Here is a 72,089-nt window from a genome sequence, read left to right on the forward strand (position 1 = left end):
TCTTATTTTTTCATCTCTCTCACGTTTTTCCTTTTCTTCTATCATTTTTTTACGCCTTTCTTCTTCTTCTTGTCGCAACTCTTCAAGCAAAGCATTTTGGAGAGCTTCCTCTTGTTCTAACTGTTGAGCTAGTTTTCTCTCTTCTTCTTCACGACGACAACGTTCTTCTTCTTCTTTTTCCTTATCTGCTTTAGCTTTAGCTTCAGCTTCTTCTTTTGCTTTCCTACGGTGCTCTGCAAGAGCCTTTTTTGCTTCTTCTTCAGTCTTAGCTGCTTTACTATTAGCTTCTGAATCATTTTTTTTGATTTTACCATTATTCTTAACGTTTGTTTTAGGTTTGGTCTTTGATTGTTCTAAATTTGGTTTATTTGTTTCTACAACTAATTTATTAGATTTATCAGAAATTTTAGACTTAGTCTTCGATTCAGAAGCTTTTGATTCTGAGGATTTTATGCCAGATTTTGTTACTTTTGTAACAACTTTTTTTGTGTCTGATTCACCTTCTGTTAATAATACACCTGGAGGACTCTTATTTGAAACAGAACTTTTTGTGTTAAAAATAGGCGATGTTACCTTCTTAGGGGTAGAGCTATGTTGTGGAGGACAGCTATCAGACTTAGGTCTTACCACTGAATCATTTTTTTTTGGTGGTGACGTACTATCAGATTTGGATTTTAATGTTTTTGGAGCAGTTGAAGGTCTTTCAACGTCTTTATCCTTTTTTACTTTCTTTTCACTTAACGGTGTTGATTGAGGTGTTTTTTTATCATAAGTAGATATTCCTAATGCAGTAGATGGTCGTTGATTTAATCGAGTGGTAGGAGATCTGGCAACACTGTCTTTTCCAGTCACTGTTGCTGACTGTTTATTATCAAACGTCTTAATCTTATCCTTGGACTTTAAAAGATTGCTAGTAGAAGCAGAAGATTGAGGTCTTTGCATCACTTTCTGCTTTTCAGCAGGTTTTTTATCACTATCTTTTTCTACCTGTTTATTTTTGCGCAACTGCAACAAGTTGGATGTAGACAAAGAATATTTTTTTCGTATTGCAGAAGCATCTACAGGAGCAGTGTTAGCAGACAGTCTTTTATATATAGCTTCTTTTCGTGCTTTTTCTTCATCTTCTAATTTCTTTTTTCTTTGTAAAACAGCAGCTCTTCGTTCTTCTTCTTTGGTTTTAGAATCACTAATTCTTTTTTTTGATCTTAACTCATCTGCAGTTAGACTTTTTTTAAAAACATGTGGAGACTGTGTTTTATTGTGCAAAGTAGGACTCTTCTGCTTTTTATTGTTATTTTCTAAATTGTCATTATTCTCATTGTCTTCAGCTTTTGATGTATCTTCAACAGAACTTTTGTTTGAAAGATTCAAAGGAACAATTTCTTCATTTGCATGAGTTGTAAGTACATCTTTGATTTCATTTGCAGGAGCTGCAAGCACATCTTCAGCTAGAGATTGATTTTGAATGTTTATTTCTTGTTCAATACATATAACCATATTATTATCTTCTGAAAAAAAAAATTTTAATCATAAGATTTGTTACAATATAGACACAATTTATTACACTCATAACATAAAACCAAAATATCATAAAAACATCATAAATAACAAACCAGTCACATAGATCACAAAGCAGTCACATAAAATAAGACCAATAACATAAAAAGTGTTCACACTTATTTTTCACACATGTAAAACTCAAATAAAAAATCTGAGTAAAATTACAATTTAATCAATAAAAATTTAAAGAACTTTAAAGAAGTTCAATGAAAAACTAAATAAATCATTTGACTATTCAAAGTATCAAAAATGAAATGAATCTAATGAATTATTCAAATTTGCTGATAAAGCTACAAAACCTTTAATAAAATTTAAAAACAAACATTAAAGAAAACTGAAAGGCATAAAAGATTTTAAGAATATTTATGACAAATACAATACAAATTAATTGTTATAAACTTAGTAACCATAACAATGTATAAATGATAATAGACATAAAATAATAAATAACACAAATAACAACCTTGAAAATATTTTTTAAATTTAAAAACTGAAAAATCAAACCACATTATATAGACAAACCTTGCCCTATTAAAAATGTTAATTAATATTTTTTAAATATATTTTTTATATAAACGCTCATTATTAACACTAGCAATATAGTAAACATAACAATAATGCTATACTCTATAAACTTAGTATATATTTAAATAATCTATACAAAACAGAAGTTTTGGTTAAAACAAAATAACTATTTTTTTCAAAAACTTTTATAAAAGCTAATGAATAGGTAACAAGTGCAAAATCTCAAATAAGCAAAAAGAAAATAAAAATAGAAAAATTGATTGAAAGAGCAAAATAACCAAAAAAACAGAAAACCAAAAATATATAAATTTTAAAGCAATGAATTTACAAAAACTCAGAAAAAAAATGTAACCAAGAATTTTAGATTAATAGAGAATCTTAAGTAGTAGATAACATAACTAGGGAGCTTTTACAAAAAGCCTACTTTTTTGTAAAAATCCCCAAAACCTATATATCTTATAATATTCTCCTAAAACAGATCTTAAAACAGCTACCTTTTCAGCTACCTTATAATATTCTCCTAAAACTGATTTAAAAACAGCTACCTTTTCATTCTCAACCCAATGTTCACCACAGAAAGGAAGAGAAAACTGATTCAGTTGATTCAGTTAAATCTGTATGCTAGCAGGAGGTAATGAGACTTTATTAAAAACATTAAACATTTCAAAAATGAAAAAAAAACTTATTTAAATTGTATTGTGTGATAAATCTTACATAACAAAATTGAAATAAGTTATGCTAGAAGTTTAGATATAAATATATATAAACCTCTATCATAGATAGAGGTTTGTTTATGTAAGCTTTTTTATACAAGAGTTTTTAAAGAGGTTTAATAATATATTTACTATAAATATTTATAGATTTACTGTTTACACTAAAAAAGCATAAAAAATATCACATCATCTGGAATACAAAATAAAACACAGCAAAAAACTAATATAAAACTTTAATATTTAAATAATCTGACTGAAAAAAAATTATTATGGTAAAGAAACAAAAAAAAACTAATCATTTAATAAGTACCAACTACTATTTTATTCACAAATAAATTTAAAAAAAATACATATCAATTATCTGTTGCTATAAAGAAAACTTAATATAAAGAAACACAATTCATAAATTATTAAATTTTTAGCACTGTGGACTTATTTATATTAGCTCAATATAAAAACCATTATCTCTTTAACAAATAGTTTTACAGTAAAAACAAATCAATAACAAAATCTTAATAATTACTCGAGTAATAAAGTCTAATATCATATAGAATGACTAAAGTTAGACTTTTCAATATATATATATATATAAATATATATATATATATATATATATATATATATATATATATATATATATATATATATATATATATATATATATATATATAGACACACACACACACACACACACACACATATATAACGACACAAAAAAATCTAGCTGGTTGAATATTGCTTAACTATTAATACTAAAATTGTTTGATACCAATTTTTTATAAATAGCTTTTTTGTGGTTAGTGTTGTTGTTATTATTTTTTTTACTAGTTTTGATTATACTACAATAACAGACAATATTAATCTACTTTAGCAAGGTAATAAACATCAAAACAAAACAAAAAAATTGTATGGTGTTATAACAACATAAAACAGCATAAGTTAACATTACAAAATTAAATCAAAAATTTTCAAATTCAATAAAACCTTCACATTATTTTAAATATGATGTTTAGCATACATACTTTTTAATTTTTAACCAATAGTTAACCTCTTCAATTGGCTTATTAAAATTTCATTTCATTTACTACCATAACATTTTAGTTCTCAAGATATATGTTACAATGTAATCTAAATCATTAGGGAATTAAGTCATTAATGTAACATTAATGTAATTGATATATAATTGTCAAAAGTCATTAATGTAATTGATATATAATTGTCAAAATAAAAGTTCAAGAATACTACAATGTTTTTTTAGTATTTGTAAATCACATTCTTAGTATTTTTCAAAAAATTTTATTTTTTTAAAAGTTTTCTTACAGGTACATGTACCACAAAAACTAATACATCTCAAAAACCACATAGACACTTTTTTTTATAGCTAGGCAACAACAACTAGTTAGGTTAACTTAAAAATGAGTATGAGAGGAAATTTTTTTCGTTTTTTAAATCAAGCTTTTTAGGAAAATACTATTAAATATGAATGCGTAAGACTAAGTTAGCAAATTTGAATTTTTAATATGCTTTTGAGTGTCCTTTTTAATAATAATAATAATAATAATAATAATAATAATAATAATAATAATAATAATAATAACAATAATAATAATAATAATACTTTTCTTAGTTTATAGCAACATATCTCTATCAAAATGCAATTTGAAATGTTCAACGATATATTGATATTGTTAGACATCAAAATTTGTTGAGCATTTCAGCGCTACAACATTTTAAGGACAAACAATAACATTTGTCAAAAAAACCATTGAGATAAGAAGATGGTCAGCATATCTTAGTGTCATAGCATATCTTAGTGTCAGAACCTATTTGTAGTTTTAAACATTTCATTTGTAAATGCTGTGTCACACCATTTTCATCATTGGGAAAACAAAAACATTTTAATGTAAATGTGTGGCAGCTGATTTAAGTGCACAATCTCTTGATCTCATTAGCATTAATAAAAATGTACCAAAAAATTTCAACATTTATAGCTTCAAAAAAAACTTGACATTTTTTTTTCCTTTTAACAAAAACTATTTTGTTGAAAACTTCTAAACATTTTAATGTAACTGTGTGGCAGCTGATTAAAGTGCACAACCTCTTGACCTCATTAGGATATCTTGCTTTAGGAATGCTGTTAACTTTATGTACAGACTATTTATTTTTCATTCACAATTGTTTGGCCTTCTGGCTAACCAAATGTGAATTACTCCTTAAAATCAGTCAAGAAGGAAACTGTAACTTTTCCTGCTTAACTGATTATGCCACTGTGGATTAAATTTAATAATATATAAGTTATTTTTAGCATATAGTAATTAAACATATAAAACTTTGTCAACTTTATCTACAAAATATATGAGTATGCCATTAATTGTTTATGTAACATGAAAATAATAAATGATGACTAACAAACAGGCAACAGTATCATTATTGTATAAAAACTATAAGAGCTCTACTGGAACCTATCCTAATCTATTGACAGCTATATTTCCATGTTGTACACATGTTGTAGATCTAAACACTGTATTTCTTGATTATCAATAAACTTGTTCATGCAGCTGAGATATATCTTTAGCATAAGTTTGCTTGAAAAATTTATATATAAAAAATCAAGTGTAATAAACTTATAATAAATTAGAAAACTTAAAAAATGAATTTTAAGAATTCATATTCACAAAGCAGCAATCATGATGAGTGCTGGAATCTTAGAAATCTGATAAAGGAGAGTTTTTCAAACTTTTTAATGAAAATTATATCATGGAGAGTATGCACATGTAGTCAGTTCAACATTAAATTAGTTCTATATGCCTACTACTCAATTTTTTGTCTATTTTCAGGCCTACAGCCCTCAGAATTAAGAAAATTGAGGTCAGCAATAATTTGCTGACCTTAATCTGTCAGAGGTCGGTATCAGGTCAGCAAAAAAAAAAATTAAAAACAAAGGTTTTGCCGTAAAGCATAGTAACCAGGTCACCAATTGTTTGCCACAAACACTTCTAGGTTAACAGTTAGCCAACTCTAATTCTGAGGGATGGGCCTAAAATATAGAAATATAGAATGACTTATAGCAATTAATAAACTAATAGCAATTTAAAAAAGACTTATTCCCAATAGTTAAAAGTCAGCTGTAGCCTGAACATCAATTTTATTCATTCAAAACTTATTATATTTTATTTACTTTTATTAAAATTAATTTTTATTATTAATTTATTTTATTTAACTAATTTTAAATACCTGTTTAACTAAATTCTTTTAATCTTAGTCAAAATTTAACTTACACATTTTAACAATATTTACTCATAGGAATTTACTTTTTGTTTTTAAATTTAATATTTTGTTTTTAAATTCGAAGTTAAGATTTAACTCAATAAGGCTAATTACATAATAATTACATAAAGCTATTAATTATCTTTTAGATAATGATTATCAATCAATTTGAAATATTTTAAACGATGATTTTTGTCAAAAATCACAAATTAAGTTTACATGTTTAACCTTGAACCAAAAAAAAATATATACATTTCAGAAAACTTACTTAATTTTAAAATCAACCTTTTTCTAAAAGAAAAGTTAAATTTTCAATTTTTAATATGTTTTTCTTTTTAATATTAAAATTTTGAACTTTAATTTTCAAATTAATAATAATATTTGTTCAGCATTGATTTTTTTTTGATTGCCTAAGCTGAACGCTTAAGTTAATTTTTCATAATGACAATATGGCAAACAGTAACTAAGGAGATAAAAGAAGTGGTCCTTTAAACCACTTTCTAACTTTTAATAAACCATTTTATGGTCTCATAAAACATTGACCTGTTTCAAAGGTCATATAGGTTTATAGTTTATCAACATAAAAAATATAAACTTTAGGACTAAATTTCTAAAAAACATCAACGGGTCAGTAGTAAAATTACCATTTTAATGCATAACAAATAGCTAGTTCATTAAATCAAACAAAGAACAACTAACAAATCAATAAAATAAAAAACAATAAATGACTAAAGTAACTAGTACTTTATACTAGTAGTCTAACCTTATGTGAATCTAATTCTCTATTTGTTTTATATTACTTCTCAAACAACTTGAAATTAATAGTAAATATCTTATAAATTTTACTGCCATCTATAACAATTTTTATTATGATTATTACTATTGTTTAAAGTTACATTTAAAAAAATGATCATGTTAGTACCAATATTTGCAAAAAATGTCATAACAGAAAAACAAAACAAAGCATATAAAAAATAAAAAACTTATATTTCTTTTTTTTTTTTTTTTTAATCTGTTTCACGGGTAATCTTTGCATTGCAGCAACAATTAAAAAAATGTGTGATGAAGTTTTTTTGTCAAATACTAATTTGCATCAACAAAAATATTAAATACTAAAATTTCATTCCATATAAAACTTTGACGTTTCCAACATATTTAAATCTATAACTCCAAAATTATATATCTCCAAATTATTAGAGAATGCTTTTCTATAACAATATAATTTATGTACCAAGAGCATAAACTTTAGATACAACTCATGCATATATAATAATATTTAAATTTAACATTAATACTAAAAGTCTGTAAATATGTTAAGGGTAAAACTTAAAAAGCTATTTTAAAACTATACCTTTGATTTCGTGACTGATTTCATGGCTTTCTGTCAAATAACATGATTCTATTGCAGACGCCTCCTCGTCTTCTGCCATTTTCTACTTTAAATTTCTATAAAGCTGGCAAAGCATAAAATAATTTTTTGTTTTTAAAGCGGCTCACGACTATTAAACAAGTTTGTTAAACTTTTTTTTTTAACTTTTAATGTTATCGTTAAATATTTACAACGATTCTTTTCAACAAACCTTTGAATTGATTTTCAAAAAAGTCTAGACCTTAAACATATTGTTCTAGGCCCGAATCTGATTTGTCATTGCATAGGCTTGGTTTTAAAAGGCAAAAGAGGATGCGGATTAGTAACCCCACCGCTAAGCGCAAAGTGCATTTTTTTATGCTCAAAGTAATTTTTCATGTGTAATATCGGACAAAACGGCCGGACAAAAATCTAGTCGGATTAAATTTTAAGTTAGAAAGTTAGACAAACTTTATTTATTATATAATATTTAGCTTTTAATTAAACACCTAATGTAATCATATTTACTAAGTAAATACATGCATGTAATCATATTTACAAGGTGATGGTATAAAAACTTTCTTCACCTAGAGAAATTCTGTCACTTTTTACAATACGGTAATACGTATTAGGGTTTACAACTGTTGAGTACAAAAAAAAAAACAATATTTTTTAATGAATTTTTATTCTTTTTATTAATTTATTTCTATGAACAATTTTTATAATAGCTATATAAGATTGGTAATTTATGAGCGAATCGGAAACTCTGCATAAAAGTTTGATTATCTCATTTTTTATTCATAACGTCACTTTCATTTTTGTATTTGTCCTCACTACTGATTTCGTGTAGTATCTTTTTACAGTATTTAATTTAAGTTAAAAATTACAAAATATTCTTGTTGTTAGAACCACCTTTAACATTCGCTTGCAGTGGAAAATTTTAACTTAATTTCTCTCTTTAGTCCACTAAATGGCGATCGAATTTTTGCAACCTCTGCGTCTTGGCCAGGTTTTACAAAAAAAAGAAAAAATTTACAGATTTAACATTTCAGAACGAAACTAAAAAGCAAACACCAAAAACTAACACTAGACTGAAACAAAGCTGCTTAGATCAAACAACTTAGATCAAAATTTTACATGCTTTTTAGCTTTTCAAACAATAAAAATAGCGCAATTAATTTGCGTCTCGAATTTAGAAAAAGTAGCATTAGTGTAACAAGTACTAGAATCAGGTAAGAAGACAAACAAAAAAAATTGATAGGTTGACATTTTATAAACCATTATAGACAAAAAGAATGTTGAGGAACATAACAATGAGCTTTCTATTGCTAGGAAACTATTTTTTTTCTTTCTTTTTTTTCTTTTGCAAACATTGGTACCAACATGGTCTTCAAAATAAGGCCGAATTATTTTTTGGAAATAGTACAAATCAATATAGCAGTTTAAATTTCAGTAGAATAAACTCTAAAGAACTAAAAAAATTTAAAAGTATTATTTAGCACAACCTTACTTTAATAAATATAATGTTTATTAGAGTTAAGGGACCTAAACGGCTTGCAAACCCAAATGAGGCAAATAAAAAACATTCACACAAACTGTTTTTTTTTAAATCGGGTTAATAAGATGCTTTAATAAGACCAAACATCTTAGTTAAAAGCTTTTCCGCAGTTTTCTGGCATAAGACCGTTAGATCTTGTCACAGAGTACCGCCGGAGATAATTTAAGTAGGAAATACACGCCTCCTTTCTTACCTATTGTGCAAGAATGGCTAGAGCTAGTAACGAACCTCTAAGTATGAGTTAAGCTCTCTAACTATTGGACTACAGCTACTCAATTTTGCGCCACTAATTATGAAATTGTAGACGCTGCTGCGGCCACAATTTTGGCTTCGTGTTAATTCAAGAACCAATGTAATTGGTTTATTACAAATGTAATAAATTTAATCGAATCATTCATGGCATTTGCTTAAGAATCAAAAGCAATTAGGATGTTTTTTTTTTCCCCACGTGAAAGTAATTAAGAAAAGAAACTCCTTACGCCCCAGCTGGGACCCAACTGGACATACTATTGGGAATCATATGGGTATCATTGCAAATCTTTATTGGAATTTAATTGGGTCCACCTGGAACTGTTACAGTTTATTTATGTTTTTTGTTTAAAGTTTGCCGTTTGACAAAGAGTTATACGATATAAAGCATGATTGTTTGGTCTGATATTTTCTTTTTAAAAGTCAATTTAAAGTCATATGTAAACTTCAAATTACTATTAAGCAACAAAAAGCTATTATTATACCGCGATTTGATTTAAAACTCTTTAACAGTGATGCTTCTCTGCGATTTATAGCCAAATCTCATGATTGCTTCATAAAATCCCATGATTGCATCATAAAATTTAATATAGTGTAATAACACTGATAAACAAATAAAATTTTATTGTACATATCTTGTTAACTAGGTGGTTTTTTAAAACAAATTAAATATGCTGATTTCAAATATGCAAACCATTTTTCACCATCACATTTTAGAAAAGATAAATATTTTTACTTAAAATTTATTAACAAAAAAAATTATGTGAAAAAATGCTAAAGGCTTTTAAAAAAATTTTAACAAAGTGGTTCTCAGCAATAATACAAAAAGTACTTATTTTTATTACAAACAAATGCCATTTTTAAAATCTCTATGAAAATACGCTTCTTTTGAGACCCAGGTTGACATACTTTTGAATAACTTTTTTTTCGACAATATTAGGGACTTTACCTTAAATACTAAAGATTTGAACCCAAATATCTTTACAACTTGACGTGATGGTGAAAAATGGTTTGCATATTTGAAATCAGCATATTTAATTTGTTTTAAAAAACCACCTAGTCAGAGTTGTTACGACATAATATGTCTGGCAGATCTGTCGACATATTTTTAGACATATTTTCTGCCGACATAAAATATGTCCCACATATTTTCTATCGACATATTTTGACATAACTTTATGTCTGAATTATTTTCTGCTGACATAAAATATGTCAGACATATTTTCTATGGACATATTTTGACATAATTTTATGTCTGAATTATTTTCTGCTGACATAAAATATGTTAGACATATTTTCTATCGACATATTTTGACATAATTTTATGTCTGAATTATTTTCTGCTGACATAAAATATGTCAGACATATTTTCTATGGACATATTTTGACATATTTTTATGTCTGAATTATTTTCTGCTGACATAAAATATGTCAGACATATTTTCTATTGACATATTTTGACATAATTTTATGTCTGAATTACTTTCTGCTGACATAAAACATGTCAGACATTTTTTCTATGGACATATTTTGACATAATTTTATGTCTGAATTACTTTCTGCTGACATAAAATATCTTAGACATATTTTCTATGGACATATTTTGACATAATTTTATGTCTGAATTATTTTCTGCTGACATAAAATATGTTAGACATATTTTCTGTCGACATATTTTGACATAATTTTATGTCTAACATATTATTTTATTTTAATCTAACAAATTTATAGCGCATTTCAGCTTAATTTAAAGAGTAAAGTGAAAATAGTCTAACAGAATTGTTGCTTTTTTGCAATCAGTTATGCTTTATAAAACTTTTATTATAATCCCTATAAGCAAAAATCCGTTGTTTTATATAGGTCTTTTTCTGCCCTTTTTAGCGATGCATCATTTGATAGTAGTGACTAATATTGACTAGTATTGATGCATCATTTGATAGTATTGATTAGTATCGATTAGTATTGGCGATTTCCCGTTATAAGAATCTAAAAACCATCTCAAGCTGAATTTCTATTACTGAAAGTGGTTTTTATTAGTATGACTAAATTTAAAATTATTCTTTTAATTAAAATAATATTAGAAAAAAAACATTATCAGTTATTTTTAATTAATAGTTGATCTTGAAAAAGGTTTCATTATGAAAAACTGAATTCAAAAGATTCTAATAATTTATAACTAATTACGAATAATATACTTATAATTATAATAGTTATGATACATTTATCATTAAAAAAACTGACAATTGCATTATAATTGCATAGTTAACTGCCATAAACTTGCATAAAATGTTTTGAGTGAAATATATATTTTAAAAATTATTTATTTTGATTTCCTAACGATTTAAAGTCAAAAATGGAGAATAATTTATTAAATGAACAAGTGAAAACTCAATTTAAAATAAATAAAGAAGGAGGAAAATGTAAAATGTGCAAAAAATTTTACAAAGGCAAATTAAGTAACCTCAAAGATCACCTTCTTCGAAAACACAAAGAAAAAGCCGACGAAATTGAATTAGTTGAAGCTACCCCAGCTACAAGGCATCGAAATGACAATGAAATTCAATTAATTAAACGAATCAAGCTAGAAGTTGACGTAAATCAATTAATTGGAGAAATGATTCGATTAATGATGCGCCGTAACTTGTCTTTAGCATCAGCTGATGAAATCGGACAAATGTCTTTAGTAAAAAATGCACTCAAAAAATTCAATATTTTTATAAATCGTCACAGCATGAAACGCTACATTCAACATGCATGTGAAAATATTTTTTTGCTAATAAGAGAAGAAACTGAAAATGTTCTTATGTCGTTGATGTTCGATAGTGCGTCGCGATATGGAAGAAACGTGTTTGGAGTTAGTTGCAGATATATCAAGGACGGGGAAATAGTTGACAGAACTTTAGGCATAATTACTCAAGAAGGTCGACAGTTTGGCGAAATTTTGGCTGCTCAATTGGAAAATGTGATTGGAAAAATTGGAAAATGTGCTAATGATATCTACACAACTTGCACAGATCAGGGAAAGAATATGATGAAGGCTTCAAATATTCTCCAAAATGCACAAGATCAAATGAAAGTAATCCTTGAAATTTATGGTGACGAATTTATAGATTTCGAAGACGAAGAAATTGATATTGGCGCTTTAGAGAATGAAGAAGGGAATTATAGTGAAGCCCACACTGTTTGCGTTGAAAAATCGGTAGGATTGTTCTGTTCAGCCATGTTTTGTGGCGCACATGTGTGTCAGCTAGCTGCCAAGGACGTAACGTCAATGTTTGAAGATGCATTGAATAATATAAGAAAAGTTGCTATTGAATCCAAAAAAGTAGCATATATTCAAACATATAAAAATCTAAAAAAGCCTCGTATAGACATTGCACCTCGTTGGGATTCCACTTTTTTGATGATAAAAGATTTTCATACCAACGCAGAATCATATCAAAGGAGACACGACAAGTTAAAGTTAAATGATGCATCATGGAGCTTAATAGATGAATATTTCAACGCATTTTTACCAATCCATTCGGCCATGATGGATTTTCAATCACCAAAATTATCAATGAGTGAATTCTACGTTCGATGGATTCAAATGAAAATAGAAATCGAGGACGTTCCAGCAGGTGATTTGCGATTAAAATTGTTACTGACCAACGCAATTAATACACGAGAACAAGTTTTTTTTAAATGTGAAGCCTTTATTGCTGCTTTAGTTCTGGATCCTAGATTTTCCTTTACATCGGGTCATCAACTGTTTAATACAGAACTGTTGAATAGAGGAATCACACAGTTGATCAAAATCCATCAAAAACTTTGCACTCGACAAGAACAGTCAAATTCTTCATCAACAGAAGAATCCATACAATTAAATGCGTCATATTCATCAAATACTTCTGAAGAGATACTTCCGATGAACTCAGAAGATGTTGAAGCTGAAAAATTACGCCGTTTCATTGAATATACTGGAGGAGGAACAAGGCAAGGTATTATTAATGCATCTTCAGAATCAGATGAAGATATTCGTCAACTAGTTTTAAAATGGGCTCTTAATGAAGCGCGAGTGACATTAGACGTTGAATTCAACATTCTTGCTTACTGGAAGAAAAATCAAAAAACAAAATGGGATCGGCTCTATGAAATTTCGCAAGTAGTTTACGGTGCAGCGTTCTCCAGCGTAAAAGTCGAACGTGATTTCTCTGGATTCGCTTTGGTTTATAGCCATCTACGTACTCGCATTTCAAATGATTTCTTAAACTCCATCATGGTGGTAAAAAACAATCTGGATTTAATTGATAAAATAAAATTCGTTTAAAAAACTTGTTTACTTATTTAAAAAACAATTTCATTTTTTTTTAGTCAAACAACTGTTTTTCTACAAGGTCTCCTAATTTGCAATAGAATCTTTTGAGATTTCATTTTTCATTATGAAAACTTTTGAGGAATTGTCAATTGAACCTGTCATTTTGAAAAGGACACAAGTCCAAAACTTTTACCAATTAGTTAATAAATTTAAATTAAAAATTTCTGTATGATTTAAATTTTTTTATAAAAAATAAAAGTTACATAAGTTATATATGTTCTTGATTTATCTACTTTTATGTTAAATTTCTTTCGTAGTGTAGAAATTATTTTATTTAAAACCATGTTTTGTTAATTTTTAATAGTTTAAATAAATGGACTTGCGCCCTTTTCAAAATGACAGGTTCAATTATTTTATTGTTAAATAAATCATAACTATTATAACTATAAGAATATTATTCGAAATTAGTTATAAGTTACTACCGGTTAGTCTTCTTAATATGAATTTAATGAGCTGAATATAATTTTTGCGAAATATTTCAAATTCTTCAGCTTAAAGGAATTTAATTTGGCACAAAGTTTTTGAAATGATGTGATTTTTTCATAGAATCTTTTGAATTCAATTTTTCAAAATAAAATATTTTTCAGGATCAACTATTAATTAAAAATAACTGAAACAGTGTTTTTTTATTATTATTTTAATCAAAAAAATAATTTTAAGTTTATTCATACTAATAAAAACCACTTTCAGTAATAAAAACACATCTTGAGATGGTTTTTACATTCTTATAATGGAAATTGTCAATATTAATCAATACTAATCAATAGGGATGGCAGTTTTACTTACTTTTTTTTTGCTTACTCGAGTAAGTTAATATATATTAAAAAGTAAATTACATAAGTAATTTGAAACGTTTTATGTAAATTTACATTTCCCTATAAGTAACTTATTTTTTTGAAACGACTTTTATTTTTTAAAGTAAGACTTTTTACTTTCAAAAAAAAGTTATGTAAAAGAAGTTTACATCAAAAAGTAATTTACTTTTACATGTTTTTTTTTTTTTTTTTTAATGTTAATTCACCTCCCCAAGGCCGAGAAAGCCACTACATACGAGGAGGCTACTTAATTGTGGTTATAACCCTCTCTCAACTCTATAACTCCGAAACACGAACCTTGACGAACAAGGCCGCTGCGCGGAGAAACAAGTTAAGCGCGGTACTACCAGGGACGTGGTGGGGATCGAACTCGGAACCTCTCGCTTACAAAGCGAGCGCACTACCACGACACCACTACCGCATTTTATTCGGTAGTGGTGTCGTGGTAGTGCGCTCATGTCGTGGTAGTGCGCTCATGTCGTGGTAGTGCGCTACATGTAAAAGGAAGTCACGTGAAAAAGCTATTTTATTTTTACATTTAAAAGTTAATTACTTTTGAAAATTACATTACATAATATAAAAGTTTCTCAAACTGTAATTTACATTTACCTATAAAAGTAACTAATTAAAAAAAAATTATATTATAAAGTAACTTGCATATGAAAGTAAATTACATAAAAGTAATATGCTACCAAATGTAAATTAAATTAACAAATAAAATAATATTTTTTAAGTAGGAATTTTTTATTTTAAAAGTAATAACAAATCTTTATTAAAAATAAATTACATCAGAGCCGTAACCAGCTTTTTTTGGTCTTTGAGATAGCTAACTTCCAAACATGGAGCAAACTCCAAACATTTATATGTTTATACTTATGTCAAATAAGGATGCTATGCATAAAATTGCGATGATTGGAGGCTGGGAACAAAAAAGCCCCAAATTTTGTGCCCCCCCCCTCTGCCCCAAATGTGAGAGCAACAAGTTGATGAAATATTTTTTGTACTGTTTTTAACTAGACTAATATTAATCGATAAATTTTAAATTTCATAGTAAAACATTTTGGCTTTCAAAAATTATGACCATATAAAGTTTAAACCCCCCTCAATTTGAGGTAAAAACGATTTATAAGTAGATAAAGAAATAAAAAGTATGGTCATTAGAGCCTGTATACAAAAATGCCCTTAAACATTTACCATCCCTACTACAAATGTGAGGGCAACAAATTAGTAATTTTTATTGTTTTTGTTTTCTTACACTAAGTTTACATCCTCGCCAAATGAAGTGGTTGTTTCAATCTTTTTCTAAACATTCTTATGTGATGAGGAAGAACACACTTAAGTTTGGTACTTTAGTATGTTTTTGTTTATACCACAACATTGCACAATTTTATAGAAAATTTAATATGAAATCTTATAAAAACCATTTTGACCAAAGTTATTGCGTTTACATAATTATATTAATATACATCTCATAATTTACGAGCGTAAATTTTGAGATGTAATATTGATGTAATTATTAAAGACATTATTGTGTTATTGGTTATTTGGTTATCCATAAAGTCTTTAAATGAGTTTAATGTGGTTTTTAACAACACCTTAAAAGTTTTTAGAAAACCTCATTTGTACGTAACTATATAATAATATTATTAGTTAAAGAAGAGGCTATTGATAAATTAATTGTAATTGGTTTGTTGATAAAAGGAACCGTTGCATGTACAAATTGTAAAACTTTTTTACATTTTCCTAAACATTCTTATGTGATATAAACAAGAACATACTTGAGTTTGGCACTTAAGTATATTTATTAACCAAAATCATTGGTTTTTCAGAATCATAATATTACATCTCAGAGTTTACGCAAGTATACATCATTATATTATTGGTTACCATAAAGTCTTTAAATGAGTTTAATATGGTTTTTAACAACACATTTAAAGACTTCATTTTTACGTAGCTATTAATAATATTATTAGTTAAAGATGCTGTTGATTAAGTAACTTTAATAGGTTTGGTAATAAAGAATACGCCGCATTTTCAAATTATGAAACTTTTTTACATCGCTTTTAATGTGGTATAATACCACGCAATACTTGTATTTAAATGCATTTAAAGTTAAATCATGTATTTTGTTTAATTTATATTTTCATGGATAAAATTTTTTTTAACCATTTTATTTATATGTTAAAAAAAAATAAAAATTCAAAGTTTCTGTTATTTATGCAATATTTCTTCTGTTTTAGTATGTTATTTTAGAAAAAGGTTCACCTTTTTCTAAAATAACAGACTAAAACAGGAGAATTTGGTACTTCAGATACATATACTTTAATTTTTTAGATATTTTTTTAAAAAATACAAAACTATAATTGTCAACTTAAATAAGGTTGTTAAACTCAAACTTCAGAAAAACAAATGATCATCAATTTTTAATGACAGGTTTTTAATGTCTTTATTATGTACGGATATTTAGAGGCTTGCCAATAGGACTATTTTTGTCTACTTCTCTTCCCCGCCTTTCGTATATTTTACAAAAGAAAATTAATAATTTGTAACGGCAAATTAAGAAAAATAAAAAGTTATAAAAATTAAAAACCCATCACTGTATTTAAAGAATGTCTTTATATAATAATAAAAAAAAAACCAATGACGAAATTATATTTTTAAAAAAAATTAATTTGATAATTATCGAATCCCATTTAAATCCCCTAGTTGGGGAGGTTGCTCAAAATTTATATGTTTATAGTTTTTGAACATTAAGAGATTATTGCATGATTTTAGAGACTTGTTAATGAACTTAAATTTAGTTTAAAATGTTAAAAAAAAGTATTTATAAATGTTATAAACTCATCATTCTCACACTAGTGGTATAAATGGGAAGTCAACATTTTTAAGGGTTATTTTTTAGCAGACTCCGATTATCGCAATACTTTTGAAAAGCTTTACATAAACATGAATATATAAATGTTTGGAGTTTGCTTCATGTCGTTACATAAAGTTAAGTTCTCAAACAAAAACAAAAAGCTTGCTACGGGCCTGATTTAAAATTTGTGATTGGAATCTGGTTGTTTAAATATTGTGATTTGCACTTTTGTTATTTTTTTTACAAAATTTAAAAATAAAAACAGTAACAAAAATTTATTGAAAAAAAAAGAATTTGATGTTATTTTATCTGTATGATAAAACAACATCAAGACAATCTTCTTCACAATCGAACATATAATTTTAAACTTGAAAGTGTGCTTTTTTGAACCATCCTACTAAATACGCTATATTAAATAAATTAAAATAAGCGGTTTTTGCGGTTATAAAAAGTTATAAATTTTTTTTCAAGTTAAATACTTTTACATTTATACTTTTTTAACTTTAATTTTTTTTTCAAATTAATCTTGATGTTATTTACATCAGTTGTTTGAAAGTTTTTTCTTGAAAGACTGTCTGGTTTAATGTTCTTGCTTTGGAAATGGCTCTACATTTTGCAATTTTATTCTAAGTTTTGTATTTTGGCTTCCTTTATTCAGCGTGGTTGTTAAAAACCAATCTAACCAAAAAAAGTTATTTCTGGAAATGACCAACTCGAATAATTGTTAGATAATAGAATAATAAAGGAATACTTGTTTTCTGGAATGGACTAATTGAATTTAGTTCATTCCAGACAACAGTTTTATGAATAGCTATTAATAAATAAACAAAAAAAATTAATATTATTTTCTGAGTGGCTGTTTCGACCAGAGCTGACCATTGCCGTCCCGAATGGGAGTGAGGGGGTATCCCCCACCCCAAAGCTATTATATATGCATTTGAGTCAATCAGAGACCTCTTCGGGACGGCTCTGACAACAACCACGCTGAATAAGAGAAGCGAAAAGCAGCAGCATAGCTACAAATACGCCCGGCTCATTTACGGTAAATTTTTATCAAGGCCACTAACTTAATTCCTCCCGAAAAAAAAAAATACTGAAACAAATAAATCAAAAAAATGTTTTCAAAGCTTTTATGCAAAAAATCTTTCTTTCTAAAAAGTTATAAACCCCAACTTTAAAGAAAAATAAAATATTAGAGAAAAAAAGTAAGGGTACGACCTCCTTGCCCAGGAAACAAATTTAATATGCACGTTCATCGGGACTACACAAATGCTTTCAAGATAAAGTAAAATCAAAGTAAAGCCGGAATGATAAAGTAAAACTAAAAAAAAAAAAAGATTCAAAAAAGTGGAGTTCTCTCCCGTGCTCTGAAAACAATTTTAACTTGTACTTTTATTAAGTTTACACAAATGCTGGAAGGTTTACACATGCATGAATTACCCATAGCTTAGAAAGTATGCCCCCTTTCCCCATCTTCCCCCGACAAACTTTCATTATGGCCATTAACCTAATCTGCTAAACAAACAAAAAGAAATAAAAAATCAGTGATTTATTAGCAGCCCCTATTAGTACTCATGCGACAGGAGCCTGTCTCTATACTACTAGTATAGGCTATATTTGCCCCTAATTATAATAGAACTACCCTTTACGATATACGTGAAAAAAAAACAGGCAATAGATTTGAATACGCTACCTATCTCAAAATTTATGTTAAATCAACATGAAATGACTGTTCTTTGAGAAAGTAAATAATATAACTTACTTTTTACTTACTTACCAAGTAAAGTATAAAATTTCATATAATATATGAATATAATGTATAAATAATTTTTTTCAAATTACTTTTGTGTACGCTATTTTTGCTAAATTTTACGTTTTACATCGTAACAACAACTTACTTTTACACGTAAAAGTAATTTGTTGTTACGATGAAGTTTTATTTTACTTTGTAAAGTAGTAATGAAGCAAAAAAGCAACAAATTTGTTAGACTATTTTCACTTTACTCTTTAAATTAAGCTGAAATGCGCAATAAATTTGTTAGATAGATTTTTTCTTCAAGAATATCAAACAGCAAATATGTCAGACATAAATTTATGTCAAAATATGTCCGTATAAAATATGTCTGACATATTTTATGTCAGCAGAAAACAATTCAGACATAAAATTATGTCAAAATGTGTCCATAGAAAATATGTCTGACATATTTTATGTCAGTAGAAAATAATTCAAACATAAAATTATGTCAAAATATGTCCATAGAAAATATGTCTGACATATTTTATGTCAGCAGAAAATAATTCAGACATAAAATTATGTCAAAATATGTCCATAGAAAATATGTCTGACATATTTTATGTCAGCAGAAAATAATTCAGACATAAAGTTATGTCAAAATATGTCTACAGAAAATATGTCTGACATATTTTATGTCAGCAGAAAATAATTCAGACATAAAGTTATGTCAAAATATGTCGACAGAAAATATGTCTGACATAATTTATGTCAGCAGAAAATAATTTAGACATAAAATTATGTCAAAATATGTCGACAGAAAATATGTCTGACATATTTTATGTCAGCAGAAAATAATTTAGACATAAAATTATGTCAAAATATGTCGACAGAAAATATGTCTGACATATTTTATGTCAACAGAAAATAATTCAGACATAAAATTATGTCAAAATATGTCGATAGAAAATATGTTGGACATATTTTATGTCAGCAGAAAATATGTCTCAGACATATTTGACAGATAACAACCCTGCACCTAGTTAACAAGATATGTACAATAAAATTTTGTTTGTTTTTCAGTGTAATCTTTTAATGTGGTTTTGTGCATATACATAAACTGAAGATATGGTTTATGAAATATATAATAATAATTCGTTGTGAAAAAAAAAAAAAAAAAAAATATATATATATATATATATATATATATATATATATATATATATATATATATATATAACATACAACACAAAGAAACAGAGATCATAAATAACTATTTTTAATATTATTTTGGGCGTACGATTCAATGTGCAGTACCTCGCACATTCTACCAAGTATTAGGCAACCAAACACATAAGCAAGTTGCAGCTTAAACTTTTTTTATCTGTTACATTAAAATATCCTTTTTTTCGAGTGTCATATCTGCTTCTATTGCATTTAAAAAACTTTTTTTAAAGCCTAAGTTTAACATAAACAACAAGTTTTAATAGATGTTGATTTTTTAAACATCTAGTGTATTGTCAAAGACTAGTCTTGCAGCATGTTTTTAACGTTGATAGAGTGCCACTAGATTTGATTTATGGAAACTTGCCCATGCTATGTTATCATATGTATAATAGGTTTGTATGAAAAAGAAATTAAGATGCTTTAAAATTTCTTGGAATAACATTGGTCTAGCTGTGTAAAGCATACAAATATAATTTCTTATTTTTAGTATTTATAAGGTCTATGTGCGTTTTCCATGATATATTCTTATCAATAAGTTTTCCAAGAATTTTAATTGCTTTTATTTTTTCGATAATTTTAAAAAAATTTTGAAAAAATATATTTTTTTAAAAGTAGGTCAAACCGTACTCAAAAAAAGCGAAATTTTGTAAAACTTTTTTTTTATAAATACAAAAATTAAAAAAAAATATATAGTTAAAAACTTATGAAAGTAGAAGTTTTTTAACTTTTAGATTAAAAAAACAAACATATATTTACGCAATAAAATCAAAAACGATAATTTTTCTATGAAACAATTATTATTTTCGAAACTTGTATATAATTTTCCTTCATTTGAGTAGCAGGTTGACTTTTAAAGTCAAAAAGTCTTAATTTTTTCAAACTATTTTGAACTTTTACTTGAACTATTTAAACATTTACCCAGTAAATGTTTAAATGTCTTAAGGTTGTACTAAAGTATTAAAATCATAAAAAAAGCGATTTTACGATTTTTATTTCAATAAATGTAGAATTCAATTCTGGTTTCATATATGTATAACTTTAATATGTTTTTTTAACTTTAATATGTTTTTTTTAACTTTAATATGTTTTTTTAACTTTAATATGTTTTTTTAACTTTAATATGTTTTTTTAACTTTAATGTGTTTTTTTAACTTTAATATGTTTTTTTAACTTTAATATGTTTTTTTAACTTTAATATGTTTTTTAACTTTAATATGTTTTTTAACTTTAATATGTTTTTTTTAATAATATTAAGAGATATAAGATTTTCAATAAATCAGGTATAATTTTATTCGCTTAGCAATGCCTTAGCAACGCCAAGCAAGATTTGGTTTTGCCCCAAAATCTTGTAATATATCCATGTTTTTAAACAGGGGGTCACATTGAATCTTGTCTTAAACCCATCAGCTAAAACCACAATATTTTCATTAAATCACGACTGCAAGTTTCAAATTCTTAAGTGAAACAGACACCTAACTACAAATACAATAATTGATTGTTCGCTGCTGTTCCATATTTATTTATTTTATTTAGAATTATAAAAAAATTTATTAAGTATATTAGTTGGTTTTTAAAGATGCAAAAGTCTTTAAAGCAAAGAAAAAGATGAAGTTTAAAGGTAACAGATTCACGAAAAATAACAAGCTTGATGATAAAACCATGCAATTCGATAAACGTTGTTCAAGTGAAAGAAAGCTTAAAAATAAAAAATGCAGTAGTTCATTTTGTAACAACGATGATTATAATATTTTAATAAATTTTACAATTCTTCAGAATGAGCTTGTAAAATTTATTTTTTGTCCTAAATGTAGGAAAACAGTAACAAATAATTTCCAAAAGAGAAAGGGATTTTCGTATCTTCTATGTTTGAACTGCACAAATTGTGACTGGAAATATGAATTTGAAAGCTCACAGAAAACAAATAAACTTACTTTAGGAAAATCTGTAAGCTACATTAATTATCAAATGGTTATAGCTTTTCATGAGATTGGTCAAGGTTATAAGGGAATCCGTACATTTGCAAACATTATGAACATGCCAACACCATTATCATTTCCTGGATATCAATTAATAAATAATAAATTGCATACTTTTTATAACGATGCAGCTTCAGAAAGCATGAGTAATGCAGCTTTAGAAACAAAGAGTTTACTTGCTACCAATACTTTTGATAACAATAGCATCATAAATTGCAAGGTCTCAGTTGAGGGTACATGGCAAAAACGTGGGTATTTGTCAATGAACGGTGTTGTAACATTAATTTTAAGAGAAAATAGAAAGCGTTTAGACACAGCAGTTTTATCCAAATATTGCAAAGAATGTGCCATTTGGAAAGGGAAAAAAACAAACCAGGGTACCTGAACTGGCAAACAAATCATATTTGCCAAGCAAATCACAAAAAATCTTTAGGTTCTATGGAGGCTGCTGGTACTATTTTAATGTTTTCTCGATCAATAAAAAATTATGGTTTGCGTTACACTTCATATATTGGTGATGGTGACACATCATCTTTAATGAAGTCAACTCTTCTAATATGGCGAAGAAATAACAATTGAAAAATTAGAATGTGTTGGCCACGTTCAGAAGCAATTAGGTACACGATGCCGCAGTTTGCTTCAAAGTATGAAGGGAAAAATACTCAGTGATGGAAAAAAATTAAATGCGGCAGGAAGATTGACCGATAAAGTTATAAATAAACTTCAAAATTGTTATGGAATGGCAATTAGGCAGAATAAACTATTATACCCAATGAAGAAATCTGTTTGGGCTGCGTTATTTCATAATAGTAATATAAGTAATCCCATCGAACGCCATCAATTCTGCCCTCAATCCAAAAACAGTTGGTGCTTGTGGCAAACATATAGGTTTAATATATAAAACAAATACAAACCCACATTGAATATACAATTTTCAATCAAAGCTATTCTTCTCCCAATTTTTTATGATCTTTCAAGCGATAAGTTACTTTCCAAATGTTTAGACGGACAAACCCAAAACAATAATGAAGCTTTAAATTCTATAATATGGAAAAAATGCCCCAAAAATATTTTTGTTGGAAAAAAGGTTTTGGAGATTGGAGTTTTATCTGCAATACTACAGTTTAATGAAGGTGCTACGGGTATTTGCAAAGTTTTTGAACGTTTAAAAATTCCTGTTGGACAATTTATGAATAAAAGATTTATTAAAAAAAGGAATACAACAAAGAAAAATCCTTAAAAATATAAGAAAAGGTTACTTAGACTTTGAAAATGAATCAGAAAAACAACCAGCTTATTCTATTGGTGGTTGGTAGTTGACTGGGAAAGTCTATTGTTTTTAAAACGTGTTTCTTTCCATTTGAAAACTTTCAATATACACGATTACGCAGAATTAAATATCTCAAGATCTAAAGGTGCAATTACAATGAAATTTTCAGGATATATTAATTATATTCATATGCAGGAGTTGTACTACAATTAGGTTCTAATACAAAATAGTTCATGAAATAATGCCTGATATGTCCGCCACCTGGCACCCGCAGCTGGTTCAATATACTAAAATTGCCTTTACTCCTAAACCATATGCATGCAGTAGATGATTCTAGTACAACTCCTACATCAATATGGGACCAATATTATTGTAAAGTTTTGGAGCAAATAAATGACCCTATCTTGAGATATTGCATTCTACGTGTTTTTCTTGTTACGTGTTTTTAGATTTGGGTAAGCGAGGCAAAAAAATTTTTTGTTACGAATTATTTCAAAATTTGTATATTTTAGTTTTTTATATATAAAACTTCTAATTGCAATTTTTTAATACATTATTTAACAATTTAATAATAGCTTTAGTACCACCTTAAGACAAGTCTAAAAATATTTTTTATTCAAAATTTTTGTATTTTCAGTGTTATTTTATTATATAGAATATATTTAGAATTATTATATAGAATACATTTAGAATTATTATATAGAATACATTTTATAGGCAAATTTTGAAAATTGCTTTTTGAGACTTCCTAATGTTCGTTTGAGTATTGCTTTTGAAATCTAGATTGTTTATCATTTAAAAAATTGTTACTAGTTATATAATTTATTGTTTTACTGTTTGTTCAAAAAGTTCAGAAAAGACAGCTAAGATTGAAATGGGTCGGTAGTTAATTAATGAGAATAAATATAGTTAATATTAGTAAAACTTTTGCAATTTATTTAAATTGATTGTTCCTGTTATAACTATAGATTTAAAAACTTCAAATATGGGTTTGTTTATTACTGAAAAGATATTTATTACGACATTACTACAAATCTCGTCGATTCCTGGTGCTTTGTTAATTTTTAGAAAGTTTTTATTAACTTTGAGTTTATCATTGAATTTCAGTTTGTTAAATCAAAATTCAAAAAATAGAAAATTATTTTCTGGTTAGGCATAGACTAGTGAAACAAAAAACAGCAAGGAAAAGTTTCTAGAATGAATGAATGTTTTAATAGAACGAGAATGTTTTAAATTCGCAGCAAGGCACCTGAAGATGGAGATGTTAACAATTATCATTTTTGACCGTTTTAAGTAACGGTTAGACTTTTTTTTTTAACTAGTTTTGATTGTCTAAATTGATTTTTTATCCCCAAATAACCCTATTGAGACACATGCTGAAAAAAAAAACTAAAATTGGTTATAAATAATGAATTTTGACAAAATTTATACAAACTACTTATACAAAACACTTTATAGATAATATGATACGTAATGTGTGTTAGTTTAGACCTGAAAAAGACCGTTCACGCCTCCTTTCTTACAAATGTAGTTAAACTTGCCCAGAGTTTACGTAACCAGAATTACGTACGTGGCGTTGATCCAAGGATCTCGAGCGTCTGACCACGCTAACCACTGCTCTATGGCTGTTCGGCATTTCTACGAACTTTTTAAATTATTAAAAACCCTATACAATATGGTTTTTAATAACTCAAGGTGTGTTGATTAAAATTGTGAAAGAGAGGAGAGATGTCCTGTTGGTTAAATGGATTTGCCAAATACATTTAAGATATATATATATATATTTTGAGAATAAAAATCAACTTTTTAGTTCAGCAACTGCTAACTGATAAAGTGTTTTTTATGAGGAATTTGTCAACATTTTGTCAAAAATGGCAATATTGGTATAACTTGGGCATTTTATAACCGATTTTGCTTCAGAAGGTGTCTAATCAGGGGTATTTTGAGGTAAAAAATCAATCAAAAATAGCGAAACTATTAAAAAAAAGTTAAAAATGAATCTAACTGTTACTTAAAACTGTCAAAATATGGAAAGTAAATTTGGAAATATTTATATCAGGAAAGCTATTTGTTTTTGTTTTTTTTCCCCAATTTTTTTTTTGTTTTTTGAAAAGTAAGTTGGGAAATGATTCAAAAAATCGTTTTTAACTATACCTGTTTTTAGAGAGGTATCTAAAAATGCGTTTGTCAAAATGTTACAATGGAAATTTTGATTTTCATTTTACTTTAATTAACTTATAAAATAAACTTTATAATGTTTCATACTTACGTACTTCATATTAAAAAAAAAAATTAAAAATGTCTCTTTGGATTATTTTTAGATTAATCTAATTTTGATAAATTGTTTGGAGCAACTTGACATAACTTGCTATAATTCAATGAAAATTAACCGTTAGCGGACACAGTTTTATTAAAGTAGTCAGTGGCTCAAATATCGATTGGTATTTGGAATAGAGTGTATAAGTGGCCGTTACGGTAACTTTTATAAATTTTTAATGAAAAAATTAAAGTTTCTACCAAATAGAAAATATTTTACTATTTAGAAAAGTGATGATCAAACTGTAGTAATAAAATTTCATAATACTAATACCTCGATATAAAACCACGGTGTTTTCATACTCAAAAATTACACGTTATTGAATAACTTCATTTAACATCTTCATTTTCTCTTAGTTTAACGGGGGATAACTAAACATCCGGATAAAGTTTAAAGGATCATAACTTCCCCGTTTCTTAATGTTTTATAAAAGTAAAAAAAGTATTTTATAGAGAATTATTTAATTTATTCAATGTAATATTCAATTTGATTCAATCACTCCATTTCGTCTAACACTTTTTAATTAAATTCTTGGTGCGACTAACTGTTTCTTGGATAACATTAGGAACAACTTTGGTCAAAAAATACTTAATTCTTTCTTTAAGTTGTGAAAGTTTTCTTGCTTGTCAATTATTCTTATACATAAGACCTTTCAATATTGACCAAAAATTTTCAATGGGCCTTCGGGTAAATTTGGCGGATTATCTTTTTTTGGTACATTATCAATATTTTCAGCCTTTAAATATTCCAATACGCTTTTAGCATAATAAGCAGATGCAAGATCTGGCCAGAACATAAAATTATCATTTAAATAATTCTCTTCTATAAACGGGATAAATCTCTTTTGAACACAATGCTCTAAGTAAATAAACTGGTTGATAGCGTTGCTAGATTCTCAAAAATATGGTTTTGAGGCACCTTTAGCTGAAATAGCGATCCAGACCATTTTTTTTCCTGGAAACTTCTCTTTTTGGCTGTATTTTACATTCGGTGGAGTCAATAAAGTATCACTGGAGTAGTAACTAGCATTTCCATTTATCGAACTTTGATTTAAAGTAAAATACGATTCATTGTCAATGATCCATTAAAAGTCTCGGTAATTTTGGTAAAGCCGAATGCAGCATGTTCGAATTCATCATTTGTTAATCTCGCTTCGGAATCTTTTGCTTTTTATAACATTTGATAGCAGACTGATTTCCGAGTATTTTATTCACATACGGTTTCGAAATACTGAATTTACGAGCTATTTGCTTCTGTGAAATACCATCTTGATGGTTAAACATGGTTTTAAGCTTAGAAACCTTACTTTTTGGCATTTTTTTGGCTATACGACCACTTCCAGGCTTTCTTTCATGTCCAAATTTGTTTTCAGCGCGTTTTATTATGTCATAAAATAAATGGTAGTTCTTGGAATATGTTCAGCAAGAATATGCTTTACTGTGTATGTTTTGCCGAGATTTTTATTTTCCAAATAAAACTTATGCACACGTTTCCGCTGCTCATTTTCGTTTTTTTAGTTCACCTTCATTTTTAAATGATTGATTTAAATACTTTTTATGTTTTTCTAAAAAAAGAATATGCGAGCTAAATAAATATATTTTAATTATTAACACGAAGCAAAATTAACTTTAACTTTGTCCGGATTTTTAGTTATCACCCGTTATCTTTTTTAGCATATTGGAGAAGAGATGTTGGTCATCTTTCGCTAACTTCTGGTCAACTTTAATTTTCCAATTAAAGTTTTGCAAACTCTGCAAAATTATAAAAACATTCATTTATTTTGATTTTCTTTAGTTGTATGAAGAATAAACAACTAAGTTTTTAAGATTATAAAAAAATTATAAATATTATTTATTTTTTTTAGGAACATGCTTCTTGCGGGTGACAATTGAAAAACTAGCCTGGATTTAAAGTAAAATAACTCGTTTTAAGGTAAAGGTATAACGAAAAGAAAATATGTTTTAGAAAGTAATTTTATTTTAGTTTTCATCTATATAGTCAGTTATTTTCAATTAAACCTACCGACTTTATCAACTAGCCTTGGTATAGACTGTGCTAAATTCTGTAAAAGCTCAATATCAACTTTATTAAGACAATAACCGATCCTATTTTTAAAGATTTTATGCTTGCTTATGCTACTATTCTTGTATATAAGGTCCTTCAAAATCCTCTAAACATTTTTGACGGAACAACATTCTGACAGGTTTGCAGGGTTATCCGCTTTCTTAACATAATGCTTTTTTTTTCTTGTTTAGGCACGTGATTACATTTTTTGCATAGTGACATGATGCCAAATTTGGTCAGAATACATATGCAGCATCTAAATAATACTTATCAATAAATGAAATAAGTCTCTTCTTAATGTGATTGTTTAAATAGATTTCTTGATTTATGGCCAGTCCACTAGGCAAAAAATAGGGCTGAGAAATGTGATTTTCAGAAAAAGCAATACATATAAGCATTTTTTAAAAAACTATAATTTTGTTTGGTATTTAACTGTCGGCGGAGTAGATTTTACACCGTTAGTATAAAATATATCCTTTCCATTGATGCTGGAATGATTTAACGTGAAATAAGACTCATCGTCGGTTTGCGATTTTTGAATTTCTGACGCAATCGACTTCACTTAGTTCCAGCAACTGCTTTTTGTTGGTCTGAACTTTCGTAATCGTCATTTTTTTTCTTGGTTTAATTTTTGTATTTGTTTTTTAATCTTATGCTAATGTGCTGTTGAGTACAGTTAAACTTTTTAGCTGACTGTCGTTGAGGAACTCCGTCTTTATAGTCAAACATGAGTATGATCTTTTTAATATTTGTCTAATTTTTTTTAGCCTTTCCTATATTTCTTTGAACTCTTTGTCACCCAGATTCGTTTTGTTATTTTGTAGTGCTTTTAGTATTCTCAGTTTTAAAAGTCATAAGTGAACTTTTTACAATTTTCTACAATCTATAAATACATTTTCTAATTTCTTCTTGTTTTGAATATATTTTTTCTTTCATTTGTCTATGAAAAAATGAAAGCACATTAAATATTTAAAAACTGGAATAAAAATACTTTTTAAAACATTTTCCTAGTTGTTTTACCTTAAATAAGTTTTTAAATCCAGTTTTAACTTTGTTTCTAACTAATTTTTAACCTTAATAATAAAAAAATAAATAAATAAATTGAGTAAGTTCTCATTACCTATTAGACACCACCACATTCCACACCAGCACAGGGCAGTAGCTCTTTTGACTAAGAGCGATGACTTGTGGCCTACGGTGACTAGTGTGTGCATTCGATCAATTGAAATCCATTCTGTAGGTCTTACGTCTGGCTCTGATGTGCTAGCCCATAAGCGCAAGGAGTGAGTGTGTTTAGCTTTCTATTCACCCGATTTAAAAGTGAACGAAAACATAACGAGACCATACGAGACGACCAAACGGTACATACTAATGCACTACACCATCACACCTGTAGACATCAACAGTCTCAAAAATCACTTTATCAAGTATTTGTTCTTTGTTATATACTTTTGTTCATATTCTTTTTTTGACCTTATCCTTGTATATTTTTTCAGATTTGTGTTATTACGTGTGAATGAGACCGCATATTTGTGAGAAGCATAACAGCGCGAAAATTTTTCGGAAAATTACGTATTAGCGTATTTTTATAACAAATGTAATCTTGGTTTGTATGTACTGAACTATACCACTAGATAAGTTTAGACATATCACAATCTCATGAGGTTTTTTGTTTCTCTTTTGTTTCTATCTAGTTTTCTTGATCTGACGTCGCTAAGTTAGTTTGTTGTGGTTTGCACTATACAGTGTTCACTAACGTTCGTTAGGTTGTTTTGTCAACAATATTATTTTTAAACGTTACGTTTTTCAGTGGTTATAAGCTAATAGTAAAAAATCGCATTTATTGTCTCATCTGTTTATTTTTTCACTATTCTCTGCCTACTGATTATATGTCGATATTTTTTTATCTCTGGCTAATCATTTTTTAATTTATCTGAGTCTGTTTTGTGTGAAAGCTTTTGTCTCTACTTATCAGGCGAGATTTATATTTCTCATACTATTGGAGTCACCACATTTTCTACCGTATTTTCTACTAACTACTTTATACTAACGACAAACATTCTTAGTTAACAGGATTATGAGTGGTATTTACTTATTATATTTATAAGACACATTTCAGCCATAAAAGAAAAGGTAAGTTACTCATAATTATTAATTACTATTTTCTATTTGCCTTAGTTTATTTCTATACATTGTATTGTTTATTTTTATACATACGCATACATGCATGTGTACACGTTCGTCTATTCTAATGTAAGTGTACATGATATTTATACGTATTAACATATTTGCGTATATTCACACCACGCGCATCCCTTACCACCCTCATGAGATCTCTAAGAATGTTGGAGCTGTATTTAAAACTGGGATAGGGATTGGGATTTTTGGCTTTTGTAGTGTAGTCCTGTTATATTGCAATATTGACTAGCATGACGTAGAGTGCAGGCGGTGAGATCTGTTGCAAGGACACGCCCCTGACGAGTGGCGTTAGTGCAGGTCTCGGGCTCTCCGAAACGTCATTGGTGATCGCAGTGCATTCCTGAGGAGGGGGATCACCATTATCCACTACTTAATTCTGATTGGTTACCATGGCACCAACATTTTTTTACCTCTTACACCCACGTATTATAGCGCTTTGTGAGCTTTATATTATGAATTTGTTACATTAACGACATTTATATACTTTTATCTCACACAGGTGATTATCAGTTTTCAGTTTGTTATCTAGAGTTTAGACCATATATAGTAGTACATTTACTAGCCTATTTTTTCTTTTTATATTGCTCGTACTTATATTTTTTATCATTTTACTTTATATTTTGTTATCTACTTATTTTATTGTTTTTGTATGGTTCGATAATTTTAGCCATGGTTGCCTTTAATGAACCAGCGGATCGATATTGACTTGTTTACTCATAGATCATTGTTTTATCATTTGTTTAGTATGACTAGAGCGTGAGTTATTGTTCACCTAATCCCTGAGTCCTAAAATTTTCATCCTCCTACAAAATAGTCTTTACATTCATTTATGGTTCTCACCCAATGACGTTATCTACAATCTACTTCTATTTTCACATCTCCCAGGTCTACGTGACTGGACGGCTCCGTTTGTCATTTTTTGCGACCATTGTGTCGCATAAACAAAAAAATGAAAGCACATTAAATATTTAAAAACTGGAATAAAAATACTTTCTAAAACATTTTCCTAGTTGTCTTACCTTAAATAAGTTTTTAAATCCAGTTTTAACTTTGTTTCTATCTAATTTTTAACCTTAATAATAAAAAATTAAAAAATAAATAAATAAATTGAGTAAGTTCTCATTACCTATTAGACCGGATGAATAAAAAAAAGTAATTACTCAGTAATTGGTCAGTTTTACGTGAATTTTTCAAAAACTTCAGCAGTTTTGCACAAATTTTTATTCACGTCAAGTTAAGCAATTAAAATTAAATAAATAAATTAAGTAAATTGCTTAACTTTACGTGAATAAAAATTTGTGCAAAACTGCTGAAGTTTTTGAAAAATTCACTTAAAACTGACCAATTACTGAGTAAAAGCAATTGCTTTTTTTTATTCACCCGGCCTATTGTTTATTTTAATTTTTATTTAAATATAAATAATTATTTACTTTACTGCCTATATAATATAGTTTATAGAACTTTTTTCTGATTGTTTAAATAGATTAATCACAAAAACATGACTCATATTGCATAATTGTGCATCTTGTCATAAACAGTAATTGGTGATGTACAATTCACGATGGCATCATGCAAACATTTTATAAATCATTAAAAATTAAAAAGCATTTTACATAATTGTCTTTAATCTTTCCGCAAATGTATTTCTTGCATTCATTTAAACTAAATTGCAATTTGGATATTTGGCAAGGATATTAGATGTTGCGCAAGAAAACTTGATTGTTACGATAGTTACAAATAAATACACACGTTATAAGAATGAAGATTGTTATAAAAGAATTATTTCATAAATATTGATTGTAGGTTTTTAAATTATTTTTGTAAATAATTCAATATTTAATTTAATTCAATTATTTAAATATAATGGAATTAATAATCAAAAATGTTTCTTATTTATGAGTTGTAGGATGGACGGAGGAACATCTGCGAAACTTTACTTACAAAAGTCTTTACGCGTGCAGCAATCGTATGGCGAAGATCTTTTAAGATTAGTCAATATTAAATACGGCGATCATGTTTTAGACATTGGATGCGGTTGTGGAAATTTGACTGCAATAATTGCCGATATAGTTAGCTGCCTCTATTATGTTCTATAAATTTTTTTTTTTCTTTTCACTTTTAAGCTATTCTAAAATCTTTAATTTAGGTTGGTCCGACAGGTAAAGTTGTTGGAGTAGACCCTGATATAGACAGAATTAAAGTGGCCAAAAAGGAATTTATAAACTATGATAATTTAATATTTATTTCTGCAAAAAGTATTAATTTTCCTATCGATGAAAACAACTTATTTGATTATGCGTTATCCAATGCTGTCTTGCACTGGATTCCCACAAACGAAAAAATAGCTACTTTTAAACGAATTTACAGTTCTTTAAAGCCGGGTGGGTTATTTATAGGGAACATATCATTTAAAACCTCGAAAAACCTTGATTTAGCTATATCGCTTTTAACAAAAGAAAACCAAGAAAAAGTATTAGACAGTTACTATAGAGAAGATCCTTTTAAGTTGCATGCAATGTTGATAGAGGCAGGATTTCTCCTTCTAAAGTACGATAAACGCTATAAAGAAGTTGAGATGGGATCGGTGAACAACTTTCTTCGTTGGGTCACTGCACTTTATGGTGGAAAATATGATTTCGAAGTTATCTATCGCGAATCATGTACAAAAGTGAAGTTTGAAGTATATAAAAACGGATCTGTTAAACACACTTCTGAAGGTGTTGTATTTGTTGCTTTGAAACCGTTTGTTTAGATTTTTTTAGCGAAACCATTTTTTGACATTTATAAAAGGTATTTTATTTAACTTCGTTTTTTACATTTTGTATTTTAGCAATTTTAAATTTCTTTTGGAAATAAAAAGTTACCTTATAACTTTGGTTCGCATTACCCCGTACTGTGTTTATTACTACCGTACCGTGTTTATAATCTTTGTACGTCGAGTAGTAAATAATCACTATTATAACTTTGGATCATATCAATTAATACAAATGTTTTAAGGTCAGTTTCCACTCATCCGTTTTTTCATAAGATCATATAAGAGAAGGAAAAAATATCCAAGTGAGTTTGCGAAGTTTTGCTTTGGACAAATTAAAATAAATACTACGCATGTTCAGGTGATTATTTTTTCCGTCACTTTTCTGTTCCCGTGAAAAAAGGGATGATTTGAAACTGACCTTTTTTGTAGTTTACATTAACTTAATATTGTAACCATAATGTTTTGCAATGTGACGTAACTTTTAGGCATTAGTATCGGTTTATACCAAATATAACTAAATGTACCTGGTGAGAAGCTGGCAAGCAACTAGTTAGCAATGTTTGTATCAATAAAAACAACGGTTCGCTGCCGAAGATTGCTGGATAAATAAGCTACCAACTAGCTAGAGAGAACTCGTAACGAAAAAAACAGCGATTTGGTCTCGAGAAACGGTAGCTAGAAAAGCCGCCGCCGCTAGCGATTAGCTACACACTAAAAAAAAAAGGTAGAAATTTCTACCTTAGGGTAGCATATGTGATATACCCTTAGTAAGGTATAATTTTCTACCTTTTAAGGTAGAAAATTACACCTTACTAAGGGTATATCACATATCCTACCTTAACTAAAAATTTCTACCTTTATTTTTTAGTGTGTAGCAAAAAGTCTTATAACATTATTGTATTACTCGTTCATATTATGCCACTTATTTATTGTTGCTACATATTATTAATTCGGTTTTTTACTATAGCCACAAACGGCTTTGTAAAAAAACTTGCTCAACACGCTTTATAGTAAACGCCAGATTTCTACTTATATTACCCAACTTTTTTTCATTTTTTGCTTGTGTTGAATTGATACCATCTTTTTGTTTTATTATTTTAGTAGTTTTATATAAACAAACATGTTGATAGCTTCAAAGTTACGGTAAGTTAACTACAATAAAATAATAATTAATAATGTTTGCAAGCTAAAAAGCTGTGGTGTGTATACTCACAACAACTTTTTAGCTATCGTTATTGACTACTTAAAGGTTCATAGTTATTTTTTACTTGGCTTTAAAGCTACGACATGAAGTAATCAACATATTTTTTAAAATTGCTAACTAAAAACTTGCGACAAGTATATACATGTGTATGCACATTACATCGCTGTAGCGATAATTGGCTATAATCACTTAGTAGCTATAGAATTGTCGTTGTGTAGTAGGATGCGATAAAGCTACGGTATCTATCGATCGATATATTGCAACATCATTACTGGCTAAAAAGCTACAATATACAGCTATCGCTTGTAGTTAGCATTCTGTAGCTAATAATATACCTTTAAATTATCGCAAGCTACAAAGTTGCAATATGTAGCCATTGACTCGCTACAGATTTTTCCTTATGTTGCAGTCAGCTACAATCCTACAATATGTAACTAACAATATATTGTAGTAATATTGATAGCTACATTTATTAATGCGATATTTAGATACCAACATGTCGTAAAATAATTGCAATGTTATAAACTCAATTATTATAAATTATTTCAATTAGTTTAATAAATGTAATAGATCCAATACTAAAAATTGAATTTTCTATGACGTAAAAAACAAAATAAAAGGGTAACGTGCGAAAGAAAAAAAAGCCGCTCAAAAATTTCTATATAGCCTTTTTCCACCAGGTATTTAACACTTGTAAAGGTTCAATATTTTTTAGGTTATATTGTTTAAATTTTAATGTTCGAATTGAAAAGTGGTTTATAACGAAAAAGGGTTTTACTTTGCTCTCCGTATAATTGCACTCAAATATATATTAAAGGCGTTTCTTTCATTGGTAAGTAGCTACAAATCATGACTATATAATGTTACCTTATATTTCATATATTATTGGTTAGTTTATTATTTTAATATACTTATTAAATACTTTTATTGGTAGTTTTTCAAAAGATGTAAAATTAAGTAGAAAATGAATACAAGATATGCGTAGGAACGGTTTTACTTCTGGCAAACAAACTTTGTAATAAACATTTCACAAGTGGCTGTTATGAAGAAACTCTTTGGAGTTCACAAAAAAACTAAAAAATGTTTCAGTACCTTTTTATATTTGATTTTCCAATACATAAAAAAAAACACATACACAAAAAAAGTAATCCTAGAAAACCACCAAAAACAGATAAAGTATTATTTCAACTGATATCACCAATATACTAATACAGTAAGTCCAATATAATTGCTACTTTTTCAATGTAACATAATGAACTAAAATATTATGAGTTAACTTTTTTTAGCATTAAACACCTATACACGGTTAGGAACATTAATGTTGACAATTCTAAAACCAATCCTACCACAAAAAGGTAGGTACTTCAGTCACGTGACTTACTACCAAAAGCAAATGCTGGTGATCTTAATTTAAATGGTATAGAAACTAGAAAATGGTAAAAAGTTTTATTTAGATTAACTTTTAGCAAAAGTTGATTAAAATTAACATTTATTGACTCCACTGAAGAATCCAGGATTTTTCGGTGTTTGAGTTTGTTAAATAATGAGACTTTGGAAAAAAATTGCAATGATTGGAGGCTGGGAACGAAAAAGCCCTTTAACTTAATTTTTTTTCGCAAAGCCTCATTAATTTGACATAAGTATAAACATACAAATGTTTGGAGTTTGTTCCATGACTAGAAGTTAGCTATCTTAAACACCAAAAAATGCTGAATCCATTACTGATTGTCTCTTTTAATCAAAATTTTTATATCTAATATCAAAAATTTTTAACATTAGAGTATTATAAAAAAAATCTATATAATTTTAGAATAAAAGTTTTTAATTAGTTAAGTATATTATTTGTATTCTATATTATATTTGTGATGCTTCTTTTATAAATTTGAATGAATGAATGTGATTTCAAATTTATTTTGTATAGGCTTCTGTAACAAATATTGTTATATCAATTTATTTAACCTATTTAATTTCGGGATCTACGACCGAGTCTACAAAACAATTATTTTGTTGGATTTTACAAAAAAAAAAAAAAAGCTTTGCTTTACTATTAAATTTTTGTTCTGCTAAAGCATACATTTTAATACTAAATGTATGCTTTAGCAGTAGATTTAATACTTAAATGTACTGCTAATGCATCAGAAGTAAATATTGCACTTCTTCATCCATTAGCTATTTTAAAATGGTATGAAAGTGTAGACTGTTTCCCTGAATTTTTTAGAAATTATTAAGAAGTCTTATTTGCTCTTTAAATTGAAGTAAAAGAGAAAATTGAGTTCTTTGATGTTAGATAAGATGGTCATAAGAAAAAAATTGAATAGGCAGGTCATAATATTTCTGGTTATATTGATTTTGATGCTGGTGTTAATAATCATAGTTTACCCAAATTATATGAAGTCTAGTTCTTATGGCGAGCTGTGTAAATAAGCGTTGGAAAATAACTTTTTGTATAACTTTTTGTTGATGATTTAGGTAATTGTAAAAAAAAGCTAATACTGTTAAACGCTGTCTAAAATTTATTTAAAAAAGTGATGTAACATTAAAAAGTTCGCTAACATTAGATGGAGCTACTTTAAGTATGGCAAATTTTTTAGGATCTAACTTTTCTATTAAAAATATAAAGTTCTATCATTTTATATCAAGTTGACCGATAAATATTTTTCCTAAATCTCATTACATGTTGACTTTCATAGAAAATACACTACAAATGGACCAGTAATCTATGACACTAATGAAAATCCTATCAAATGGTCATACTTGCAGAGTATAGTAGATTTTCAGAGTTGTAAAAGTTGCTATAAAAATTAGAATTTGACAAACTGAGTGGGTGCAAAATAAAATGAAAATAAATGTTACAGCTCTGGCTTTAAGTGTGGCAAGAGCATTAATGTATTTAAAACAAATAAACTTTTGAATTTTAAGAATAGTGAACGAACAGAAACTTTTTTCAGTCACATTACTGATACATTTGATATTTTAAATTGTTAATACTTATTAAAAAATAATTGAAATTTATTAAAAAGTAGTTGAAATTTATTAAGAAATAGTTAGAATTTTACGATAAAATTGAAATATTTTGCCTTTAAAACTGGATCGCCTTAATAAGCGGATGCTCGGACCATCAAAGTGATGCAGCTTGTTATTGTGATGCGATAAAGTTTTTGTTAAAATATTTTTATGTATTAAACTTAACGTATTCTTACAAAATAAAGACAGAGTAAATATGGTTTACTTGAACATGTAATGTAGATGCAAGTCTCAATTAGAAAAAGTGCTGATTAATCAGACCTCTTGGGAGCATTGGTATAAATGTTTTGTTTTATTTTAAGAGAAAAAGTTAATTAAATATTGTAGTATTTTTTTTGTTTTTTTTAATTCATTTCATTTCTAAGCGTTCGTTACTTTGATAGAACCCAAATGTAGACTAGGAATGTACCGAAATTCCGGGAGGAATTTGCGACTTTTAAGTTAATCCGGTTCCGGCCGGAATTACAATATTTCAGGCCGGAATGCTGGAATTAATTTTTTACCTTTTTTTTTAAATATGTGACACAGGCTGTGTAAAAAAATCGTTATACTTAGATTTTAAATAGTGAAAAAATATAGGATGCCTGCTACACTAAATATTTCCATATTAATCTAAATGGAAAAAGAGGAAATAAAGAAATAATTTTAAATATAAATATTATGCAGGTTAAAACTTGCAATAAGTAAAGAATTATGCAGGTTAAAACTAATAAAAAAACATATTAGATTTAAATGAAACAAGAATCAAGTTACTGTAATAAGTTATATATGTTATAGGTTATAAATATACATTATGTAACCACTAGGGATATGACTTTTTTGCAACCTACTAGGCCTGTATCGTAATTCAATGAACTTTTATGTAAAAAGAACGAATAGATGTTTCATTTTGACATATTTTGAAAAAAGGTCACCCCAAAACCAAAAAATCGAATTTTCAATAGGTACACTTTTGTACAGTAAATGAATATTAAAGGCTGAAGATGTTGTAAGAGTCATACTCCTGTTGTTATTTTATTTATTTATGCAACATGTACTGTGATATAACAAAAAACATTATGTGATATATAATTATACAAGTATTACAAAATTAACAGTATCAAAGCGTCTAGTACAACAATATACATAACTGTCTGTGTCTATAGGCCTACTGTGTTTAGTACATGGGTCACATGATGCTCACGTCTCATAAAGAGTCTAGCGCTTATTACTTAGAATGAATCGAAGTTGCAGTTTGTCTTTCTTTCTGCAGGAAGCATACAGGTCTTGCATCACCTTGATTGCACGTTCAGCTATCTGATTACTTCGTGGTATGTCGATGACGGATGGCTCTTTCTTCCAGTGATTTTTGAATGACTGCAATGCCTTTTTGTAAGGCTTCAATACATCAGATAAATTCTTGAAGTCATTGTCATTGTACTTTTGACTACTAAACCAATGTTCTGCCCACTCATATGAAATGAACCTGCAAACCTTCTCCAAATTCTTTCTCGCTTCAGGCATAAGAATGAACGCCAGAATGGCGAGAATGGCTCTTGAGTTCCATCTGGCATTGCTCATATTAGGAATGTTCTGAAAGTGAATCAGAGGGAAGTTTCTTTGTTCTTCATAGAACCTAAACACTCTTGTTAAATGGTACAAAAACTTCATATCGTCTCTCCACCCTGATTTATCAAGAATTTCTACAGTTCCATTCACAAACTTATCCTTCAGTTCATCATACTTATTCAACAGTTCAGACACAAATGGGTATTCAATGTTTGGAGATTTGGTATCACCCCCAAGTTCTTCGTCCATCACCAGACGGAGAATCCTGTCTAGTACGTGATGCTGACAACCGATAAATTGTGGTATTGTGACACCCTTTAATTTAAACATACGTTGCAACTTCACAACAACTCCATTTCTCTTCCCAGTATTGACGTTTGTTGTATCAGTAATGATCATCTTAATTGAATTCCACAAATTGTATTCATCAATAAGTTTGGCAATTTTTTCAGCAACAGTTTCAGCTTTGCCATCTTTTAAACGCAGTGCATCAAGTTTCACGTCAGTTCTTTCATTCTGAAGTACAACTACCTGATATTCCTTATCATCTATTCGTTTGCCGTCAAAGTGTAAGGACCACTGTTCCATTTTAAGTTGTTGTATCATTTCTTTTTTTAATTTACCTGCCTCTTTGAATATGGACTTGTAAATTCCTGATTGACTTGGAGTTGGAATATCAATACCTTGTTGTGATAATACATTGCATATTTTAGCAGCTTTCTTTGTGGAAACTCCACTTGATGTAACCATACTTACAGCAAATTTACTTTTGTAGTGCTTTCTAGTTTTTTTCTGAGTGTCCTCATCATCGTCTTTATCACCGTCGTCGTCTTCATCATCTTCACTCTTACTTTTGCAGTTTTCAGATTCAGTACCACTGTCTGTGGTAGACAGGACTTGTGATGTGGAAGGTATTGCTGTTCCAGACTGGACTTTCCTTCTCTTGGAAGGGTGAATGGTTTCTTTACTTGCCACTTGTCCTGTTGAGTACCCCACCTGTCCTTTACTTTCTTTTTGTAGGTGGTATAGACGTTTATCTTCCGAGGATAACCACTGGCCATTCACTTTCGTGATGTCAAATAATGCATTGAGAACATCATATTTTCCACGCTTGACACATTCATCATAGACCTTCAGCACCTTCATAAGCTTTGCTCTTATCACTTGATCAGACACACGTGGAAAATTCAGTTTATTGTCCCACAATTTTGTAATTTCCTTAGAAATTTGGTCTATTCGTTCTTTTCTTCCTTTAACATATGCTCCGAGAAACTGGTATCTTCCTACGATCTGCAATTGAAGTGGTATTCTGGATTTTTCACCGAGTGAATGTTCTTCTACAGCCACGCTTCCTCTTCTTCTGTGTAACTCTTGAAATCTCACCAAATTTTTAGTCCAAGTCTTCTTGTTCTTTGTTACTGTGGTATGACTTTTCTTGTGAGACATCATATAATATTGTTACGACTTTACGGATAGCTGAGCGTAAATATCCGTTTAATAAAGTCGTTTAGTTAATAAAATACTTTAACTGTATAGTAATCCAATTATAGTTCGATAATCCAGTCAATGTTGATAACAGTTCGATAATCCAGTCCGTATCCTAACGATAATGCTACAACTACTTATACTTCGTACACTTACAGCGTCTTTAGTTCGCTACAGTAGTTCCTTATTAGCTCAGTTACACGCAGAGTACTTCATAGAACTATTCACATTATCAACACTGAGCTCTGACAGCAGCTCGCTTATATAATTATTTAGAGCTTCCAGAATGTTCTACTAAGTTCTATAATCTTCTACAGTCTGTTACAGTCGTCTATATCACCGTGGTAACACAATGACGTCATCACATAACAATTCCAAGTATTTGCCGGCACACGGCCGTTTCGTTGCCATGGTAACGTGTGGCGTTATATTTATAAATTCATAACAAAATAATGAAATAAATAGAATTAAGCTGAGAATTAAGCTTAAGATTAAAACATCGGTCAAAAATGAATGTATAAAAATGGTAAATCAAATTTTTATTTTGGGGGTGACCTTTTTTTGTTGCAGAAAGCTATTTGGGCCTTTTTTCATGATTTTAGGTAAAAGTTCATCGATTTATGATACAGGAAACATTTTATTTGAAAAAAAATTAAAAAGTCATATCCCTAGTAACCACGATGCTAAGGTGCAGACTTTCACTTTCAATCTTAAAGGTAAAAAATTACATAAACATAATTCTCGTTCCGGCCGGAATATTATTAACAATAACTGCAAATCCGGTTCCGTTCGGAATTCTAAATTTCCGATCCGGTACACCCCTAATCTAGACAAAGACCTAATGACGTCATATCATGCAGTATTCAATTTCAAGCTTATTTGGCAAAAGCGCACTATTTATAGGCAGAATTTAAAAAAAAAAGTGCTTACAATGCAGTTCTCGCTAAAGTAATTTTTCTCAACATTTGTGTTGTCAAAGTGCAACTTTAAATATTGAGTCGATTTAGGTAAATTTACGCAAACATTATTGTTGACTACTTTCAACATTAATATTTAATGTTGAGAGTAGTCAACAATAATGTTTGTGAGTCAAACGCCAAAAAAAAAAAGTATATATATGTGTGTGTGTATCAAGCGAGCTAAAACATTTTACCTTTTAGAATTTAATTATTATTTATTAGTTTGGAAATATTACATAAAGAATAGGGTTGCCAGACGTCCCGGATTTCCCGGAAGTCCTGGATTCAAGCGTCTGTGTCCCGCATCCCGGCTCAACCCTCCCCGGAATGTTAAATGCCCCGAATCCGAAAATTGATGAAAATTGGTTTCAAAATCAATCAAATGTCAATTGTTCTAAATCTTCAAGCCACAAAAAACTTGTGATGATTAAATATAAATAACACATTTCTTGAATACTTACTTTATTAATAACTACAACTTTCCTTATTTACTCTTGTGGATCTTGCAGTCGCAATGTCGCACGCCGGAAGTTGTGTTAATTTGTTGTGACATGCGCATAAGTGCAGACAAAAAATGGAAGTCAGTAATTTAGAGTTTCGCAATGGCTTCGCTAAACGGAGAACGTCTTTTTTTCACTATTTAGTTTTCTTTTTTTTTTATCTTTTTCCGTTGAATTCCATTTTTTTGGATTCGGGACATTTAACGTCCCGGGGTGGGTTGAGCCGGGACGCGGGACACAGACGCTTGAATCCAGGACTTCCGGGAAATCCGGGACGTCTGGCAACCCTATTTATTATATATGAATAATATATCATATAATATGATATTAGTCTAGTAATTTTTTTGTTTTATTAGTCGATATTTTTATAGAATTATAATAAAAATCAAATATCAATACTCGACAAAAGTTGATAACTGCTCAGCGTAGAGAAAACTTCTAATCCTCATAAATTGTGCTTCAAAGAAGAATAAGAAGTACTAAATCAGCTTTTTGTGCAAAAGCTGGTATGAATAGAACTAAGCTCTCATGTGTGAGAATTCAGTATGGTGCCATGCCAGGCATTAGTTTTATTACTAACTTTTGGTATTTTTATCTTACTCTAATTTAGCTGAGATCAATGTAACTATTTTTTATACTGAGTCAACAGTTGGACAAAAAAATTGTCATTTTTACAGGTCAAAAAGATCACATAAATTCCTGCTTAACTATGTGCACCTTCTTATAACTATTTGGACTTTGTTCGATATTTCTTTATATATTACAATAACTATATCAAATGATATAATATATATATATATATATATATATATATATATATATATATATATATATATATATATATATATATATATAAAGAGTTTGATTATTTGAAAAAATACAACTTTGTGATGGAAATTAAAGTTTCATGCCCTTCGGCAATCATCAGCTATATTTTACTCTTTCAATTAAGAAAAAAAAATTTTTTTTTTTCTCAGTTTAAAGAATAAAATATGGCTGATAATTGCCGAAGGGAATGAAACTTTAAGTTCCATCACAAAGTTGTATTTTTTCAAATAATCAAACTCTTTATATATTAATACTGATCTATTTTGTAAACAATTTACTTAATATTGATCACTCTCCAACGAACAAGAGACTTTGTATCATAACTTGGTACAATAAAACAACATATACATATATATATATATATATATACATACATATATATTCATACATTCATATAAACATGTATATATTATATATATACATATATGTATATATTATAATACATTTAATTACCAAATGTAAACGTAATTAAAACAAATATAATAAATATACATACCTATCTTATAATCTCTCTCTTGTTATGCGTATATTATATACATAACAAGAAAGAGATTGAAAGATAGATATGTATATTCAATACTTTTCTTTTTATTTATGTTTGCATTTAATTTTGTTGACATTTAATAAAAAAATCACAAACATTTTTTTTTATTCCATAAGATGTTTACACTCTGTAAAATATGGCAACTGCTATAGCATGTTTACTATCTGAATGTCTACTTCAGTATTCCAATATTTTAGAATGAACTGAACCCTACAATCAGTTAGCAAACAATTCTTTGTAGTATAAGACAACCTTGGAAACAACGGGCAAATTATTCAATCATTTATACCAATGTTTTGACTGGATTTCAGGAAAGTTTTCTACTAAAAATATGAAGTTCCGCGCATAATATTACAATGTTTTGGGTTAACCAAGATGGCGGCTGACTTTTAAAACTGGCTTTAGTGCGTTTTATATAAAGTATATACTACGGTGTCTCCTGTTTATTAAACCTCCTTGTTCAGGGCCGTCCTGAATGGGGGTGTAGGCAGGATCGTATTAAGGTGGAGGCTTAGGAGGCTAGAGCCACATGCCTACCACAAAAAATAGGCCCACTCAAAAAAAGATTAAATAATTATAAAATATAGACCCACTCCTGGAAAAAAGTATTGACAAATAAAAAGACCAAAATACCAAATATCAACAATCGGATATTTAAACTTGCGGTCTCAAATTGTAAATGTTTAACTATCGAACATCTAGACACTGTAAAAAAATGTTTATCCATCGGATGCTTAAAAAAGAAATTTTGATCAAACTTGTTAATCGCTGAAAAACTCCTGGAACAAGTTGTTCAACAACTGATTTTTTTTCTGTCCAAAGAATGTCTAAAGATGCACGAGTTTATACCAACAAATTTAAAGATAAAGAGCCTACATTACCAAATCCTTATCCCACTGAAAACTTTGGATAGGATTCTTGACATAAAATTTATGTTTTTGCTTTAGCTCTTGACCTCTAAATAAAAATAGTACAATAAATACTGACTCCACACAGCCTTTACTTAAAGAATATCAACCAAATGTAAAGTTCATTACATACTGTAATACCATAGTTGATAAAAATAATCCGATTAATATCCGATTCTGGATATTCTATATCCAGATATAGAATATCCTGAATCGGATAGAATATTCTAGCATATTCGATGCCAATTCTGACCATATATGCATGATTACAATAATATTTTAAGTTTTTTTTTTAATTGTTTTAGTTATTTAGGAGCAGAAGTCCTAACAGTCTTATTACAAAGCACTGAGGTAAAACGCTTAGCTAAGTACGTGGACTGATTTTTTTAAATTGATCAAATACTTAAATTTTATGCATCATTAAAAAGCCCTCAAATACAGTATTTTAAAGGTGAAAAAATTATGAAAATTGGACATTTATGAATAGTTTTGATGTTTTTAGTATCAAATTTTTGATATGTGTATTTCTAAAAAAAAAAAAAAATTTTCACATAAATTGTTCTAGCTTTGCCAATTCTTGTTCAAATATCTTTATCTTGGTATCAAAAGATAGATGTAAAAATGGGCTACAATTTCAAACTAGTTTTTAGGTAAAGGGTGCATCGAGGGATCATGAGGGGTGCCAATCCACCACCTACACCTCACAAAAGTACACTTTTTTTCATAAAAATATTTTTTTTTTTATGAAATTGGTAATACTTATGTGTAGTAAGTGTAATAAGTTGTTATTATTTTATTCCACATAAGTAGCTAATATTTATAGGTCTATATTATAGTTGGATGTTGGGTTGTGGGTAAGGTTTAACACACTCTATCAAAATTTCATTCTTTTAAATAATTCAATCGTTACTAGAATAAGTAAACTATTATAAAAAATTTAAATTATATTTCAATACTTTGAAAAGTAGTAACTAGTGGTGTATAAATTGCTTTTATGGAAGGGAGCGCATGTCGCCCCATCCGCCCCGAACATTAAAAAAATAAAATGAGAATTCCACAAAAACGTAAAAAGGCTTTTTTAAACAGAGTTAAATTAGTATAAAAATCTAGTTTACCACATTGCATGATGTGTCTGAGTATTCATTTTGTCATGTAAAGGGACAGATTAACAACTTCAACCTAAAAAACACACACAAAAACAACAAACTTTTTAAAATATGAAATGTACTCACCTAACGTCTTGGCTTTTAGTGAATAATTTAATTTTTAAATTTCATTAACGAATAAAATTAAATAATTTTTAACTTATATAGTAAAGTAATGTCAAAACTTATGTACTATATTTGAAGTATCATCAATACTATAATATTATAGTAAAGTATTGTCAAAACTATTGTAATATAGTAAAGTATTGTCAATACTATTATAATATTGTAAAAGAATATCAATAATATTGTACTATAATGATATACTGTCAATACTGCTATATTATCCTGAAGTAATACCAATACTATTGTTTTACAGTAAAGTTTTATTGAAACTATTGTATTATAGTGAAGAATTGTCAATACTATTGTCTTTTAGTGAAGTGTTGTTATTTCTATTGTTTGTTAGTGAACTATTGTCAATACTAATGATTTATAGTAATGTATTGTCAATACTATGGCATTAGAGTGAGGTTATATCAATTCTATTGTGTTATAGTGAATTATTGTGAATACTATTGTATTATAGTGAAGTATTGTTAATACTATAGTATTATAGTGAAGAAATGTTAATACTTTTGTATTATAGTAAACTAATATTATTGCAATTGTATTGTTGGAAAGTAATGCCAATATTATTGTATTATAGTAAAGTATTGTCAATACTTATGTATTATAGTGATGTAATATGAAACACTATTGTATTATAGTGAGATGTATATTATATCAATACGGTTATCTTTCAGTGAAGTATTTTTAGTACTATTGTATTATAGTAAAGTATTGTCAAAACTATTGTATTATAGTGTAGTATTGTCAATACTAGTGTGTTATAGTGAGGTATTATTAATACTATTGTTTTATAGTGAATTTATGTCACCACTAATGGTTTATAGTGATGTATTGTCAATACTATTATATTAGGGTGAGGTTATGTCAATACTTTTGTATGATAGTGAAGTATGGTCAATTCTATTGTTTTAAAGTGAGGTATTGTCAAGATTTTTGTATTATACTGAAGTAATGTCAATACTATTTATTATAGTGAAGTATTGTCAAAACTCTTGTATAATAGTAAAATATTGTCAATATTATAGTATATAGTGAAGTATTGTCAATACTTTTGTATTATAGTGAAGTATTGTTAATACTATTGTGCTATTTTGAAGTATTGTCAATTCTATTGTGTTATAGTAAATTAATGTCAATAATATTGCAGTATAGTTACGTATTGTCAAAACTTTTGTATAATAGTGAACTATTGTCAGTACTATTAGTACTATTATATTATAGTAACGTTTTAACAATACTATTATATTATAGTAATGTATTGAATGTGCTAATGTAAAATTGTGAAGTATTATTGACAATAATTCACCATAATACTGCTAATACTTCACTATTATACAATGCTATTATATAATAGTGAAGTATTAGCAGTATTATGGTGAATTATTGTCAATACTATTGTATCAGAGATAAGTAATGTCAGTACTTTTGTATTTTATTAAAGTATTGTCAATTTTATTGTGTTATAGTGATGTAATATCAATAAATTATATTATAGTGAGGTATTGTTCATACTATTGTATTGTAATAAAGTGTTATTATTACTATTGTATTATAGTGAGGTATTGTCTATACTATTGTTTAATAGTTAATTATTGTCAACACTAATGATTTATAGTGGTGTATGGGCAATACTATTGTATTAGAGTGAGGTTATGTTAATGCTATTGTATGATAGAGAAGTATGGTCAATACTATTGTTTTATGGTGAAGTATTGTCAAAACTATTGTATTGTACTGAAGTAATGTCAATACTATTTTATTGTAATGAAGTATTCTCAAAGCTATTGTGTAACAGTAAAATATTGTTAATTTTATGGTATTATTTTTTATTTTTTAAATTAAGATTTTACAATAAATTGTGTTGGCATAAACTGCCTGTCAACCTAATTATATAATATTTGACAATTAGAGAGTTTGTGTAACTAATAGAAAATAAAATGTGGTTAGTCGTAGAGAAGCCATTCATTTTTTTGATGATTGTCTAGAAGCAGTTTAAACGTTTTTAGAGATTACGCTGATACAATGTGATTAGGAAAAGAGTTCCATTTATTTATTATTCTTAGAGAAAAAAAATTCATACGTAAATTTAATCGCGAAGATTGTTTTTTTAGTTTATATATGACCACGAGTAATAAATTTACTATCTATTTCAAAAAGACTTCTGTCACTATTGTTGTTTTTGCATCATTTGTAGACGTTGATTAGGTCTGTATTTTACAGTTACAGTTGTCATATTTAATCCCAACAATTTTTGTTCATACGGTAGATCCTGTAATCTATTGATTCGTTTCGAAGCTCTTCTTAACACATTTTCTAGTTGCCGTTTGTCTTTGAGAAGTCCAGGGTTACAGATTGATCCACAGTATTCTAGGTGAGGGCGGACTAGTGCTGAAAATAGTTTTTTGAAGGATAATAAGTCTGGATATGATGTAAATGTTCTTTTTATTATTCCTATTACTTGTGTGGCTTTGTTGACTTGAATAGTTGTGTGTTTGGAAAATAATAAGTTCGAATCTATGTGAACACCTAAATCTCGTTCGCAATTTGTGGTTTTAATGTTTACTCTTATATTTTTTTCTGGATCATGCATATTATAAGTATGGGATTTGTTGTTGTTTCCTAAGTGCATTACAGAACATTTATCAATGTTAAATTTCATTCCCCATTTTTGAGACCATGTAACACGAGCGTCGATGTCATTTTGTAATTCTTGCGCAGATTGAGTATTTTCAATAGAACGGAAGACTTTGGTATCGTTAGCAAAAAGAGCAGCTTTTGATTTGATTACTTCAGGGATATCGTTGACATATATAATAAAAAGTAAAGCTGAAAGGACGGAGCCTTGGGGAACTCCACTTTTAACGGGTACCCAGTTTGAATAATTTCCATTAACAACAACTCTTTGTCTACGGTTTTTTAAAAAGTTTTTAATCCAATATAGTATTGATCCATTTATACCATAAGCTTTAAGTTTCGAAATAAGAAATTTATGTGGAACTTTGTCAAAGGCTTTTTCAAAATCAAGATAAATGTTGTCGATGGGAATATTATTATCAAGTGATGACGTCCAATAATTAATTACAGTTAAAAGGCTAGTTAAGCAGGAATGATCTGGACGAAATCCATATTGGTGTGGACTTAATAAGTTATTTTTAATCAGGTGTGTCATAATATGATTTTTTATAATTTTTTCAAAGATTTTTATTAAAGTAAAAGTTATACTGATAGGTCTATAATTAAGTGCTTTTGATCTGTCTCCTTTTTGAATATGGGTGTAATTGTTGCGTCTTTCCATAGTTGGGGTATTGATCTACTCTCAAGTACTTTGTTAAAAATAGTAGATAGATGTTTAGACATTTGAAAGCAAGTTTTCTTAAATATTATTGGGTGTAATGCATCAGGGCCTGGTGATTCAGATGAGTTTAGAATTTTGAGGTATGTTTCGATATTTACCGGACTTAGATCAATATTGTTTGTTAGTGGATTTACATTTTTATATGTTAGATTAAATGGTGGTGTTGCTGTTATTTTTTTGTTTGAAAAAGTATCAGCAAAAAAAATATTGAATAGATGGGCTTTATCTAGATCAGTAGTTGCAACAATATTATTGTATTGGATGTCAGGGAATGCTTCTTTGTTTTTTCTTTTTGATTTGACATACGAGAAAATGCTTTTGGATTTTGTTCTATGTCTCTCGCCAGTTTTTTTTCAAATTCAATAATTGCTTTTCTGCACGCTGCTTTTGCTTTGTTTCGTGAAATGCGGTACTCATCATATGTTTCTTCATTTCTGTTCAATATATATTGACGATATTTCTCTCGTTTAAATATAAGTTCATTGATTATTTGAAAGTCAATCCATTTTGAGCGTTTTATATTATTAAAGTTAGATTTTGGGATATTATTGTTGATAGTAGTTTTAAGTTTATTGAAAAAGATATTCCATAGTTGGTCTGAGTTGCATGTTGGACAGAGTTTAATATTTTCAAGGTCTTCATTAATTTTGTCATAGTTCCCTTTTGTGTATAAATGCTTTGTATGGTATTGTGGTATATTTATAATAGATTCAATAGATACAGTAAAGTAGAGTAGTTGATGATGACTTTTGCCAATGGGTGCTAGATGAGTTAAAAAGGAAATCATGTTTTCACCAGAAGTAAATAAGAGGTCAATTGTAGAAGGACTTTGATTTTGTCTGATGTGTGTTGCTTTTGAAATATGTTGGGTTAAAAAAGAATCGCGAATATTTTCAGTAAATTTAATTGATTTAGAGGAATTTGTAATAGGCTGTTTTGGATTTTGCCAGATGATATCTGGGTAGTTAAAATCTCCTATAATAAGAATGTTTGGATATTTGTTTGAAAGTTTGACAATGTGTTGATTTATGCAGTTAGTGTTTTCATCGTTACTATTTGGTGATCTGTAATATAAACTTAACAATAACTTAGAAGTTTTCGTTGCAATTTCACAACTGAGCGATTCAGATGGAAATATATCTAGGTTTATTAGGGATGACTTTAGTTTGTTATGTATAAATATTGCAAAACCTCTTCGGCAAGAACTATTCCTGTGATTTGTATGTAGTAAGTAATTTTCAATAGCAAACTCGAGATCATTAACTTTAATTTTTTTATTTTTAGGCAGAGTTTCTGTTAAAAAAATAATTTCGGGTTTCAGATTGTTTACAATTTGTTTGAGCTCGTGGCGTTTATTTAAGAAGGAGTCCATGTTTGTGTATATAGCTTTGACGGATTTAATTTCAGTAACTTTTTTAATGGTTTGAAAATTTTATAGTTTTTTTATATTTTTTGTTTACTAAAATTAAGTTTGACTTAATTTTGTAATGACTTCGTTGCGCCTAATGCACCATCGAAAGGGTGAGTTTGGTTCATTTTCAAGGAGTATTTCGTTTTTCTTATTTCTTTCTTTTCTAAGTTGAGAATCGATTTGCCTCTCGGCGAGTGTCATATCTGGATTATTGAAGACGTTTGTATATTTTATCTTTTTGTGTAATTCCCTAGCGGCAAGTAAAACTTTATTACGTTCACTGTTTTCAGGAAGTACTGCAATAATGCAATAATAAGCGGAGGAGTTTTTGAGTCTTTTTTGTTTTTTAATCTTATTATTTTAATAGGTTTTTCATTGCCTTTACCAATTTCCTCAAATATCTCGTCAATTATTTTTTTGTCGTCGTTGTTTTTTTTAAGTTCATTTATTTTTTTTTTGATTCTGGAATTCCGAAAACGATAATGTTCTTTTCACGCTTTTTTTTTCTTCCTGTTCAGATAATATAGTTTTGGTAATTGAGTTTACAACAATAGCTTTTTCTGCAGATTTATTTTTGTGATAAAGATTTGACCAAAATGTAGCTGAACTATTTTCGGTTTCTTTTTTCAATTCTAATAATTCAATTCTTTTTATAAGTCTTTGAATAGTTTCGTTCTGATCACGTATAATATCGGATAGTTCCGAACAGCTAAGTTTACCTTGTTTAATCATGAATATTGTTATGACGTCGTGTCGATTTTATGAAATTAATAATGAATAAATAATAATAATGTAAAATCTGAAAATAATAACAGGATAATAATAACAATAATAGTAAAATAAAATTTACAATAAACATAAAAAAATATATATATATATATTTATTATGTTATATTTATTATGCTATATAAATTTTATAAAGAAAACAAAAAAATATATATATATATATCGACTAAAAATTAAATTGATAAAAAAATAAAAAATAGAGAAGTTTATAAAAATTTGCAAACAAAACGACAAGAAAAAAAATTTTTGAATAAAAATTAAAAAAAAAAAAAAAAGTAATAATTATGTTTCTTACGTATTCAGAAAAAAAAAATATACGGCTTGTCTCGTTGAATGCAGAAGTTGAAAAAGGAGTATTATGAATAGGAGTATTATGAGTATTATATAATGAAGTATTGTCAATAGTATTGACAATACTTCATTATAATGAAGTATTGTCAATACTATTGTATTTTAGTGAAGTATTGTTAATACTAATATTTTATAGTGATATATTGTCAATACTAATGTATTTTAGTAAGTTAATGTCAATGCTTTTGTATTATAGTGAAGTATCGTCAATACTATTGCATTATAGTGAAGTTTTGTCAAAACTTTTGTTATCTCGTTAAGTATTGTCAATAGTATTATTTTATAGTAATATTATTTCAATTCTATTATATTACAGTAAAGTATTGTCAGTACTATTGTACTTTAGTGAAGTAACATCATATGTATTATAGTAAAGTACTATCAATACTTTTTTATTATTAGCATCATATTGTATTATAGTAAAGTACTATCAATACTTTTTTATTATAGTAAACTAATGTCAATACTATTGTAATATAGTGAGTTATTGTCAATACTATTGTTTTCTAGTGAGCTAATGTCAATAATAATGGTATTTAGTGATTTATTGTCGATACTATTGTATTAGAGTGAGGTTATGTCAATACTGTTGTATCATATTGAAGTACTGTTAATAATATTACATTGTGGTGAAGTATTGGTATTACTATTGTATTATAGTGCAGTATTGTCAATACTATTTTTATATAGTGAAATATTGTCAATACTATTGTTTAATAGTGAAATATTTTCAATATAATTACATTAATAAAATAATATATACAAATATTGCTCAAAACTTGTGTTATAAAAATATGAATATTTTTTATAATCTAGTCTCATAGACTCATCTCGTCTATTTTTTTTTTGCCTAAAATTTTTTGTAATGTCTTTATCTATTAAAAATAATATATTTTATAGTTGAAATAATAATGAGTATTATTATAATATTTTTAATACTATTGAGTAGATTCTTAATGTCATTAAAGGCTTTATTTATTAACCTCTTCTCCGCTGTTAGCGTTTTCAGAAAAACAGAAATTAAGTACCAAAAGTGCTATATTTTTTATACCATCTGCTACATCTTATTTTTTTCTGAAATTTATCATGTACAAACAAAATAGATGTAGAAAATGGGCTATAGGGTTTTAAAATTGAGCTTCGCCTTAATTCGACAAAATCTTAACATGAGAAGATTAAAGAAATTTTCGTTTGCAAAAAAATCAATGAATAAGTTTAGTAACCATACTTAAAAGTTATATAAAATGAAGATATTTCTTTCCTATTTTCAAAAATAATCTATGTTTATATTGTCTGACGGTTCCTTAAGTAAGTTGAAAAAATTTTGGCACAGAATTTTAGCACAGAATTGTGCTCCCTAAAACGGGATTTCCACGTACCTACAGTAGGGCAATTCTATTGAGCAAAGTTTTTCGAAAACAAAATTTTGGTATGGGCTTGGAAGATTTAATGTTTAAATTTAAGCACATTAAAAAAAAAACATAAAACTGACTTGGACTTTAACATTTAAAAATGGATAAAATTGGGTATTTTTGTGCGAATACATAAACTTTTGTTCAATAAAGCATGTAACAAAAAAATGGTTTGAATCTAATGTTTAAGGCTCATATTAATGTTGTTTGCTATAGCTAATAGCAAAGAACATTATTGTAAATATTTTACGGCCAACCACCCATGTAATACTAGGGTGATAAGGGGAGCTAAACATGCTAGTCATAAATTAACACTTTTAAGCATATAAGACAATAATATAATAAAAGCAAAACAGAAGTTAAACAAAAATCTAAATGAGCATTATCATTGACACGACTAGTGCATGACCGTTTGTCCCGGGCAGCAGATGTCTACGGGGTGCCAAAGAAACGTTACGTAAAAAAATAAGGTCTTTTATTGATATAGAAAATTTTTAAATAATAGGGCGCCAATCAGGGTTTTTCTTAGGTGACGTAATGGCTCTCCTTCCCCCTTGGACCCCCACTCATAAATATCTGAAGAAACTTTCTCTTTACAGATATTACTAAAAAAAATTAATACAAAAACAGCAAGTTCTGGCTGCCCCCGCTTCCAGTAAGGAGTTAGTGAAGTTGCGTGGGAAATCCTACCCACCGCTACGATTAATATATAAAAAAAATGCTTTATTTTAGGGAACTTTTTTATAAAAAGCTTATTTAAGATTCGTGTCACCTTTCCTAAATAATGCCTTGACCACCCCAAAATCAAGAAAGCGAGGCTTAAAAATGATTTTATTTTTAAACTCTTTTATGTTTTTTTACCGTTTTAAAAAAAAAAGAATCAGTTCATTTTCTAATACCTAAACCTTGGAAAACTAATATAAATTTAATTTTATAAATTTATATAAACAAAGTTCAAATAAATAAATCTTATTGCAACTAATATTACAAGAGTTACATTTTACAGTTTTTTTTAAATGCTTGGAATAAAATAATTGCTATTGGTAACATTTCTATGATTTTCTTTCCTACTCTGATCTTTAGTAAGAATAAAGTTGTCCTTTTTTTGTGACCATAAACCAGTTTTGATGCTTCGGTTACTGACTTAACTGCACGTTCAACCGACTGAGAGTTGCTTGGAAGAAATGTAAGCGGTAAAACCTTTCCAGATTCTTTTGCGTTCATCAGTTCAACAGATGAAAAGCAAATTGAAGTAGGAGGTTCCATTTCAATTTGGCATATTTGAACAAGATCAATCCAGCAGTTACAATGAAAATCAATTTTCATTATTGTTTTGGGTTTAAGCTTAGGAACAAATTCTTTATTTTCCTCATTTAGTTTCCTAATAATGAGTATTCGATCTATGGCTTTGTCGCGATTTACTTTCTCATCATCCATTATTATGCAATAGAGAAAATTCTCCTGTAAACAGCAAAATGAATTTCCAGTTAAGTTTTTAAAAACGACTTCTTGAATCTTTTTATCTTGCAGTTTAGTCAACTCAATCATTTTAAACAGAATTTTAGCTGAATCTTTATAATGACCTGATCGTTTTATACCCAACCAAATTGGAGAATATACTTGGAATATACTCCGTTATCATAACCAACTCTGCCGATGGATTTGTTTCTCTAGTATATTTATATATAATGCGTAATGCAAGTGTCAACCACCTTGCATGGTTCACAGGTCCAGGTTTTGTCATTGCATATTTTTTTGAAATTTTACCTGTAGATATACCAATGGTGTATTCACACAATTTTCTTTGATCATTACTTAAATCAGAAACAACACGCTCATCCATAAATGACTGAATTTTGGACATTATTGTAGAAAAAACTATTATAGGGAGTTCATGTATGGAATTTTCTGAAACCGATGAACAAACTGGACCTTTATATTTCTTAGGATCATATGTGTTTCCATCAAGTAGAATAATTACTTGTTTTAAGGGCAATTCATTTTGGTGTAGTTGACATCCAACTAAATGTAATTTTCTATTTATAAATTTTTCTAGCTTAACAAGGAGACCATTGTCTGTACCAGTATTTGAACTTGTCAAGAACCACAGCTTTAAGAGTTTCAGTGCTGTTAAACTCATTCAAAACTTCTTTAGTTGCATTTGCTTTGGAAACTCCAGTTCCACTTGTAATAATTTTATGTGTTAAATATTTTCTTGTCTTTGTTCCACTTCTGCAGTAAATGTGAGATGTGCTTCATTTTCAATTCCAGGTATTATAATTGGCTCACCTTCTGAATTTTAAGCAATTGTGTGAACAAGCGTTTCTTTATCTTTTTTATCATCAACTACAATAACTTTTAATTGAAAAACCTCTTTACTATGGTCAATGTGAAACTGTTCTCCTATTCTAAACTTCTCACTAAAAACTTTTTTTCTGTAATGATATTAGTTCTTTCAACAGCTGTTACTATGCCATAGTCAATTAGTAACCCTGTACCTAAATGAGCTTCGGCATTGTTACTGATTCCATAACGTATTGCTGCTTTTGCAAAGTTAGGCAAGTGTTTGTAATAATATAAAGTAGACATCTCTTCATAAAAATATGGATCATTGTTACTTTCACCGTCATCACAATCATTATCATCAGAACAAGGATCATCACACTAAAAAAAAATTATATTTATACTTGAATTAAACAATATACTTGCAGTTATATATATACATATATATATATATATATATATATATATATATATATATATATATATATATATATATATATATATATATATATATATATATATATATATATCAGATATATATATATATATATATATATACATATATATATATATATACATATATATATATATATATATATATATATATATATATATATATATATATATATATATATATATCAGATATCAGTTGTGCTAGCCCAATAGCACTGGTTAAACCAATTTAAGTACCAATTTAAGATTTTTTTCTAAATATTAAGACTTTTTTCTAAATATTTAATTGTACTTATGAATCACTAATAACAAATATAAATATTCTTATTTACCACTAAATTCGATTCTTCAAGACTTTCCACACAAGACTCTTGTTTATACAATGTTCCAATTACTTGTTTATTCTATAACTTAATTAGTCCTTTTTGATCAATTTTGCCAATCTGAAATGACCCTCTTCCACCCTTTTTAGCTCTTTGGTCTTTTAGGTACTCCCTTTCATTCACTGGTACCTAAATAAAAAAAAATAGTAAACGCTACTAATAAAATATTTTTTGCTGTAATAAATGTCCTTAAAAATCGATTTTTGTAGTTTTAAAATTTAGTTGCTAAATACCTTTTTTTCTTCGTCACAATTACACAATATATGCTTTTTAAAACAATCTTTAATATCACATCTAACCAGTCTGCAGAAATGATTTAATTAAGTTGTTAAATATTGTTTAAATTTTAGAATAAATATGCCAAAAATTTAAAGTAAGTTAATAAAAATTTTATTTAAATTTAAAACTCGATGAAGAAGTTCTTATTATACCTGTCATCACAATTAGCAACAGGAAGTTCACAATTACAAGCAGACAAATCAAACAATGAATTAAAATTCTTCTACAAATAAAAGATGCTAGATTTGTTCCCTTTTGATTTTTTATGATTACCACACAAAACTCTTTTAAAAAGTAACTCAAGTTTTTTGCCTATACTTCTCTCGTGGAGCAAGGGAAGCTTAGAGTTCACTTTTCTCCATAGCTCAACAAGTTCAATGCTTATTTGAGTAACAATTTTTTGATCAGTTTTTTTTTGGCAGTGAGTTGTTTATTGAGTTTGTAGCTGAACTGTATAACTTGTTTAAATGTGGGAAGGTCGCTAACAGAAAGATCATTTGGTAGTCCTGCAAACCGAGAACTTGTGCAGCGAGTTCTACTTTTAAGGGACTTAGCAACTTTTCCCATTTTATTTATTATCTATTTGAAAACAAGATGCAGTTACATATTTTAAAATACAATCCTTTATTTCTTATTTAGTTACAATTAGATCAATACACTTAATACAAATTGTAGAAATTGTAGATCATTATTTTTAACATTTTAATTCGCAAAAGCGGATAAAAACGGCATTGTTAGTAACTAGTGATTAATACAATTGGAAGAATGCAGCCAGAGCATTAAGTCGCCATGTAGTCAGTACTTTGCACAGAAATAGTATTGAAAACGTTATTTATATTAAAACTATAGGAAAGCGAATAGATGAAACTCCTGTAGAACAGTACATGTTTAAAAGGAACTATTGGCGACAACTTCTCAAACGGGTTTTAAATGTAATCAAATTATTGACGTTGAGAGGTCTTGCTGTTCGTGGAAATAATGAGGTTATTAGATCCGTGAACAATGAAAATTATTTAGGATGTTTTTATCTAAAATAATCTATTTATTTCAGAACACATTCAACAACTTGTCTTCAACAATTTGTGATGAATTTATTTTAGTTATAAGTGATCAGTCCTTGTGGCAGGTTATACAAGTAATTAAAGATGCAAAATATTATTCTGTCTAAGTAGGCTCAACACCGGATGTTTCGCATTCAGTCCAATTAACATTGATAACTCAAAATTTAATAGCAAGCGGACCAGTTTGTATAATTTATTTATATATATAAGCATACTGGTGAGAACTTGGCAAAAGTACTACTTGCATTTTTGGAAGAGAATACATAAGCATTAAAGACTGTAGAGGACAATTGTATGACAATACATTAAGTGTGCGTAGAAAAGACAGTTATATGCAAGTCTGGATTCGCAAAGAAAACAGTTTAGCTGAATATAATCCATGTTGTGAAGATTCTCTAAATTTTGTTGATCAAAACGCTGTCTACAGCTGTCCTGTTGCAGTTTATTTTTTTGATTTCGTTCAAAAACTGTTTTTGTTTTTCTCTGCTTCAAAACACCGATGGAATCTACTTTTAACTGTTCAACAGATTCTTGTCAGTATGTCTGATTCAATAACTGAAAAAGCTGACGCAATTGGAAGTAAAAGGACTTAATGCAAGTATGAATAAGTTAGAGACTGGACTAATCTTCAGGTATGGTCAATGGTTGTAGAAATATTTGACAAAACAAGCAAATGTCTTCAAGATTCAAAACAAGATTTTAATACGGCTATAAAAATATTGCAATCCTTAAAAATGTTTGTTCAAGAGCTTTGTTCTCAACTCAGTGAAATAGAACAGAAATGTAAAATTCTGTATCAAAATGATGCGTCTCAACAAGAGCATAAAAGTAAAATTAAGCAAAACAGAAGATAGGACTATCTTGATGCAGAAGCAGATGATGCTAACGCTGGATTGACGCCTTTGGAAAAGTTTAAAGCATACACATTTTTTCTAATCTCTGCATACAGTGTTACTGATGATAGATTTTTTTTATGCCTCAATTAATTTAAAATATTAGTAATCCGATGAAATTGTTCAATTTATTGCTTTGTTCAAACAATTTAACAAAGAAACCACATCAGCTGAAAACAAAATTTGTTTAAGCAAAAGTAGATATTTGCAGATGCTCATATTTATTGGTAAGCAAAGGCTCGTGGCTTTATTCCCAAATGTTTCAATTGCACCACGAGTGTATCTTTGTATAATGGGTAAAAGTTTCAGCGGAGAACGTCCATCCACTCAACTTAAGCTCATTAAAAACAATTTAAGATCAACCATGTGCAAAGAACGTTTAAGCGCCCTGTTGCTGTTACGCATAGAAAATAAACTACTTCAACAGCTTGATTTAGATTCTGTAATTGAAGAATTCGCTAATAGAAAATCTCGAAAAGTTAACGTTTAATAGTCTAAGATTTTAATAAATAAACAAACCTTTAAAACTCTCATAAACAGCAATATCATTAAAGAATTATTTGCATAGATTTAATAGTTTGTTAAATTTTTTACAATTTTTGATTACATTAAAAGCTACTATTTCTTTTCATGTTTAGATTGAAAGCTAATGTTTTGTTTTTTAGTTATTAATGTTAAAATAGCCTGAGTATAATTCTTCATTATTAATTTTTTTTATATTATTTCTAATTTTATAATATAAAAACTGATGTTTTGAGAAGAAGAAAAACTTGTGCTTCTAGAGTTTTTTCAAAAAAGAATGAAAAAAATCAAGATTGCCTGTATTTTCTTGAAATATAGATACTTTTGAGTGTAGCTGCATTTAAAATATTTACCAAAAAGCTATTACGTTTTCTTCCAAATGGAAGATAAATACATTATTAAAAAATAAAGCAAAAATAATTTTAACTAAACTTATTGGCAAGCTTGCCAGCAATGAACGCCTTAAAACAGCAGAAGGTCATTTCAGGGTAACTGCATATATTCTTACTGTTGATATTTGACTCAAACAGATAAAGAGACGACTTCTAATTGCTCTAACATGTTGTAAGCTATTTCCGGTTTCAATTTCCAAAAATTATTTTGCAAGCTCTTTTGATGAAATGCTCTCTAAATTTGTTGCAGTGTTTGTTAAAAAGTACAAAGAAAATGTTTCTGATGAACTTTTTACAATCTAGGCGTGTGCAAAAAATTACATAACCAAGGCAAACACAAGCAACAGAGTAAAGGAACTCCTGGACACCATAAAGGAGCTCGATTTGATACCCAGCTTTCCAGATTTAGTAACTGCGTCAGAATATTTTTAAAAATTTGTCCGTCTCCGTGGCCTCTGATGAATGAAGCTTTTGGAAGCCTAAATTATTAAACCATATATTTACGATATGATATGGCTCAAGTACGTTTAAGTGCCATGGCTATTTTGAGGATTATAAAGAAGCGCTTTAAAGAGCTTGATAGAAATACAGTAGATTTTTAGAAATACAATAGATAAAGATTTTGCTAATCAAAAAGCCAGTAAGCGAGAAATTTGACTTTTAAATATTTAAAAAAGATTTTAATAAAGTTATAATAACTATTAGTTCTGCATTATTCTGGTTATATCATTTACAATGGTTTTTTTACTGCAATTCATTTGTGAATCGCAGTGAAAAAACCTTTTTTTTTTACTTATTCATACTTGCATTAAGTCCTTTTACTTCCAATTGCGTCAGCTTTTTCAGTTGTTGAATCAGACATACTGACAAGAATCTGTTGAATTGTTTCATATCCTTTCTGCAGTGCATCAAAATACGTTAGAGATTTGTAAGTGTGTTATTAAACAGCCTAACCCGGGTTCCCAACGATCTTGCTATGTCACTGGTTTTAGGGGTTTAAAGACACATCATTTAAGGGTATTTCATTTTATAATTATAAAATAAAATAAAGTATGGCGTTATAACGCCATATTTGTTTTAGAATAACTTTTTTTTTTTTTGTTCTTTGATTTCTTCATAATAACTATTACAATAAAATAAAATAAAGAAGAATACATATAAATAAAAAATTACAAATTTTGTTACGTATAAAATAAGAACGCGGAGACTTGCAGAAGATCAGATGATCTTGTCATCAAGTACCGCTTACTATCGTTACGTGTTTAAAACAATTTTGTAATGTGTATAAAATAAATAAGGCGTTCTAATAAAGTTTATAAAACGAAAGTTAGCAGTAAAAAACGTTTTATATAAATACTTAAAATACAAGACTTGATAGGCATAAAATGTATAAATTGAATTAACATGATACACAAAAATAAAATTAATATAACAAAATTTAAATATACAATTATATAGTCAAATAAATATTTCTTTATATAAGAATTATTTATAAGAACTTATAAGAAATATTATATAAGAATTCGTAAAAACATTATAAATAAATCAAAATAATTAAATTAAAAAATATACAAGGATGCTTTCAATAGAGAGAATTATATTTTTTTAATTTCCTTTCAAATGCGAAAAAGTTCCAGTCTTGAGAAAAATCAAAATGTTTCGAAACTATATTATTCCATAGAAATGCCCCTCGAAAAGAAATACAAAACTTGCCTAAATTGGTTCTGAAAACTTGTTGAAAAAGGAAATTATCATTTCTTAAATTATATTTATTTTTTTTCTTTTAAGGAATATAAATTGTGAAAAGTTTCACAATTTATATTCCTTTATGTTCATTTCAACTGCTGTTCTCAAATTGTAGATAATGACAAATTCGTGTAAAGTTGGTGCGATATTTAGGTGAAAAGTTAGGAAATATTCATCGAACTCTTAAATAAGTTTTTTATTGAAAAGTAACTTAGTCTTAAAAGTTTCTTAAGATTTTCTCCTAGTACTAGTTTTTTATAAAAAAAAAGTGTGATTAGAAAATCATATTTTCGATGTTAATCATTAAAATGAGTTTTCGATCTTATTCCGTTTTTATTGTTTTCGACATTAATCAGAAAATTACATTTTTGCTCAGCAAAATCCACGATTCTTGTTTTAAGCAAAAAGTCTTAAACAATAAAAAAAAGACTTGTCCGCCACGTAAGAATATTTTTTTTTGTTTCAAGAATTTTTATTCTTAAAACAAGAACTTTTTTTCTTATTTCAAGAATATTTTCCGTTAAGTGTAAAACAATATTACAAGAGTATTTTTTCTATGGAAAAAATGAAACATTTTGAAATTAGGATGATATATAAGAATATTCAAAAAGTATTTATACAATTAAACAACTCTCATCGTTGAAATAAAACTTGTTGTTCTTTGAAATGTCCAGTTATTGTTAATACTTGTAGCGGCAATATTCCTCCCATAGGCTACTCATCTGACTCAAACAAGTTTCTGTTGAGCCTTTATCTTTAAATAAAATATAATGTAAGTGTAAAATATTATGTAAACTGTGTATGCCGTCTTGACATGGGCGTCATAATCCATGTCCATTACATAGTGTATTCCAATAAGTCCAATCACAGCGTCAGAAAATGTAATACTTCGTAAAATAATCTTTTTGCCACGCATAACGATTGCCTCATTTCCATTGTCTGTTATGATAAGGATTTATTTTATCTGAAAATAAATTTAACAAACTCAAATCTATGTTCAATATAAGGCTTCCTAAAATTTAACATTATCATGTTTTCATATCTTAAAATGTTAGAAACACTTACTTTGATATATATATATATATATATATATATATATATATATATATATATATATATATATATATATATATATATATATATAAATATATATATATATACATAGGCGTAGAAAGAATTTTTTGGTGTTCGATATAGGTAACTTCTAGACATGGAGCAAACTCCAAACATTTATATGCTTATACTTATGTCAAATAATGACGGTTTGCAAAAAATTGCGATGATTGGAGGCTGGGTACAAAAAAGCCCCAAAATTTTCGCCCCCCCCTGCCCCAAACGTGAGAGCACCAAGTTGATGAAGTATTTTTTGTACTATTCTTAACTAGACTTATTTTCATCGATAAATTTTAGATTTCATTTTAAAATATTTTAGCGTTCAAAAATTATGACCATATAAAGTTTAAACCCCCCTCAACTTGAGGGGGCTGCAAATTTTATATGGTAATAATTTCTAAACGCTAATAGATAATACTATGAAACTTAAAATTTATCGATGAATATAAGTCTAGTTAAGAATAGTACAAAAAATACTTCATAAACTTGTTGCTCTCACGGTTGGGGCAGGGGGGCGAAAATTTTGGGGCTTTTTTGTTCCCAGCTTCCAATCATCGCAATTTTTTGCAAACCATCATTATTTGACATAAGTATAAACATATAAATGTTTGGAGTTTGCTCCATGTCTGGAAGTTACCTATCTCGAACACCAAAAAATTCTTTCTACGCCTCTGTATATATATATATATATATATACATATATATATATATATATATATATATATATATATATATATATATATATATATATATATATATATATATATATATAATATATATATATATATATATATATATATATATATTTAAGTGTTTTCAAAAGATCATTCAAACTTACAGCCTTTTCTAAAAAATATGTCCAGTTTTAGTCTTTTTACATTGCGCATATTTGGAAATTTGCAATTGCTAAAAAGAAAACACACATAAAACATACACATGCATTTCACGGATATTTAGAAATAGTACTAATACTAATCAAAAAAAAATAATTAGCAATAACAATATTAAAATAGCAATAGTATTATAAACAATAACAATAAGTAATAATGATATGAATATTAGTAAAATAATGCTATAATAATATTTATATTACATATAATCAAAAGCAATAATAATACCAAAAGCAATAGTAATAATAACCCACAATGAGCCCAATATTTTACAAACAGTATCTCTCCAAAATAAAGCATAAAGACGAGTTTTAATAGTAGAGTTTAGTGATTTAAATTGAATATAAAAAAAAATTATTTCATGAATAAAATATGGTAAATTGTTCCATGATTTTATGCATTGGTTTGTGATTTATGGCCGCACTAACTGAACAATGATTTAGGATATATAATTTAAGGTTACTAAAAGATGGAAGATAATTACCAATATATAATATATTTACCAGAAATATAGATGTTTTACTTAATTATGTAACATGCTTATGTAAAACATTTTGCATCATGCTTATGTAAAACATGCTTATGTATAACATGCCATGTTATTAAATTAAAAAAATATATATGTACAGTCCACATTTTGGACTGTTCACTCTCTTATAGCCTTAATTTTATTTATTTACTAATAAAAAAAGACATTTATTTATTGAGATCAATAATATGGCTGCAACATAAATTTTTACAAAAATAAACTAAAAAAACAGTTGCCATATAAAAAAAGATTATGTAGCTAAGAACCGCAGCCATTTTAAAATCTCTGCGATTTCTAAAAATTTCTGGCATATAATCGAGTAGGTACAATCGGCGGGGCGGGGCGGATCAGCGGGGCGGATCATTCAAATAACACGGCACTCTTAATAGTTAGATTTCTGCAAACGAATTCAACCTAAGCAAACATATTGTTAAATTTTTTTTTAAAAGAAATGACTATTCCAGTTTTGACAGGTTACTTAAGTCATCTTAAGATTTTATTGCAAATCTTATCGCCAAGAGCAATAATGAAGATAGACCGACTACACTCGATAATTTGGCGCTAATACACTTTCGCATCTCCTCCGAATTTACAGATTTTAATTGCAGATTCTGAAAGAACGTCGTATAAAACGAAAAAAAATGGTATTCAATAACAGAGTTCATCAAAGTAAAGGGCTCTAACTCGATCTCGATGTTTTGAAAAAATACACACAAAAACGCTAGTTTTCGCCATCTTTTTTTAACGCAACCACGTTATGTTTGTAAAACTATTTTGTTTATTAAATAACCTGGTTTTTATTGCCATCGCGCATTATAATGCTCTTGCGCAAACATCGTTGTTTTAAAGTCATTAGTTATAAGTCATTAACTTTCCTTATTCCATTATTAACTACGACGATTTTGCAATTAAAATAACGTACGTACGAAATATTCAATGTTTTTTTATTTAGGTCGTTTGGAAAGTTCGTAGAACTCCCCTATTAAAAAAAAAAAGAAGAGTTTTTTTGAATTTTATTTTATCAAATGTTCAAAATAATGTCCATCGTTATCTATACAAAGTTGCATTCTTTCAAGCCATTTGTCAAACGTTTTTTTATACTCTTTTTTGGGTATACTTTGAAGTAGCTTCGTTATGCGAGTTTTTTGACTTTTGACGTCAGTATCGTCATCAAGATTTTTTTTTATCAAGTCGAATAGCCAATAATCGGATAGAGCTAAGTCTGGTGAGTATGGTGGGTGGCGAATTATTGTAATTCCAGTTTGGTTTAGATTATTTGTGACGGTTTCAGTCACATGAGGTTATCATGGAGAAATTTGAAATTTTGAGTGCCTGTTTTAGGTCTTTGCTTATTTTTTTCGCATATAAGAGGTTTCAAACAATTTTTTATATAATATTCGTTAGTAATAGTGTCTCCCTTTTCAACATAATCCAAATGAACAACACCTGTTGTTTTGAAGAAGATGTAGAACATGTTTTTCGGCTGAAACCTATCGCATCTTACTATAGTTTTTGGACTTTCACCTTCACCGACCCAACTAGCATTAGCCGACTTGTGTCTAACTTGTCTCAAATAAAACCACGACTCATCCCCTGTAATAATATCACATAGTCTCCATGGGCCGTTTCTGAAAAGGGCTAACTTTTCATTACATGCTTCAACTCTATTCTTGCGATTTTGATCGGTTAATTCGTGGGGTATCCAACGTGATGTTGGATTTCTTTTTTTAAGCGCGTTGTGAATGATTTCGTTGATTGTAAAACAATTAATCGATGTCAGGGCTTCAATTATATCATGTGTTGCGGATTTTCTTCAATAATGGTTTACACACGTTCAATATTCTTAGCTGTATACGTGGTTCGAGGGTGCCCTGAGCGAGGATCTTCTTCGAGACTCTCTCTACCATCTTTAAATAAAGTAGCCCACTTAGCAACTGTACTATATTTTGGAGCTTGGTTACCATGAACTAAAACCAACTCATCGGATATGGCTTGTGCTGAAACTCCAAGTAGAGCACGGGTTTTAATATATGCTCGATATTCAAATTTTTCTATTAAAATTTTTTTAACGTATATAATAAAATTTAAATAACTTTTTTAATAAACATTCAAAATATTTCAACAAGTACTAAAAATGTTCATAATTAAACGCAGTTTAATATGATATATAAACATTTAATTATTTCCTGTCTCATTGTATCTTTACAGATGAAGTTCTACAAACTTTACTAACGACCTAAGTAATTATACCAAAATTAGTTTGTTTTAATAAATAAACTTAACATAAGTTCTTATAAACTAATAAAATAATTTTTTGTATTGATTTATAATTTTCTCGTTTTTTATTAAATAAATTATTGAACTGTGCTGTTTAAATCTTTGCGCCCACATCAACTCTGCCAAGTAATCAGGAATCATTTCTTGGTTAGAAGAACCGAACATTGCTTTAAACTTTGAATTACATCTTTGCCACATTGCCTCAACTCTATTTGTTGTAACTCCAGTAATAGGGTCTACAAATAGATACGTATGGTTGACTGTTCCATGTTGATAGCGGTGTGCTGCCAAATTTCCATACGTAGCCCACATATCGCTCCATATCACAGTACCAGGCCTTATCCATTGCATAATGATTGGTATAAGAGTAGCAACGTCTCGACGCTCATCAGGTATAAGAAGCCATTTTTTTGTGGTGACATCATACCTGCCAAAAATCCATTGTTCTTCAACAACTCTTCCGCGATTTTATTTTCTACTTTTAAATAAGGACTCGTCAATTTCAACAAATCTGCCGGAACCACCTATTTGAACTGGGTTGTTCAAGAAATAGTTAACAGCTATGTCTCATCAAAACTGATTCCAATCTACGACCGTCGATTGACTAAAAATTTCTAACTCTTTTCTAATATCTTCCAACGACATTCCTCTACTTTAGCACTACGTGTCCACAAATAGGTAATTCCAATTATTTGCCACAGTTCTAAATGAGATCGTTCAAAGAAACTACCAACCCGTATACTAATAGTTTTTCTACAATGTTTAAACGGACACCTCCAAGTTATTTTGTCAACAGATCGATTGTATTGTACTTCATTACATTGCAAGTTGCAACGAGGACAAGTAACTTTTTGAGAAAGCAGACCAAACTCTCTACACCATCTAACGCACTCTTCTTTGTTCGTTTTAAATCGAACTCCAATATTTACTAAAGAAATACTACCGAACTTAGCGTGTGTAGGATTCGCCACTGTAATATAAAAATTTAGATAATAGAAATTAATTTAGAAAACTGTTAAACTAAATACATTTAAATTATATTTCTTACTTTTTAATTGCTCTTTATTACAAATGCAAAAATAAAATTATTTAGGCTGATAGGAACCAGTCTTTTTCAAAGTTAAGTTTAAAGGCCATAAAAATTTCAAAAACGAAGACTTTAAACAGTAGATATCCTATCTTGCGAAAAAAGATGGCGAGTATTAGCGTTTTTGTGTGTATTTTTTCAAAACATCGAGATCGTGTTAGAGCCCTTTACTTTGATGAACTTTGTTATTGAATACCATTTTTTTTCATTTTAAACGACGATCTTTCAGAATCTGCAATTAAAATCTGTAATTTCGGAGGAGGTGCGAAAGTGTATTACTTTTTGTTAGTATTAAAAAATTTTATTACTATTAACTTTAACTTAATAACTATAACTATATAACTATATAACTTAACTTAGTAACTATAACTATATAACTTAACTTTATAACTATAACTATATAACTTAATAATTATAACTTATTAAGTTAATTTTTTAAATACTAAATATTTGTCTAATTTGTTCTTGAAACTGATTACATTTGTTGACTTGTGGCAATATTGGGGTGTTAGCCAGGAATATATTTTATAATAAACAGGAATATATCTATAATTCCGATGCGGAGCCCTCATGTAACCCACACATCTAGCGCTAAAATGGGTGAGACATATTTTCAAAGTTATAACTTTTTAACATTGAAAATATGTCACACCCATTTTAGAACTTTTTATAAAATTAAACTTATGATTATGCAATGAAAATAAAATTATAATATTTTTTTCTTTTTTTTGAAAGAGAATCATCTCTAACTCAGATAAGACTAAATTTTTTCAGTGAATCCTTATCACAAAAATCTTCCTATATTTATGAACAGTATTGTACTCAATGAGTCACCTACCCTTCGTCTTCTAGAATCAAATCTTGCTTTTGATCTTTACCATCTGCTAAGGTTGTGTCTCTTTATCATGCTTGCTACTTTATTACTCAAGAAAATATAGAACTTGCATCAATGAGGACCTCAAATGTATTATTAATTAGTATAATTACCCGACAAAAAGTTTATAACATTATAACAATAACATTGTTGATTTAACAATAAACACAGCGTAATTACTACCTAGGTAGCAATAAATTTGTGTTTATTGTTGATAATAAAGTTAGATTAAGGTATTAGTTAACTTTATTACCAATCTTAATTAATATATTGTCAATATCATTATTCAATTTATTTTAAATATTATTGCATATTTGTTCAACATAAATATTTATTAATATTTTATCGTTCTAACTTTATTATCAATCTAAATTTATTACTATATCAATCTTAATCGTTCCACTAAACATCAAACTTTGCCATTTTTAAATTGACCAATTTGCTAGCTTAATCGTTTATCTTAAAATAAATATGTTTTATGACAAATGCACTCGTGTTACTATGTAACTTAACATGAGTGCAGTTTTTGCCCTCATGCTACGCACATTTTGTGACATAAGGGCAGATTCGTAAGATGAGAGCATTCCGTGCAACATAATATTGTTACGTGGGCAATATTGTAACATGAAGGCAAAATTTGTAGCGACAAAGCTAGGCAGTTCATATAGTATACTCAGTATACTCAGTGCCATTTGGCTAATTATTAGACTAGCTAACACCCTAAATATGTTCCATAAATTTTCTCTTCTGTTTATAATGAATTCGTATCTCGGTATCAACTTGGTTTGTTCTCAGCTGTATTTATTATTGTTACCTCTGCATGTTTTAAACTTTGTTTGTTTGCGCATATTTTTGCTCTTTTAACTCTTTTAACAATTTTGGTTGTCCTGGTTACCGTCACTTAATTTATATTATGAATTCCAATAATTCTAGCAATTTCCACTTTTTTGCCTGCCATATCTATTTTTATTTTATACTGTAGAACCTCCTAACTGTACAATTGATGAGTTAAACCATGTTTTGGTGATTCTGGCTATACTTGCTCTTTTTAATTCACACAAAAGTGTAAATTCTCCTTATTTGTTGCCAAGTGATGTTGCATGTAAATATTGTGGTTGTCTATGGTATATGCAATGTATATATGTGTGCGTGTGTGTATATATATATATATATATATATATATATATATATATATATATATATATATATATATATATATATATATATATATATATATATATATATATATATATATATATATATATATTAATTTTAGACGATTGGCGGGCAGATGGGTGTAGGTGGAAGTAAAATGGGTTTAGTAAAATTCCTTGGGGTTTTCCACTTTACACATATATATAAATATATTTGTATATGTGTGTGTGTATGTGTGTGTGTGTGTATACACTGGCGTATGAAGCATAAAACAGGGAAAGGTGGGGGGGGGGGTGAACCAGGCTAAGTTTTGAATGAAAAAGAGAGGGGGCTACACTACATGAATTTTGATTAAAAGTATTATTTAAAATTTTTATTTAAAGTAGGTTTTATTTAGCAGTAAACTTACGTAAAACTTTTAAAATAAAAACAAAAACCATCATCAAAATGCAAGATATATATAACAAGAGGAACTAAAACTGCAAGGTCATGGTTACTGATGTAATCGATAACAACAAGATTTGTACAACTCATTTGAAAGTTGCACCAACAGGAATTTCAATCATTTGAAATTCCTGTTGGTGCAACTGTGGCAAAATGGGTCTTTGTGTGTGTATTCATGTATATATATATTTCAGGTAATTCCAGAAAACCAATCAAAATCTTACCAACAGCTTCTTCTGTGCGAGATTCTATTGCTGATTCCCACAGTTACAAGGACCTTCTTTTTGATCGCAAGGATAGCCAGGTCCAATTTCAACCAAGAAATTCAGTTTTAGTATGTGCGTAGTGTAAAAGTGGCTAGCATAAAAATAGGCACTGAATCTTTATTAACTTTACATGAACTGGCATATATGATTGCAGGCTTTGTGTGGTCCATATCCACTTATCCTGACTTGTCGGTTTTGTTTGGAATTCAAAATTTAATTAGTCAACTTGTCATGTGCTCTCAAAAAAATTTTTCGTATGATACAACATTTAATTTAGGAGATTTTTATTTATCCATTCTAGTGGCTAAAATAAGTTATTTTGTTGAGAAGCCTTGCATGCCTGAAGCATTTGTTTTACATGACAGGAAGTTTGATACTTTGAAAGTTTCTTCAAATCTTTTTAAAAAAAATTACCAGTTTTAAATCAGGATGTGATTGTAACAGATGGTGAGAGTAGGATTAGCAAAGCAATAAAAAAAGTATTACTAAAATGGAATCTGGTATCTTGCTCCAATCACATTTTGTCTGATATTGAGGTTTGGTTAAAAAAACACAGTGCATTTCATGCAGAAATAGTTGTTTACAAATCTCAAATGCAGAAACTTCTCAGATGTGAAAGTGAGATTTGTTTAAAAGTTAAAATTGATGCATTGAGACCTTCTTGGAGCGAAGCATTCATAATTTATTTTTCTGACCACTTACACTCACGTATTTTAGCATCTTATATTGGTCACCTCAGATTTGTTGGTTTAACAGAAAATATAATTACAAATAAAGTATTGGAATCACTAAATGCTGTCATTAAAAAGTTTCAGGATAGGAACTCATACCTCCATCAATATGTGTGGTTTCTAACACATTTAATATTGTACATATTCCAAGCCTTAAAGTTTTTACAGTCTCTGCACCTGACGGAAATGCGCATGTTGTGAAGCTGTATCCAAAGGAAAACGGCACGTGACCTTCTTCAACAATGAGTTGTCACATATTTGCTGTTAAACGCAGCATTGGAGTTGAATCATAAAAACAAAAAATCATAAATTTGACCAAATTGCGATGTAACTCACAGTACATTAAATTACTTTGAGGTGCCTAATAAATAAATAACCGTTATAAACGGGGAAACATTTTAGGAAAATGAGTAAAGAATCTACAATATTATTAAACATGAGGCGGTCTAAATAAAGTCTGGATGAATGGGATAAAAATTTAAATAAATATTTAATATTTGGCATCTCCGAGTACAATGTCAGTAGTTAAAAATATATAATCAAGTATAAATTTTAATCGTTGATGACATTTTGGGTTATATGTTTTAAACAAATGTGATTTATCTTAATATCTAACTTGATTAAATAAGTAAGTGATCGAAGTCTTAGCTAAGTATGAAGGTTTAACAACCCTAGCAAAACTATAAGGTCACTAGGAGTTATAACCTGGAGCTCTGATATTAATTTTAATACATATACTTGTCCTATTTATCTTTAAACTAACAATTATATAATAATTTATTTATGTATGCAAACATAAATAGGACAAGTATATGTATTAAAATTAATATCAGAGCTCCAGGTTATAACTCCTAGTGACCTTATAGTTTTGCTAGGGTTGTTAAACCTTCATACTTAGCTAAGACTTCGATCACTTACTTATTTAATCAAGTTAGATATTAAGATAAATCACATTTGTTTAAAACATATAACCCAAAATGTCATCAACGATTAAAATTTATACTTGATTATATATTTTTAACTACTGACATTGTACTCGGAGATGCCAAATATTAAATATTTATTTAAATTTTTATCCCATTCATCCAGACTTTATTTAGACCGCCTCATGTTATTTAGTTTTGCTTTAGTCATCCGAAGCTGGTAGAAATATATTTCACTGGTTATATATTTTATCATGTCATGTATCTATTTTACATATCTACTTTTTATAATATTATTATTTTTTATTTCTTTAGTTCTTCCGCGTTTTTCTACCTTGCATCATTACTTTGGTCTGATGAAGTATGGTTTAAATTTAGTAAATTATCAAGATTTGAAATTTATTTTATTGATCATATTATAACAGTTTGTGACATGAAATCCAATTCAAAATAATTTTGTTTACGAGTAATATTTATAAAAGGTAAACTATAATGTTATTTCTATATGGTTTTAATACATAGCGTTTTTGTTTTTTTTGTATTGTCAAGTAACATTTTGTTTTTAAGCAATAAATATTAAATCTGCATTATCAATCAATGAAGAAGTGCTTGAATGTTTGCCGGGTGAGGTCAAAATTTATCATTTTAGTGCTGATCAAATAGATACTGATTACCTTAATGAAAGAAATAACTTTCCTGTTGAGTTTTTGAACAGCCTAACTCTTTCAGGTATGCCACCTCATTGTTTAAAATTGAAAATTGGCCCAGGCGGATCACCTGATATAAATCGGCGGATCACGTTTTTTTTTTTTTTAGGCCCTAATAAGTTGGGGGGGGGACAAGCCCTTTAGCCACGGCACTGGCCTACAAAAATTCCTTGATTCGTCGCTAGGCAGTATATTCATATTTGTTAATTCATTTATTATAAAAAAAGTGCACAGCTTCAGAGCTCTTCTAACCTAATCGCACTTATGCATGTTTGCACTTATGCTTGCACTTAACACTTATTATTTTGCAACTACTTCGCCCTTACAAAAGATTCACATTTATACTAGATTAGATTTTTGCAGATTTGCAGGTACGAAAATCGCACATATTAAATGTGAATTCTATAGAGTTCTTGTAGTATATGACTCCTTCTGGTTGGTATTTTAGTCTAAATGCAATCAAATGGATTAGACTATTTGATTACATAAAATCATGAACGCGGTCTAACAGATAGTGGGGAGGGGGAACAGGAGGATGTATGTATGTATATTGGGCGCGAGTAGATGTCACGTATGGGGGGGGGGGTTGTGCCATTACAGCTTTTGCCGACTGAAAATAAATAAATAAATAAGGTCCTCGTTTTTTTGAACTTGCCACAAATTCTCCCCTCCCCCCTCCCCCATCATTGCGCCGGCCTTA

The 72,089-nt window shown here is 28.4% G+C and overlaps 3 protein-coding genes across 5 annotated transcripts in view; 1 reads left to right on the forward strand and 2 right to left on the reverse strand.

The window, feature by feature from the left end:
• Positions 1-7,839, reverse strand: part of LOC100211996 (myb-like protein X) — a 24,250-nt gene extending 16,411 nt beyond the window's left edge. The window contains exons 1-2 of one of the 2 annotated variants that reach the window (XM_065792345.1): positions 7,417-7,839; positions 1-1,508 (exon numbers count right to left, since the gene is read on the reverse strand). The exon at positions 1-1,508 is cut by the window's left edge and continues 129 nt beyond it. In XM_065792345.1, the coding sequence (XP_065648417.1) occupies positions 1-1,508; positions 7,417-7,495 (1,587 nt within the window). In that variant the 5' untranslated portion in view covers positions 7,496-7,839. The remainder of the gene's footprint in view (positions 1,509-7,416) is intronic. The other variant, XM_065792346.1, reaches the window with a different exon arrangement.
• Positions 7,840-31,509: 23,670 nt separating this feature from the next.
• Positions 31,510-32,905, forward strand: LOC101240403 (uncharacterized 37.1 kDa protein in transposon TN4556). 2 transcript variants are annotated; one of them, XM_065792347.1, is made up of 3 exons: positions 31,510-31,833; positions 31,935-32,103; positions 32,181-32,905. In XM_065792347.1, exons 2-3 carry the CDS (start codon positions 31,942-31,944, stop codon positions 32,784-32,786), a joined length of 768 nt encoding a protein of 255 aa, XP_065648419.1. In that variant the 5' UTR covers positions 31,510-31,833; positions 31,935-31,941; the 3' UTR covers positions 32,787-32,905. The 2 variants fall into 2 exon arrangements, with proteins under 2 accessions (XP_065648419.1, XP_065648420.1); XM_065792348.1 differs by having other exon boundaries at positions 31,518-31,833; positions 31,941-32,103.
• A 15,742-nt stretch (positions 32,906-48,647) lies between these two features.
• Positions 48,648-49,793, reverse strand: LOC136078467 (uncharacterized). Its single transcript, XM_065794239.1, has one exon. The coding sequence runs from the start codon at positions 49,791-49,793 to the stop codon at positions 48,648-48,650; it is 1,146 nt and encodes a 381-aa protein (XP_065650311.1).
• Positions 49,794-72,089: the final 22,296 nt, after the last annotated feature.

Source organism: Hydra vulgaris, chromosome 03 (genome assembly GCF_038396675.1).
Source record: "Hydra vulgaris chromosome 03, alternate assembly HydraT2T_AEP".
Taxonomy (NCBI): Eukaryota; Metazoa; Cnidaria; class Hydrozoa; order Anthoathecata; family Hydridae; genus Hydra; species Hydra vulgaris.

Excerpts from the sequence above, each read along its gene's own strand:
- LOC101240403 (XM_065792347.1), top strand. The coding sequence starts at position 31,942 with ATGGACGGAGGAACATCTGCGAAACTTTACTTACAAAAGTCTTTACGC. Across the intron at positions 32,104-32,180 it reads CTGCAATAATTGCCGATATA|GTTGGTCCGACAGGTAAAGT; the intron begins GTTAGCTGCCTC and ends TCTTTAATTTAG.
- LOC136078467 (XM_065794239.1), bottom strand. The coding sequence starts at position 49,793 with ATGGACTCCTTCTTAAATAAACGCCACGAGCTCAAACAAATTGTAAAC.